The sequence below is a fragment of the Chionomys nivalis genome, chromosome X (assembly GCF_950005125.1).
Source record: "Chionomys nivalis chromosome X, mChiNiv1.1, whole genome shotgun sequence".
Taxonomy (NCBI): Eukaryota; Metazoa; Chordata; class Mammalia; order Rodentia; family Cricetidae; genus Chionomys; species Chionomys nivalis.
The window spans coordinates 116,740,476-116,807,447 of record NC_080112.1 but is presented as its reverse complement, the minus strand read 5'-3'; the positions used below and the strand labels follow the sequence as shown (position 1 = coordinate 116,807,447).

Sequence of the window (66,972 nt, the reverse complement as noted above, 5' to 3'; positions counted from 1 at the left end):
AATCACAAATTAAGAGACATTTTAAAAATAGCAGACCTTTAGTTGTTGAAAAAGTCACATCCAGACAGAGATTGAGGAACTGTGAAAGATTCAAAGGAATCTAAAAGGTTATAGTAATTAAATACTGTGTATAGTCCTGGATTCAATCCTGGACCATATTTTTTTTCTTTTGTTACAAATATCACTAGTTCAACACTGATGAAACCTAATTTAAAATAAAATTTGGCACATCTAATAATATTATTGTATCGGTGTTCATTTCTGAGTTTGATAATTGTTCTGACATTAAGAGAAAATCTCTGTTTTTAAAAAATATCTATGTAATATCACAAACTTACAAAACAACCATCTGGTCTAACTTGCTAACTTTGGTAAATGGAGTAAAATGAAATCTTAGATCCTTTGTAGTTCTTGACATTGCTAGGCAGCAATGCACAGTATTCCAAATCCTAAAAGACACACTATGTGAGGGCATTCTCAAGGTTTCTGAAATAGCTTTATATCTTTTTGCTGGGGGTAGGTGCTAAAGATCATAGATCTTGTTCCCAGTGATCAACCTCACCGCTAGAGCATTTATTGTCTCAATATTAAAAATCATATTTAATTATGTGTCTGTGTGTGGATGCGTGCACATGAGTGCAGGTGCCTGAAGATGCCAGAGGTGTTGGATCCCCAAGGAGGTGGAGTTACCAGTGTTGGCGAGTCAAATTATGTTGGTGCTGGGACTTGAATACAAGTCCACTGGAAGTACAGTACATGTTCTTAACCCTGTGTCATTTCTCCGGCCCCTTGAGTAGATTAGTATGTGCTAGCTACTAGTGATAAAAGAGTAAATACTCATCTACTCTACCCCAGACAGGTTCACACCCTAACATAGAATGTGAACTTGTAAATGAATATATGCTAATCCTATATCACACATAAAACACAGAATACCAGAAGACAAAGCCCCAGAAAGATAAACAGTGCCTTCAAGAATCTTCAGAAGGGGCTGCAAAGATGGCTGAGTGGTTAGGATCACTGACTACTCTCAAGAAGACCCAGGTTCGATTCCCAGCAGCCACATGGCAGCTCACAACCATCAGTAACTTCTGTTCCAGGGCACTAGTCATCCTCTTCTGGCCTCCTCAGACACACACATATGAGCGTGCAGAAGACTCATCCTCATACAATTAAAATCAATGCATCTTTTAAAAAGGAATCTTGAGGAACTTCAAGTAGCATCACGAGTAATGATTTGGGGGAGCAGTAAATACAGAACAGAGCAAAAATCATTCAAAATGGCATATGAGTGCTCGGAGTCATGAAAGCCCTTGTCACATGAAGAGAATGGTGAAGAGTTTGAGGTGCCTGGAAAGCAGTGTCGGGATGGCAAAGAGAACTGGGAGGCTAGCTATGGAAAAAATAGGAAAAGATGGAGAACAATGCCTATTCTCACATTCCCTCTGATCCCAACTGCAGCACACTCGGCATTTCAGCTTCTAACGGAGAATTCATGCTGGAGACCAGGTAAAGCAAGCGAGTAATCAAGGTTTATTTCAGTAGGCAAGAAAAGCAGAAAGCAAACACACCCTCCAGGCCAGAGGGAGCACCACGCAGAGCAACAATGCAAAGGACTGCTTTGAATATGAGGACTCATTAGTACTAACCTGCCGTTTCTCCTCCCCTTGCCCACACTTGGGGCAGTCTGGAGTACTCTCCTTCCTGGAATAGACAGAGGCTTTCTTAGAAATCATCTTTACCCACAGTTCAGTCTGCTACAATGCATTCAGTCTGTTAGATACATTAGATGTGTGAATATATGCAAAGGCTTAATTATACTCAAAGCAACAAATGCCTCACGCATCCTCCCCAGGAAGCTGTACTTGGGAGTTGGGCAGAGCTTACCCAGAAGAGCTTTGCTCTTTTGCCCAGAGCCTGTCCTTCCTGTTATATGGTCAGTTTGGCTATCTCATGCCCAGCAGCAAGTCTTATTTACCTCCTCAAGTGTTCCAGGCCTCACCATTTTAACTCCAACATTGATTTTAATCCTCGCTGTTGTTTTCACCATAACAAGCTGCTCTCCCCAGGGCTCCTCCAAGGACTCGAGTATGTACAGACAATACTTTCATAAAATGGTCACATTCAGACTGGGATGTAGCTTGGTGGTTGAATGTTTACCCAGCATTATGGATGACCTGAGTTCCATCCTCAGCACCACAAAGCAAAAATGAAACAAAAATTCCAGATTTAGTTTTAGTCTATTAAATTCCGAATGTGAAGTAAGTTCACATTCACAACTTGGAGGAATAAGTTATTCATAATTCACATTAAATGAAAACCACTACTAGTGATTTTATTAGTTCTACATGGTCATTTTTTGGTTTTATTTATTTATTTTCTATTTTCTTGATCTTTTTTAAAATTAGATTTAAAAAAAATACCAATCCAAAGTCCCACTCCCTCCACTCCTCCCATTTTCTCCACACACCCTCCCACCCCACCCCTTCTAATCCTGAGAGGATAAAGCACATGGCTTTGTGGAAGGTCCAAGACCCTGCCTACTATATCTAGGCTGAGCAAGGAATACATCCAAGGAGAATAGGATCCCAAAAAGCCAGTACATGCAATAGAAATAAATCCTGGTGCCACTGCCAGTGGCCCCTCAGTCTGCCCCAGCCATACAACTGTCAACCACATTCAGAGGGACTAGTTTGGTCCTATGCTTGTTCCTTCCCAGTCCAGCTGGAGTTGGTGAGCTCCCATTAGCTCAGGTAGACTGTCTCAGTGGATGAACCCTTCATGGTCTTGACCTCTTTGCTCATACTCTCATTCCTTCTACTCTTCAACTGGACCTTGGGAGCTTGGTCCAGTGCTCCGATGTGGGTCTCTGCCTCTGTTTCCATCTGTTGTTGGATGAAGGTTCTATGGTGATATTTAAGATAATCATCAGTCTGACTACAGGGCAAGTCAAGATGGGGCACTCTCTCCTCTATTGTTTGGGGTCTTAGCTGGGGTCATCCTTGTGGATTCCTGTGAATTTTTCTAGAGCCAGGTTTCTTGCTAACCCCGTAATGGCTCTCTCAATCAAGATATCGCTTTCCTTGCCCTCATATCTGTCCTTCCTCCATCTCGACTATCCTGTTCCCTCAAGTTCTCCTCAGCGCTCCTCTTCACCTTCTCCCCTTCCTTCTACCCCACCCCCACGCTCCCAAATTTTGTCAGGCGATCTTGTCTGCTTCTAATTTTGAGATGGATGTATATATGTTTTTCTTTGGGTTCACCTTATTTCTTAGTTTTTCTAAGATCATGAACTATAGTCTCAATGTCCTTTGTTTATGGCTAGAATCCACTAACGAGTGAGTACATACCATATTCGTTTTGGGGAGTCTGGCTTACCTCACTCAGGATAGTGTTTTCTATTTCCATCCATTTGCATGCAAAACTCAAAATGTCATTGTTTTCTTTTCCACTGAGTAGTACTCTAAAGTGTATATGTGCCACACTTTCTTTATCCATTCTTCAGTTGAGGGGCATCTAGGTTGTTTCCAGGTTCTGGCTATTACAAATAATGCTGCTATGAACATAGTTAAACAAATGCTTACAGGTGTTTTAACCAAAAAAAAAAATTTGTATTGCAAAACGTGAAAGCAAACATTATAAAGACATTTCTGAAAAAGCAGAAAATGAAACATGAGCTCCCTTTCCTAAACATGAGATTTATTTTTTCAACAAATATTTTATTTATCTACGCATGGTTTTATGTATGTATGCATGATAACATGTATGTGAGACTGTACATACGTGTGTGTGAAAGCAGGGCCTTTCACTTAACATGGAGCTCACCAGTTGGCTAGGCATGCTCACCAATGAGTTTAAGGGATCCCCTATCTCCTTTCACACTGCCAGCATTAGGATTACACATGCACACCGCCTTGCCTGACTTCTTACATGATCCCAGCTCTGGCCCTCAGGCTTGTGCACAGGCATTTTACTGACTGAGCCGTCTCCTCAGCTCGAGGCAGGAGGCTTATTGTAAAGCCACAGCAAACAAGACGGTATAATATTGGCAGAAGTAGAAAGACAGAAGGAACAAAAGGGAATGGTTCCAAACAGATTCTTATAAAATGGAGGTTTGATATATAATGACAGATTTAGCACTGTAGTGGAATGAAAAGGAGACAGCCTGTCATTTTAAGACCTGTGGTAGAGCTGGAGAGATGGCTCCCACTGTTAAAGGCACTAACTGCTCCATCAGAGGATCGGAGTTCAATTTCCAGGACCCAGTGTGATTAAGAACTGCCCGTAACTCCATTTCCATGTGGGGAATCCAACACCTGCTTCTCTCAATCATGGGTACCCCTCTTGCACGTGGTAAACAGACATGCGTGAAGGCAAAACACCCGCACACATAGGATGAAAATAAATAGAACTCCAAAGATTCACAGACACTTGTGAGCCACCATGTGGCTTCTGGGAAGGGAATCTGAGTCCTCTGGAAGAGTAGCCAGTGCTCTTTTAAAGAAAAGAAAGGTTATTTTCAGGGTTTTATGATTTGATCTCACCTGGAATTCTGTACTAACAATCCTGCATAGAGGTCAAGTTGCTTTGGGGGAAAAAAGAAAGAAAAGAAATATCCTCTCTCACTTCATTTCAAACGCATTTTAGTTTAGTTTTTTTTCATATAATGCATTTTGACCATATTCTTTCCCATTCTCCAATCCCTCTCACACCCCTCTGTATCTCCAGTTCCAGGGGATTCTCTGCCCATTTCTGGCCTCTATGGGCACTTCATGAACGTGGTGCACAGACCTATATGCAGGCAAAACACCCATATGCATAAGTAAATAAAATAAGTAAATAAAAACTTTTCAAGAATTTTAAAAAACAAACACTATTTAGTTCTTTCCTTTATAAATCTAGTTAGCAAGTGATTTTAGTAATTTGAGGCTTTTTATTTTTGAGGTTTTTAGTTTTTGTTTTTATTTTTTGGTCAACATAGTAGATGTTTACTGGGATTATTGATCCTCTCAAAGAACAAGGCTATGCTTTTGCTCATACTCTTTACTTGTATTGCATAGTTTATTCATTTCATTGTTCTCATTTGAATTCTTTCCTTCTTGTTTGGTTAACGCTTAGTCTGCTCCTTTTTTTCTAGCTTCCTCACCACAAAGCTCAATTTATTAGTTTGCAGGCTTTATTCCTCCTGGACTCCTGTGCAAAAGCATCTGAGCACTTTGTCCAGGCTAGTGTCAAACTCCTGGACTCAAGGAAATCTCGCCTGTGCCTTCCAAGCGCTGGTACTACAGGCATGTGCCCACAACATATGTTCTTCCTCCTTCCCCTCATTTTCCTCCTCCTCCCTCTCCTCTTCCCCCACTTTTCTTCTTCTTTTGCATGCTGGGTACTGAGCCTGGGCCTTATGCTTGGTAGGCACAGGTCTTTCACTCACGTGTCATATAGGTGCTTGCAGTTAGAAATTTCTCTACTTTTTTTTTTTTACCAGCTGTACCTTGTAAGTTTTGAAATACAAGCCTCCATTTTCATTCATCTCAAGTTATGCTCTAGTTTCTCTTATAATTTACTCATAGATCTCTAAGTCAGTTTATTAATTTTCATTTATTCGTGAATTTCTGAAAATTTTCATCCATCTCAAACTTTATTACATTGTTTTTGCAGAATGACATAATTTTCCATATTATTTCTAACACCCTGAGGGTATTACTACTTAATTTTTAGACTAGCATAAGTTTTACTTACCTCAAGAGAGCATTCTATATTTACTTGAGAAGAATATGTGTTTTGTTGCTGTAGGAGAAAATTTTCTACACGTAGCTGGTAAAGCTGTTCAGTTTCTAGTACTGGTCAAGTCCTCCATTTCCTTGTGGATCTTCTCTGTAGTTATCCTAATTGTTGCCAAGAATAGGGTATTGGTTGATTTGTCTATTTTTCCATTCAATTGTCTAATTTTACCTTATGTGTTTAGTTATTTTTTTGTTAGGTGAAAATATATTTGATAGTATGTTTTTGAGTGGATTAAACTTGTTTTTTTACATTTTAAAAGATATTTAATTGAAAAAACTCATAAGACTTATTCAGAACAAAGATTTCTAAGTATGTTACAAGAAAATACCAATTTCTAATTGTCAGAAAAATTACAGATCAGTATCAAAAGATATACTTGAAAGAAAGTATCATTTTCAATATTTTTAAATGTGCTTTTCTTTGTTTCTATTATTTATTTTATGAGTACGTTTTTTTTTTTTTTGTTTTTGTTTTGGTTTTTTGGTTTTTTTTTTGGTTTTTCGAGACAGGGTTTCTCTGTAGCTTTGGAGCCTGTCCTGGAACTCCCTTTGTAGACCAGGCTGGTCTCAACTCACAGAGATCCACCTGCCTCTACCTCCAGAGTGCTGGGATTAAAGGTGTGTGCCACCACCGCCCGGCGAGTACGGTTGTTTTGCCTGCATTTATGTCTTTGCATTACATGGTGCCTTGGAGGCCAGAAGAGGTTATTGATCCACAGAAACCTAAATTACAGACACTTGTGAGTCACCATGTGGGTGCTGGGATATGAACCCATGTTCTCTGGGAAAGTAGCAGTTTTCTTTATTACTGAGCCATCTCTCCAGCCCATCCCCCCCTCCAAAGCGAATAGTTAAGCATACATGGAGCAAAACAAGAAGCAAGGCTAACAACCAACAAAACTGGCTATAAAAGAAACAGGGAATGTCATTGTCTTAGTTAGGATTTCTATTGCTGTGAAGAGACACCATGACCATGGCAACTCTTATAAAGAAAAAAATATTTAATTGGGTACTTATAGTTTCAGAGATTTAGTCCATCACCATCACGCTGGGCCGTGGTGGCATGTAGGCAGACATGGTGCTGGAGAAGGAGCTGCGGGTAGAGAAGGAGCTACATCTTGATCCTGCAGACAACAAGAAGTGCACTGTCTCACTGGGCGTGGCTTGAACATATATGAGACCTCAAAATCCACCTCCACAGAGACTCACTTCCCAATATTGCCATTCCCTCTGGGGACCATTTTCTTTCAAAGCCCTGCAGTCATCATAATGCAAATTCTGATGTCTATTGGATCCATAAGAAAAGCTTAATACTTACAATTAATAAAAGTAAAATATTTGCTATCAAAAAATATTTGCTATCAGGCTGGCTAGAACACAACTATCCAAACTTTCATCTACTATTAACTGGAAATAAATAAACCAGAATGCAATATTCAAGAAGAAACAATGTAGCATATTAGCAAGTGTGTGTGCTTGCACGTATGTGTAAAGAATTTATCTATTTGGTGGCAGATGCTTTGCTTATGGACAAAAGGTCCAAACAAGGTTGTTTTCATAGTTGCCTTTTGGAAGGGGGCCTGACTGGGAAATGAAGAAGACTTTGCATCCTCTTTGTAGCTTTTGAAGCTTTCCTTTCTGCAGATGCCACGTGTTTACAGAAAGAAAAAAAAAAGGAGTAATGAAATAAGCTATATCTGAGGTTTATGTTCCACCAAGTAGTTCTAATATATCAAATACAACCAAATAGTCCCATCAAATACAACTCATGAAGCATCATGATTCATAAATAATAACCAACAGTTATTAAAATGTTTCACATTATATATTATCCAGAGAAACTTCCACTATTAAGCTGGCAGAGATTGGTAACAATAAAGTCTTATAGCAATCATTTTTGAAAATATGTAGTTCTGTAATCACTGGTTTTAAGATATAATGAATATTATGCCACCTCGACCTACAGTTCCCCTTCTCTACCAACTGAGTTAGTGGATGAAATTTATACTATATATATATATTTAAAGTAAGTAAAATTAGCAATTACGAATGCTGCTTCTGTTTAAGATGCACCAGCATATTTATACATACCTCGAGAACCCTGTTTTATTATCGTTCACTGCTACCAGAGAAGAGTGAGTTTTAAGCCACTGGTAGATTGTGTTTTCAGGCTTGGTTCTTTTGCCCACTCTTGATGGCACCTAAGGTGCCATAACATTTGAATAATTTAGTCCTACACCTTGTTTCCACATCATAAGTGCTCTCTACTGTGTCGGTGGACAGAAGAAGACACTTCTGGGTAGTTTATAATAGAATGAAGTTTCTGGTCCTTAGAATAAGTGATTCCTGGGAATTCTGTAGCAGTATTGTTAGTTCATCCAGATCTGAGGAAAGATCAAGATGCTGAGACCCCTCCAGAGCACCGTCAGAGTGGGCTATGTACTTCCACTGCCAACTCACAACGTTTGTACCTAGAAACATTTGCATAGGATCCATGGAATTCACACAGAATCCAAGGCAGACCGAAGTTTTGGTGTATGTTCATTTGTAGATGGTTCTGATGACGGTGGCAACAGAAAGTATTCACTCCTGGCCTGAGGCCGAGGACTCCCAGTAATAATAGCAAATACCAAACTGAGTAGGAGAAATATCCCCAAGAGAAACCACATTTGGTATGTGTAGGTTGCTCTTAATTCCCGGTCCCATCATTAAAAGTGGAACATGGGCACAATCTTCATATGTACTCCCTTTATAGAATTGCTGCTGCTCCTCAGCCATCTCTGTGTACATAACAATAGTTTTCCCGGAGAAGAAAACTTGAAGAGCCAAAATAATCTCAGCTACCATGGCATCTTTCTCAGTATGCCTAGCATAACACAAAACCCTCTAATGTTCTTTTTCTTTTTTTAAAGATTGAAATAATATATTTCAAATTTTAGACATGTGACTCAAAGTTTTTGAATATTTGTAATGTTTATTAACTTATAACATTAATATGTTTAATTTCCTTTTCGGTAAACAGCCCTTTTTGTATAGGAAGAATCATAATCCACAGGGTGCATCTCTGACAAAGGCAACCACTTTGAGACTTTAATGACACCACAAGCTACTGTTTCAAGCCAATAGAGAGGTTGTGCGAAATGTTGAAGAGCCAAAGTTTTCTCCTGGAGATGGCGAAGGGTAAGGGTGTGGTCAATTCAACCCCACACAAAGGACAAATGGTTTAGTGTAGTTAACTGAATCCTGTCTTAGCCAATCGACCCTTTTGTAAGTACCCTACCAGTCCCCGCCTGTCAGTCCGTTCTATTTATATAGGAGATAATATTAACCATAGGCCTGCCCCCTGGTCTGAGTCAGACGGCAACATCTCTTGTCCACATTTCCTCACAATCACTGATGGAGTGATGACCTGCAGTATAGTCTACTTTCCCAAATGTGTGTGTCTGACAGCCTTGCTTCTCCATGACATCCGTCCAGGTTGTATAATTTGGATGGAGGCTCCAAAGAGCCCACTCCACACTGCTATACGTGGCCGACACCAGAATGGAGTTTGTGGAGACATTCTGAAAGGAGGTGCTGTGTACCTTCATGAAGTTGATGAGAGGAAGTTTTGTTGAGTGGCTCCCGGGTTGTAGTGTTAACATTTCCATCAAAGAAGTCACTGGCAACCAGCACCGCCTTAGGTGTCTTGGCCACTCCCTCAGCTCCTATGCGCTGGAGTCGTTGCCCCAAGTGCAACACTGACAGCAGCAGCTGTTGAAGGGTGAGGAGGGTTAGGACTCTGGATTTTTCATTTGGTTTCTATATACTACAGTGGGATTGAACTTTTCTCATTACAAAGTGTATCTTTTATGTTCAGTATATGTCTCAAACACACACACACACACACACACACACATATATATATATATATATATGTTTTTTTTTGAGACAGGGTTTCTCTGTAGCTTTGGAGCCTGTCCTGGAACTAGCTCTTGTAGACCAGACTGGCCTTGAACTCAAAAAGATCCACTTGCCTCTGTCTTCCGAGTGCTGGGATTAAAGGCCTGCACCACCACCGCCTGGCTTGTTCCAGTATTTTTATCTTAAATCTACCTTGTTCTGCTTTCTTTATTTAAAAAAATATTTTATTTTATTTATTCCTTAGTAATTTTATACATGTATATAATGTATTCTGTTCACAAACATCCCCTTTCCCCTCTTGTGCCCCACTCCCATTTCCTCTGTTCTCTTTCTTCTTCCCAGCAGCATGTCCTTTTCCTGTTTCTATGTTTGCCCAGATTTCTTGTGGTTGCTTTTTGCTTATCTTTCCCCTTTCTTTACTATATATATAATGTATACAATATTCTGTATGTGTGTATGCCTGCAGGCCAGAAGAGGGCACCAGACCTCATTACAGATGGTTGTGAGCCATCATGTGGTTGCTGGGAATTGAACTCAGGACCTTTGGAAGAGCAGTCAATGCTCTTAACCACTGAGCCATCTCTCCAGCCCTATATTTTATATTTTTGAATCTAAAATGTGTTTTTAAAGTAGCGTATATTGGATATGTCTTTTAATCCATTCTTGAAACCTCTGCCTGTTAGATAGCTTATTTGATACCACCTATGTCATTATTTTGGAGGTAAGCCTGATGTGTAAGCTGTCCTGCGTTAGCCTCCCAAGTGCTGGGATTCCAGGCATGTGCTGCCACTCCCAGCTTCAATATCATTACTGGTATAGTTGGATTTATGACCACCTGTTTCCTGTTGTCTATATGTATTACATCTGTTTCTTTTGTTTCTGTATTATTCCTTTACTGATATTTTTATATCAAGTAGATTTTAAATTCAACATTTTAATTTTGAAAAATTTTTTATACTTTTATTTTCTTAGTGCTCTTATAAGCCTAGCATATTTATATTATCATCTTTCAGGTATCTATTAAATTGTTTACAGTGAAATATAGATGACAGTTCTATATTGAACAATATTGCTTATGACTATGGATTATAAAAATGTTGTATCTTTTGGACAATATGTAATGGTGACATACTGTATGGTTCTAATTTTATGACATTGTAGAAAAGGTAAAACTAGATACTATAAAAATGTCAGTGGCTGCCAAGTTAGTACAAAAAGAATGAATGAGCCATAGACTATAGAGGATTTTGAGAATTACAAAACTATTGTGAATGCCATTATGATGACGGACAGGTAGTCATTATACATTTGTCACACAGAGTTAATCCAAATGTGAACTATGGGCTTTGGGTTATAGCTATGTGGGCTCATCAGTTGCCCTTAGTGCACTGCTCTGATGGACGGAGAATATAGGTAGTGGGGGGAAGAACCGGAGGTAAGCAGAGAGTGTTAGCTTCACTTATGCTCCATTTTGCTCTGCCCCAGAACTGTTCTAAATAAAGCCAATTAAAATGTATTGTTATGAGGGCTGGAGGTGCAGCTCAGTAGCAGAACTTTGACATAGTATGTGTGTGAGCCCGTGTTCCATCCCCAGCACTGTAAAGAAAATTGCTATGTACGTTTCTTCCACATTTTTAACTAGATGAAAGCCTGAAAACTTATTGTAACCATCGCACTTTAAGGTTCTTTTATTTTTATTTTTTGAGACAGGGTGTCTTTTTGTAGCTCTGGCTGCCTGAAGCTTGCTATTTAGACCAGGTTGGCCTTGAAATCCTAGAGATCTACCTGTCTTCACCTTCCAAGTGCTGAGAGATTAAAGAAAGCCCTGTGTCATCGCGCCTGGCCAGGTTCTTTTATTTTGGGTAGATGATGGTAGTTAAATTTGGACCTGGCTATGTATACTGATATGTCTCCATCCAAATTCAGTGTATTTTCCAAGCCTGTCTTTCTCCATGATACTGCCCTGGTCTATAATCAAGTTAGAAAGCGTTGACTTCCCAAATGCTTAGTTCCAATCCCAACAAATGAACAGTAAGACTCAGTAAGCAGGCTAATTTTTAAAGTTGCCATAGCTTTCTTCCTTTTCGCTGCCTGTAAAGGTCCCTGTGCCACCATATTTGAAGGCTCCTTCTGTCCCTAATCTCCCTAAGGAGCCAGCTTCTTCCCTTGGACCCCCAAAATGACAGTAGCTGGAAGGTAACCGCCCCTCTCCCAGACCTTGCTAGAAGTCAATCAGCACCTGCCTCCTGCCCATCTCCCAGGATGAAGTGTGGAAGAAGTTTTGACCTCACACTTGGAAAATTTCCTGACTCGGGATCAAAGGGATTAGAGCAAGAAAGAAGACAAGCTAATGATTAAAGCGAGAGGTGGGGATACTGTTTCTTTGCTTCTTTGCGGCTATTCCTAGCAGTACTGTACTAGCATGTGATTGGCCCAATTTAACACAACTTTCTATCTGTGAAAACAGGGAAACTAATCTGTCTGGGCTCACAAATGACTCAGGGGAAAGGGTGTCTGTTGCTACCATAAGGAGGTCTGACCAAAGAAGTCTGGGAATTTTTATAAATAAATAATGAAAAAAAAAAGATTCTGCTGGTAAACACCGTGCTTTTCCACCGCATCATTTCTTTTCTTAGCCAGGTTTTTTTAAGGAACAGATTGGTTTTTTTTTATCATTGAATAGATACGAACTTGGCTAGGAATGGAGGACCACAGGTTAGAAGGGATTTAGAAGGTACACGTCTTGCCTTCAAGGTTCTTATACTCTTACTTGAGAAGGAAAACTTAACTGGAGAGGAAGGGTGGTAATAGACAAGTGGGTATTCTAGCAGTTCATAGTGCATGGTCCTTCCTACCAGGAGCGAGGCTGAGTTTTTATGAGAGGAAGTTTTGTGTGGCTAATAAGCTGTGAAAAATGAGGACACTGGCCAGCATGGTAGCATATGCCTGTAAAGCACATGGGAGGCTGAAGAATAACAATTGTGAGTTCAAGGAAGCCTGGGCTACATAAAATCTATCTTTAAAAACATGAGGGTACTGTACATGTTTCTTAAGAATGAAAGGCTAGCTGGGTGATGGTGGCACACACCTTTAACCCCAGCACTCAGGAGGCAGAGACAGGTGAGTTCCAAGACAGGCTCCAAAGCTACAGAGAACCCTGTCTGAAAAATACAACAAAAAAGAGACAAAATTATTTGAAAAGTTGCTTTCTCTTAAAGAATGACTCTGCTAAGCCAGGTATGGGAGCACAGGTCTGAAATCTCAGCACTTGGAAGATTAAGGCAAGGCAGGAGAATTACATATTTGAGGCTAGCCCGAGCTACATAGTGAGATCCTGTCAAAGGAAGTAATGGAGGAAGGGAGAAAGAGAAGGAAAGAAAGAACAGGGAAAAATAAAGCTCTCCTAAAGCCTGCCTGGATCTATTCTTTAAAGACGTTAGCAGATTCCAGAAGGCTTATTTCCTTGACCTTCGTTCCCATCGCCAGTGTTGCTGCCCGTGTTAAGAAGAAATAGGACTCCGCTCCTTGGACAGTGCTACATCTCAGCTGCCCTACAAGTTTAGACTGCCCTTTCATCTAGTTAAGGCCCAGGAGAGACGATTGACTCCATCAAGGAAAAGTGGTGAGAGTTGTGACCCTATATGGACAGTACCTTATGCTTGGTGAGACAGTGCATATGAAATTAGTAAAGTAGGGGCACTCTTCTCGATGTTCTGCTTTCCTGATGGACAGTAATTTCATGTGATTTGTTTATTTGTCCCCCAAACTAAAGAGCAAATAACGTTGAGAGTGGTGATAGCGTCTGTTTTGCTCTCTGCATCCAGTACCACTATCTGAGGCAATGTGTTGTATTAACCATTTAGTTTACGGATGGATAGATCCATTACTTAGCAGATTCATTAAAGTAGACTTCCAGCCTTACAAGGTGTAGATGACAAAGAGCAAATAAGTGAGGACAGACAGTGAAAAATAAACTGAGTTCTTTGTTGGGAAACAGGGAATGACTACGAGAACAGAACGGGCAACATGAGCCAATAACCTTGTATAATTGTAGTAAGAAAGTAAGGGTGGAGATAAAAACCAACGATCGTTGAGCATCCTTGACTGTCTAGTACTTTAATGTGTATGAATTCATTTCATCTCCACAATCCCAGAGATGAGTACTATTATGACACACGCTTGAGAGATGAAGAAGAATTGGGATCCAAGAGATTAATTAACTTGCTCATGATGCCTCTTAAGACTCATCTTCCACTGGTTTTGTGTGTTTCTGAGCTTCATCTGAGAGGGCATTCTGGTTGACATTGTTCCAGTTCACTTTGCCAGGTCTGTGTGAATAGCGAGAAGACAGGCTTCCCCGTGGCACAAGCAAAAAGTCAGGCATCGTTACTAGCCCTCATGAAAGATTTCAATACTCAGTAATTAGGAGGGTGAGTTCCAGGACAGCCACAGCTACACAGAGAAACCCTGTCTCGAAAAACAAAACAAATAAGTACAAAAAAAAAAATCCAGTGTGTTCAGGTATTTCGTCTTTGAGTAACTGGGACAGGACTTGGAGAGAAGGGATATTAACCTAAGAAAATGTTTATATTCTGGCCAGTGCTATCGCTATGAGAGAGTCCCTTATCTCTCAGGAAATTAAGTCAGGAGTTTCATGTCTTCTGCCAGCATCTAGGAATATGTGACAAATTACCTTGTTACCATGCGAGTCACATTGAAATCCTCAGTATCTTCCCAGCTCGTCTCTGTCCCAGATGAAGTGTATAAGAATCGCACCCAGAGTTCTTTAGCTCTGCAGTCCACACACATCTCCCAGGGTGGATTTGCTTCCCAAGGTGCTGGGATTGCATTTGATGGCATTCTACCATGAGCTGTCACTCATACATCTGCTCCACTAGACCTGAGCTCACTTTCCAACTATGGGGACAAAGGGAGCAGGTTTAGCATATCCGATTGGTTCTCCTTCTATATTCTAGGATAGTGCGAATACTTTTCTTATTTTCTTAGTCATGCTCTTTTCCAGGACTGTGGTTCTTGTGGGAGTCGGGTTTTTACCAGGTAAAGATATAAGAGCGGACAGAATCCCCAGAGAATACAACTGGAACGCCCTAGACACTTCATAAGCAAACAGCTAGTCTTAGCTGTTTCAGGAAAACTGGCTAAACCCTACATTGAAACAGCAGGTTTTGTTCATCTGTGTTGGGCCACCTAAGTGGTGGAATCCAGAGATTCCATTTCCTTACTAATTCAAAGCCTTGGCTTAGTCAGGAAAAGTAGCTTCAGTAGCTATTTCTTGTCTCAGGTGTCCCAAGCATCCCTATTGTTCACTTAGGTCCTTTCCGCTCATTGTTTACCAACTCTTTTTATGTCCAGTGACGTCGAGGTGGCAGACAATCCATTTTCTTTGTTCACGAGAGCCAGAGAAACAGCTGCCACCCTGGGGCTGGAGAAAGAGGAAACAGGAGGCCGTGGAGAAACGAGGCCATTTTCATCTATCATGTTCCCAGAGGACTGTTCCACCAGAAGGCCTGATGACTTGTCTAGGATTTCCATCAAAATGATTGCATGCCACCCTCACAACAGCCCTCTGAGGACACCAAGGCCTGAAGAGATGAAGTGACCAGGCCACCATTACATGCAGTTACAGCAGCCCTATGCTAGGGTTTCTTTCCCCACCCTGGCTGTTGGCAAGTCCAGTGGGGGCTTCCAAGAAGAGCCTCAGGACAAAGACTCTTTGATTCTCACAGAGTCTGTCCATACTGTCCAGAACACAGAAACTCGGCGGCAAAGAGCAAGATAATTCTGCACTGTGGCATGCATGCTTCCTTCCAGAAAGGTGGGGTAGAAGGAAGATTTGAGTTGGTAAGGACTGGTGTGCTGCAGAGAAGCTCCCCTGGCCTTTCCTATTCTCACCAACCCCCAACCACAAGATTATTTCGTTGCTACTTTCTAACTGTAATTTGATACCTTTGTGTCATAATGTAACTATCTGATATACAGGCTATCTGATGTGTGGCCCCCAGAAGGGTCGCGACCCACAGGTTGAGAACTGCTGATCTGCGCACTAAGGAGGCTCTTGAGCAAGTTGACTGCAGGTTCCTTTTTTTCACTTGTGCGTCTACATGAAGAGGCCAGAGAAACGAAAATAGCTTAGTTCTAGCCTGCACATGCCATAGAAAAACCTTTTCCTTCATGGTCTGAGACTTAGGAATTCTGTAAGGGCAGAGCAATACAGCTCCATGGTAGAGGACTTACCTAGCAAGCACAAGTCCTGCATTCGGTTCCCAACACACACACACACACACACACACACACACACAGCGGGGGTGGGGGAGTGGAGAAGACACGCACAGCACAAAAGTACAAAAGCATAAGGGAACTAGGAATTTTTTAAGAACTGGTATCTTCACCAAGGATGCAATAATTTAATACATTCGCCATGGAAAACAGAAGTTCTCTTAGGACACCACAAGAAAAAAAAAAAGGCTATGCGGAGCCTATGCACATCCTAGAAAGCCACCAGCAATCTCAACTATCTCCAGGCAGCATTATGCTGTGTTCTACAAATGTGGGAACCAGGCAAGCACTCAACCAACTGAGATACATCCCCAGCCCCTCTTTTTCTCACGTGTAATGTGTTCCTGCTTCCCTCTCCATTTTCTCTTCTCACCACCGACTGGAAGAACTCACAGCAGATAGAAATAATTCCACAGGGTGTTACTCTGGTTCTCTCAGCTTGCTACTGTCCAACTGGGAAGGGTCTCCTGTGTATCTTTATCTGTTAGCAAATTGTGTGACTCATTCCTGACATAGTCAAATTCTATAGCCAAATATATACATGTGTGTATATATGTGTGTGTGTGTGTATGTCTTTTGTGTGTCTAGAACAGAAAGCACATATGCAAATGTTGCCAAATGTTAACAGTTTATAGATAAAGGTCATGCTGGTGTTTATCACCATTTACTTTTGGTTTTCTTTGATGGTGTTGTTTTGTTATTATTTTGTTTTTTTCCCAAGACAGGGTTTCACTGTATAACAGCCCTGGCTGTCCTGGAACTCGCTCTTCATTTGAGCTATTGCCTATTTCTAGAAAGTTTTTCCCCCATTTTGTGCTCAGTGGGAAAAAGCTTGTTCCATCGCTAGAGGCTAAGGTCAGATATACCTGCCTTCCCAAAGCATTTCTTGATTTCATGTCCCTTTAACTCCAATATTCTTCAGTTAAGAGAGGTGAAGAATACTAGGGGCATAGAAAGTGAGATAGAGGTAGCTATTGGGATATGCGAAGGTCATATTAAATGAAGGGGGAGTTAATAGTTTGTCCCAAATTTTTACTTGGAAAAATATTACAAATTGAAAATAACCTTGATAAATACCAACATACTCTTGGTGTGTAAATTGATGACATCTTACATTTATATGTATGTATTCTTTTATAAACATATATAGGTAGTACTCAGAGGCATGTATTTGTCTGCAGCATTAGGAACGAAATTTCAATCACACCACTTGACAATTAAATACTCCTTATATCTTCTAAGAATAAGAGGGCCCTCTCCTTCTCTTGCATAGCCATATAGCATTGTCATATTCAAATATTATAACTATTTTAATAGAATAGAATAACATCAAATAAATGTTCTAAAATTGCCTCCAAAATATTCTAGTGGTTTGTGTTGACAGGATTCAATCAAGAACTATGGGTTTCATTTTGTTGTCTTTTTAAATCTTCTCTAATCTAGATTCTGAAAGACTACTTCTGTTTTTCCCCTTTTATTAATACTAATATTTTTGGAGAGTCCAGAAAACGTGTCTCATAAACCATCTGAATTAATGTTACTTAATTTCCCGCTTCTGCTGGTTAGTTTTATGTCATCTGGAAGGAGGGAGCCTCAATTAAATAAATATTTTCATAAGATTGGCTATAGGCCATCTTTCTATAATTGATGGGAGAGGGCCCAGCCAGTTGAGGGTGGTGCCATGCTCGGGCTGGTGGTCCTGAGGCCTATGAGAAAGCAGACTGAGCAAGTCATGGGAAGCAAGGCAGTAGCCAGCACCCCTCCCTCCGTGGCCTCTGCATCAGCTCCTGCGTCCAGGTTCCTGTCCTGTTTAATTTCCTGTCCTGACTTTCTTTGATGATGAACATTGATATGCAAGTGGAAGCCAAGTACACCCTTTCTTCCCCAACTTGCTTTCGGTCATGCTTCCATGACAGCAATAGTCTCCCTAGATAGGACACAACAGCATCAGCTAGAGGCTCATATAGCATTAACAATGATCCTGTTATTAGCTGTAGTAAATTTGATGCCTTCACTAAGATGTAAATTTTCTGAAATTCTTCATTGCAAGTGTGCATTTTTCTTTGAAAATAATAAGTCATCTTTGGAGTAATACTTAGAGACTAAAATGTCCTGAAAAGATGTTACTAGTAGTTTTAGAATCTATCGATTCAATTGCTGTATTGATAAAAAATAGAAAAAGACCTTAAGAAGTCACATGTTCCTGGTGGTGGCGCACGCCTTTAATCCCAGCACTCAGGAGCAGAGGCTAGTGGACACTCTGTGAGTTCAAGGGCAGCCTGATCTACTGAGCTAGCTCCAGAACACCTAGGGAGAAACCCGGTCTCAAAAAAAAAAAAAAAAAAAAAGAAGTCACATGTTCTTTGAGGTACTTACCAATAGCAGCCACACCAGATATGATATTGTAGCACCTGCTTTTAGTTCCAGCATTTGAGAGGCAGAGGCAGGTAGATCTCTCTGAGTTGTCAGTCAGCCTGTCTATAGAGTTCCAGGCCAGCCAGAACAACATAAGATGTGTCTCAAAAAAAAAGCTATAATAATGAACCAAGACAGGCACTTTATTTAAGTCAAATCATTTATCTTTATACCAATATAATGGCTGCACACCTAGGAAAACCGAAGTTCAGAGAGGTGAAGGTCACAGAGTTATTATGAGAAGAAATGAGGCGGGGAGATGGCTCGGTGAGTAATAAGGTTTGCTCTGCAAGCATGAGAACCTAAGTTCAAATCCCCAGAACCCCCTTGAAAACCTGGGCAAGAGATAAAGGCAGAAGGATCGTGAGTTGCACGCTAACCTCAGCTACCTAGCAAGCACCTTTCCAAAAGGATTGAACATGTAGCCTATATTATGCCTTGGATTTGATGTCCAGCACCACAAAATTAAAAGTGGTTACTAGATTAAATTCTAAAATCCATGTTTACACAGTATAATGAATTCCTTAGTAAATAATCTCACCTGGTTTAAGAAAACTCTTCACAGTGGTTTTTCAAGAGTTCCAGACTCGTGACACTCCTGAGAATGAGGGAGCGGGGACAATGAGCTTTCAAGGGGGGCTTGGCAGATGATGCCATCGAGAAATCAACTGGCATTCCTGTGGTCTTACAGCAGATGAATCACTGAACTCCGATGCTGATGGAGAGACCTTTAGATCTGGCTTACGAGTTTGACTTTGATTTAAGAGGCAGCTGAGAGCCCCTGTGATTTCTGACTACTGCTTGCTGAATCTCGAGTGAGTTCATATTGGATGAATGTCATTCACGGCCCTCGGTGTGAGGAAATGCAGCTGCCTGATCATAAACAGGTTTGCAGGGTTTCATGGGAAAGCCTCGTGTTAGCTAACCACCCCTTCTATGTTTGGCATGTCTGATTGGCTCTCCTTACGCTCACTGCTCTCTCTCCTGCCTGGTGCAGGGAAAATCTCCTCTTCAGTTATAACTACTTCAAGGAGATCTCTCACGCTCGCCCTCCACCCTACATCCTCTGCAGACAGGAAAGAAACTTGCAATGTATGATGAATGAGTGTAGTCCATGGCTTCCCTCCTAGTCTACAAATGTTTGCTTGAGAATGCAAAGAAAATGTGGCAGGGAAACACATACAACACATATACTTACCTACGCACATGCATACATGTGTACACACAAAGGCACTAACATGCCTATATACCAACACACACCTAAACACAAATATATACCAACTCTCACACTAACACACATATACACACAAATAAGCACCAATGCGTGTACATAAACACACAAATGCACAAAACACACATATATACTAACACATGCACACACACAAATGTATGCAAACACAAACACACAAATACACATTCACACATAAATATACAGCAACACACATACACATACATACAGAAGCACACAGAAACACACATCTACACAAATACATGCACCAATACAGATACACACACACACACACACACTAACAATCCAAAGATTCTGTTCTGCTCAAAAGGGCCATTTGTGATGTGGGGCTTCACTGTACATTTAATTTGAGGCCAGCCATTTCTTAGTGATAGAGGTGTCAGGAAAGCATGTCTGCACCTGTTGCAAAGTCTCACTTGCTGCTGGGCACAGACACAGACACACACATATAGAATATCATCCCAATTTTAGCATATGTGCTCTTGAATAAAGTGCGTGTGCGTATAAAGTATCATCCAAGTTTAGCATGTGTCCCAATAAAGCAGTCAGCATCAGAAAAATAGACACAGCACATTTCAAGCTTAGGCGAGTACTAAAAAGAGGTCATGCATGCACAAAAAGCCCCCCTTCCTACTCCTCAGCCCGATAGTGGATGCTTAGGGCACCTCTGTCCTATGACACCTAAGTTTGAGCAGCTCCAGGGACAAGTTGCTTCCCAACCTGCAGAGGAGACTGAACTCTCTGACTAGATTTGTTTAACAATAATCTCCCCAAAAGAAAATCTGTTACCCCTGTAGCTTTTTGCCTTTAGAGGTTTCTGCCCCCCCCCCCTCCTTGGAGTCACTTGGAACAAAGAATGCGCTTTCCCACATAGAAACTTCTGCCACCGGTTCCCAGCAGGGACTCTGAGATGATTTCTTCCCTGTGTGTCTCTAAAGTCCATTTTCACAGTCAGTGCTGCCCCCACCTTTATTGCACCACTCCAGCAAGCAAGCAAGAGTTGCTGGGAGGCTGGGCCACTGTGGGGCCACTGCTGTGCTGTCATTCTGCTGGCCAAAAGCCACTTAAGGGAGCAGGTAAGTACGCGGTTCCAGAGGCACATTGGGTTTTTGAGAGGTACCAGCCTAGTTTAGGCAGAAATAGGCTCTAACTTAATAATCTGCTCATCACACACAGTAAGAGACACCCTGACTTATTCAGAGACACCGTGGGTGGTGCAGAGGATGAATAAGCATGATTCACTGCCACTCTGGCACCCGGGGCACGAAGAATAATAAAACCCAAAGAATTGTAGCCGCCTGAGTAGTAAATTAAGAGATCCAGGGCTCAGCTAGACTCTAGACATCAATGTTACCATGGCAATAAAGGGCCCCAGCGTTCAGCAGCTATTACAGAGCAGGCATCTAATAGGCTAGTCTATGTCACAGCCAAAGCCCAAGGGGCTAGCAAAGAAGACCAATTAGCATATCCATTCATTATGGGCCTCTGCACACTTCTTCTCTTAATTCCAATTAGTTGTTTGTTTGAACCAACATCTCTTGCCTGTATTATACCCATTAGTGCCTTCTAGCCAGCAGAAATAGGATTGAATTTCCATAAGGTCTTCACAATTTCCCAAGCCTTCATTTTTCCCTGCAGGGGTCTAGTCTTACATAGTCACAAACCCGCGGCCTCCAGTCCCTCGAAGTGAAAGCCTCTCTCTTTCCAACTGTACTCGACAGATGGAAACCGCTTTGGAATGTGATGGGCTAAGGGATTTTCCTGGGACCTAGTGAAATAGGGATCTGGGGCCGTAATCTGGACTATTTAGGTCAAGGAAACCCTCTGATCTTAGCCAGTGAGCCTCAGAGGCTAGCTGTTCGGGAGTTTCGGGGGGGGGGAGGGGTCAGGGGGGGGGGAGGAAAACTGGACACCAGGAACCAGGCTGACACCATCAAAGTCAAGTCGTAACTATTCCAGTCCGAAGTACTGCCCTTCAAGGTCTGGCCTGAGGCCTGCCTATTCTGGAAGCTCTCTCTTGGTCATCATAGACCCAAGTGAATTCTTCCACTTCCTTCACTTCAAGAAGGACACCCTTTGTTAGGAAGTGTTTATGGGTAACCTCGGGCCCTAATTTGGCCTATCACTTCCTTCCTCAAATGATCTGTCCACTGAGAACACCGGTGACTAAGGCAAAGATGGACAGAGGATTTGGGAGCATACTTAACAGGGCCTGAATGACTCCAATATCAAGAAACTCTTAAGCTCCATTGCCCCGCCTACACCCTACTCCTCACCCCTAGTCTGAGGAGCCAGCTACTCCCTGCAGAGAGAAGCTGATCTCCCGTGACTGTGACACACACTGCCCACTCACATACAGACACACACCTCCATGGAAATGGTCCACAGGAACAGATGTGAGGAATTAGCCTATGTCACATGGTACCGTCAAAAATCCTCGAAACTGCTCTATCACCTCTTCCTTCTACTCGGGACAGAAAAGTAGAAGAGTCCAGAAGACTGTTTTTGTTCTTAATTGCCAATCAATGGCCATAGAATTTTACCAGAGCAGACAACCAGGGCATCCTGTGGGGTGGGGGGGAAGAAAAACAGCTGTTAATGCTTTGTCCAAGGAAAGAGCATGAGGCTTTGAAGACTTGAATAATGTTGTCTTTGAATCTGTAGTCATATTCAAGACTTTTTAAATCCCCCCCTTCCATGCCTTTGCAGCCACTGATCTACTGACCAGTTCTGGTTCCATTCTGTACACTGCTAAGCATATTGTCTTTTTTTTTTTTAATTGACAGAAACGGCTTCTTATTTATTTCTTTTTAGGGTGTTTTGCCTACATGTATATCTGTATACCACATGCAAGCTGTGCTTGTGGAAGCCAGAGAGGGTGTATCATCCCCTGGGACTAGAATTACAGGTGCTTTTGAGCTATCATGCGGGTGCTGGGAATTGAACCCCGGGTCCTCAGGAAGAACAGCCGGTGCTCTTAACTGCCGAGCCTTGTGTCCAACTCCGACAACTCTTTCAACTAGAGTTGAATGTGAACACATTCAGACGTTTTCGGCTTTGACATTCTACGGAACCTGGGTTCCCTACTGAAGTCAGTCTGGGCTGTAGTCGAAGTGCATTGCAAATGTCCTGAGTATGTATTAAACTAATTGGGATAAGAGATTCTGGAGAAGCAATATTTTATTACTTGAAGTCTTCTCACTCCAAATTTATTTTGTCTCCATACTCTTGATTTTTGAACTGTCATTAAAAGATCATATTTTCTTTTGTTAAGATTTGTTTTATTCTCTGTGTGTGTGTTGGTGCGCGAGTGAGTGTGGGTATCCGTGGAGGTCAGAAGAGGGCATCAGTTTATCTAGAACTGGAGTAATAGGTAGCTGTGAGCCACCTGACATGGATGCTGGGAACTGAACTCTGGTCCTCTACAAGAGCAGAAAGTGCTCTTACCGCTGGGCCGTTGCGCCAACCTCTAGGAAGATAAGGCCAGTTAATCGATCCTGTAATTAGTTTTGAGGCTTCCATAGGCCTCAGATTTATCCTTTATCCTTTTCAACCCCTGGGATAACACAAAGTACTGGAGTGGAGAACGTATAAGAAATAGAGCTAGACATGTATTCAGCACTGATCATGCCCTGAAATAGATCTTTATTTTATTGAAATTCAAAGAGGGGAGTGACTTAATTTACTGTTTGCCTTGGTTATGTCCAGGAAGCTAGTTTCTGCACTATTCTGTAACCCGGGTGAAATTGAGGTAGGGGGTGGTTTTTAAAGGAAGGATCACAAACTCCACCCAGACCTCACAGTGGTGGACCAAACCCACCCAAAGTGCTCTACAGTGTTCCTAGCAGTTTCTAGTCATCTTCTTTCGCTGGATCCCATCTTGGCTTCAGGGGTTATATATGTCTGCAAAGTTCTGCCTTGTTCCCTGCCCTGAAGCTAAGGGATAAATATAGATCTCAACCACTACAGAAATTTGGCCAGGATTCCAAGGGTGTGTATGAGGGGCAGTGACTGATGGGGCCACTGTGACATGTGGCCTAGAAAAATGCTTCTTTCTATCCAAGGCCCTCTTAGGGATAGGGAAGGTTGAAGAAGGAGCCTTTGCACCTAAGATTAAAGGGCATAATACACATTTTTAGGAGTTCATGAAGTGATCGGGCAAGGAATATTTTATAGGTGGCTTGGAGAGCGTGGTGAGAAGAGGGTAGGGAGAGCGCAGGGAATCTTCCCTGACACCCTAGATCCTTTTGCATGAGATCAGCCTTACGAAAAAAGCAAGTTATTCTTGGACATCTCCCCTCACCCTAACTCCCACCCACACCCCACCCCCTTGCACACACACACGCACACACATACACGCACACACACACATACTGATATTCAACTCTCAATTGAGAAGAATATGACTTAAGATTTCCACTGAGTCCATCATATTTCGGGTGCTGGCGAAGGGCAAGAGGTGGAAAGGCACACGAAGGGGGCGGTGAGTTGCTCATCCTCGTGACCCAGAATATCTCCCCCTCCCTGTAATGATGAGCTTGCTTTTCCAAAAGGGCTTTCCTTTGATTCCAGGAAGGGGCCAACCAATGAGAGAGGAGCATGTTAGATTATTTTGGGGAAGGGCTCGTGCCAGCAAGGTTCACTTTTAGTAGGCGCCAAGTGTCCTCAGCAACCAGTGTCTCCTGTACCAGCAGAAGCTCCAGAACTCCGATCTACTCGCCTGCCTCTGCACTGCAGCATCTTGGCCCGCTGAACAGCCATGAGAAGGCAGCTCCGCTCCAGAAGGGCTCCGGCCTTCCCTTATGGTTATCGCTACAGACTTGTGAGTCTCGGGGAGCTGAATATTTTGCTGCCCGTTTTTAATTGGTTGGGTTGGGTGCTGTGTAGACCTTGGATTATGGCTGTCTTGCCTTGGAATAAAGAGGAATAAATAAAGTTTAGGAAAGCCCAGACTTCGCAGGAAAGTGACTCCCAGCATCCCAGGCACCCTAAACTGCCGAATGGAAGGAGGGTTCACCTCTTTGTGGGGGAACAGAGATAAAGGAGTGTGAAGATACCAGGGAATAAGCTTTATCTTAGGAATCTAGAATATGAACAGACCTTTGCAGATGGGAGCAGAGGTTTCACTGCAAGAAATTTGGCCAGGAGAAAAGGGGAAAAGAGGCACTCCCTGGCCAGCTGTTCCAGCTCCTTTGGGTGGTGGCTTTTAGGAACCAGCTGCTCTTTTTCTAAGGCAGAAATTCAAACTATAGCTAAAAAACACAGGTTCCTTGATAGGAACCAGAAGGAAGCCTCGCCATCCTTTCCTCAGCACGGCTTGCTATGCTGAAGGAGGCTACTGGTGATAGCCGCCTTCGGAAGGTAGCAGGGTGCCAAATTGACTTGCAAGTTGGTGGGGACCCCAACATGAGAATGTGTATATTGTTTGTAACTTGTGCTCTTTCCACTGTGTTTCTTGTATCCAATCTCTGGACGCTCCAGCTCACCATCACCCATTTCATCACCCTGTCCGTCACCTCGCCTCATCACACACATCCGTACACACTGGTGCACATGTGCCTGCACACACGTCACCGCTTACTCTCAGGTTCTTTACAAATGCATTTGGTCCAAACGTGCCTTTACATTTACTTTGCTCTAAGCCATAAGTACGTGTGTGTATGTACAACACTCTCAGGAGGGGTATTCTGAAATGCAAGAAGGTTATTAGATGAACCCCAAAGAAAGCAAAGCATAAAGCATTTTTCTTTGTTTATGGCCACTTATGTACCTAAGAAATTAAGGGAGAATTTTCAAGAGCGAGAAAAAAAAAAAAAAAAAAAACACAATTCTTCTAATCTCATGTCAACCACTAAGGGAATTTCTTATCACTCTGATGTAGAATCTTTGTTTTAATACCTGAAGTTCCTCCCTCTTAAGACCAGTCAGTCTATGGAGTATATATAGCTGTACATTACTTGGTTTCTTTTCTATGCTGAATTGCTAAAATTGTTGTACTTAATTTGAACTATTAGCCCAGAAGTTTGAATTTTAAGTGCCACAAGGGATCTTGCTCATTATAATATCTGATCAAGTTAAAATAAATCATTTGATATAATTGTATGTGTAATTTTTTTTACTTTTAAATCAATCATCCATTCAGACGTTTGCATGATGTTACTCAGTGCAAGATCCAAATTTATCCTTTGGGTCATATTGCTTGTTTGTATATTTGTTCAGATGTTTATATATTTAGATTGCTCAAAATGGAGCTACCTCCTGTCCTTCAGGTTTCCCTTTTAGGGAAACATGAGGGCCCCAGCACACGCCCACTACCATATCTGAGCATGCTCACACTCCCTATCACATGAGGGTGGTGCCACTTTAGGAAACTGACAGAAACAGAACCTTGGAGATGAAGTCCTCATCACCAAAACATTTCCTACTGGAGCATGTTAAATAATTGCATGAAAGCTCATTTTCCGAAGGCTTTCGTTAACAAGGAGCCTTTGGGAAAAGCCTGTCTTGCACGCTGTGACATTTCCCTATCCCTGGAAGCAGAGAAGAGGAAAAAAGATATTTTGGTTGCTGAAATAAAACTCAGGTGGTAGGAATCCATGAGGGGAAAATAAGCTCCAAGAAGATTAATTCTTCCTTGGAGGATAAGACTTTAATGACAGCCATTTTAATAAGATTATGTGAAGCACATATCTACAAATAAAATAAGGCCGTGCCCATGGCCAGCTGCTTCCTTTGCAGAGCAGAGGTGGTAGGGCAGGCACAGGCAATAAAAGAAAGTTGTTCCAGAAATATAAAAGGATTTGAAACCCTTCCTGATGAAATGTCACATCTTAAATTCTGTGAGAATTTGGTGCATGGGCTTTCTAGGGATCATAGTGACTAGCCAGTCTAGTCTGTATAACTTCTGAGGTTAAGGATGACAAACTGTGAGAACCTTCTCCAGAGTCCAGGCGGGAGCCCTGAGAGTATCCACTGAGTACCTTGCTGTGAGCTTCACACTGTGAATAGACCACAAAATGGTAGGAAATATGGACCTTCCGCCTGTGAGTCCAAAGCCTGATTTGGGAGATAAGCATGAACATAAGTTCACACACAAGTGAACCATTTAAGAACGTGCATCAGTTCATTTAGCAGTGAATGATAGGCAAGGTTGATTTTCCTAAGCCATATACTATGAATCCCTACATGTCGGGAACACAGACTCTAAGACATTATCATGTTCATAAATCTGCTAAGCCACTTCTAGCCACTTGTGTTCAGTGTGATGGAGGAGAAACTGTGCAGAGTATCAAGAGACACAAGTTCCGAGACTGTCAACTCTGTCATGGATTTGCTGTGTGGCTTTGGCCAGATCCTCTCCCCTCTCTGGAGCTCATTTGGACAATCCTAATTTGGAAGCCCCCGTAAGTTCTGATATGGTATGTGATGTGGAGCTGTGCGTTTGAACAAATTCAAGGGTGCTCGTACTCAAGAGCTAGCGAGCTCTGGGCAGGCTAAATGCAGAGGGCAGAGATCGGGCCTTCTGTAACACTGTCACTGTTTCGGAACAATCCAGTTTGCTCAACTCTCTGCTCAAGGCAGCATGGGTAGCTGAGTGCCCTCTAAGTGGCCTTTGAGGAATCGGGCAGAAAGGGGGCAGCACCGAGCCCATGGCTTCTAGCATTTGACACATCCAACCCCAACAGGTGCACCAGCTCTGACACTCTTCAGACTTGGATGGCACAGAGAAGGGAGGGTGGCCTGATTTTTTGCTCGTGCAGTAAGCCTTGGCAAACTCCCAAAGAGCAAGGATACAAGCCTCCAGCCTTTACGTTGGAGGCATGGGAAATACCACTGGCGATGTCTGGGGTTTTCTTTTTCTTTCTTTCTTTATCTCTTTCTGGTTTGTTTCACATCTCAAGTACTGGCTGGAATCAATGGACAAACAGATGCTGAGTACTTACTTTCTGCCCAACTTTTGATTTTACATTTTTATTTAATTTTTAAAATTAAAACATAACTACATCTTTTCCCAACTCCCTTTCCTCCCTCCAACCTCACCTATTTACCGGCTCCCTTTTTAGGCCCTTTCAAATTCATGGCCTCTCTCTTACTTTAACTTGCTCAGTCTGTTTAGTGTTAACGTATATGTGTGTGGATATGCCCAAGTTTTTAACTAAGCTACAGAGGAAAACAAAGGAAGTATATGTTGGGATCTCATCTCTCAGGGGGTCTGTCTGTCTAGCTTAAGACAGGAAGCAGGAAATGAGTCCTTGTTTGTGTCGGGAAGGCTGTGGAAGTTTTGAGGAGGGGTACGGCAGTTGGCTTCTCCTCTTGATATCTGTCTGAGCCTATTTTTAGACACAACTTAGGATGGTGAGGTCAAGCAGCTGAAAGTGTACAGAGCATTAGCACAAAGCTGACTTGGGCTGGGAAGTTGCCATCATAGGCATAAATGTCCAAGACTGCTCAGTCCTTCAGTGTGAGCTCAGCTCAGTCTTGATAAGTCAAAGTTCAGTGGAAGGCCAAGACTCGGGACAGAGCAGTGACATGAAATATCATAGAGAAAGAACCTGAATACCTGACGCTAAAAGGTAAATTTAGCACCACTGTGGAAATAACAGGGCTTCAATACGGACTATAGAAAGAATGCTTCCTCCAAAAGAGTCGAGAAGGAAAATCACCTCTTGCAACAATGGGTATTTTTCTGGGGATGTGGAAATTTGAAACACCTCCAAATAGTGAGTGTTTTCCATTTACTTTTGGCTGGTGGGCTTTGCCATTGGGCTTGTGTTGCTCACAGAGAGCTTCTCATTTTGTCACTACTCCAGGATGACCAGGATGAAGTAAATCAGAACTACTTAGCAGATGAGGAGGAGGAAGCCGAAGAAGAGGCTCAGGTGATGATGGCTCCTGGTCTGGAGGAAGAAGAAGAAGAGGAGGAGGAGGAAGGAAAAGAGGAGGAGGAAGAAAGGGAGGAAGAAGGTCAGGGTCAGCTGACAGGCAATGCCTGGAGGCGGAAATTGCAGACCGTGACTGAATACCTGTGGGACCCGGAGAAAAGGATGTCTCTGGCACGAACAGGTCAGAGTCGGAGTAAGTCCAATTCATCCCAATGCCCCAGTCTGGTGTCCTTGGCTTTTGATGTGGTATCCAGAGCTCCTCGGCTGTCCAATCGACGGGTTTGTTACAGACTTCTCCTAACATTTCACAGAAAGACCAGTGACATCCTTGAACTGAGGACAGATCAGCTGCATCAGAAAAGCCACTAAATAGACGAACAAGAGTGAATGTGTGACTGAAATCTACTAGTCTCAATATGCAATACAAAATAACACTGAGGACGAGTTGACAAAGCATGGGATTGTGTGTGTGTGTGTGTCCCCCAGGCCTGTCACTTTCTATGCATGTGACTGAGTACACACTTAGCCAAATGGGAAGGTGGGGGATTCTGCGTTGCCTCTCCATCAGAATCAAGGAGTGACTAGCATTTGTCCAGTATAGGATGAAAACCATAAGATTGAAAGGAATATGTAGAAGACTGTGTCTAGGCTATGAGAACAAGCTCCTGCTAACCCGACCACGGCTTTAGAAAGTCTTATCGGTTCACTTACCAGTGTCTGAGAAGGAGAGCCCTGAAGCTTGTCCAGACCCCAGCTTCTGAGTGCTTTATGCCTCCATGGTACATACAGAAGAGCTGCTTTTAAAGAGATCATTGCTAGGGAATAAGGTTGAGCTTCCTTGTTCATGGATCATTGATAGAATTTCATATCTTAGCCCTTTCACTTTAGATCACAAATTATCCAGGACTCGACTCCCAGGAGTACTTAAACGTACTTCGTAAACTATTGCTGCAGAGCTTTCTCCTCAAAAGATTTTGTGGGTAGGAAAATTCATACTTGCCACATTCTGCACAGCCCAGAAGAAAAGAAAGCAGCTGCTGGTTAATCCATAAGAGGAACTAGAAAAACACAGTGGGCATCATGGATGAAGTAGTAGTCCTCTGCTGCCAAGTCTCGAGGTTGTTGAAGTCAGTGGCCCTTCCTCCCAAAGGCCCTTTTGGCCAAGATTCATGTGTTTTATAGCCAATGTTGCTAATTCAGCTCCGTTTGCATGAAGTAGCCACCTCTATTTCCTGAAATTAGGAAGAGCAGGTGTGAGGCTCCAAACAACGCCCATCTCTCTTTGCTCCTGCTCAGTTCCCAGCCCCACCCCGGCCCAACCCTGGAACTGTAACTAATGTATCATCTAAGGGACATTCCAATGTCCTGGAAGCTACAGACAAATGCTAGTCACTCCTTGGAGCTCCAGAGGGGGTCCAACTCTTTCTTCCTCGCCTGAAGAGGACTGGAAAAACTGGCGTGATGGATTACTACAGTCACTCTCTCTCTCTTTCCCCTTCTCCCCCAATTTTATTTAGTTCGTGGTTCAATTTTCAAAATTAACATTTGAACTTCTTTTGGGGTACACTGGAGTTGTATGGTTTATCCCAGTTTCTGGTTCATGATTCAGTTCAAACCTTTAGTTCCAGTATCATTGGCACATCTATGAGTGAAGGCAAATACACTTGCCTGAGAGGTCCCAAGGAAGGCTAAAAGATCTCTGGGCATCTAGATCATGCTCATTTTCCTTACCCTGCTATATAGTCCTGGAACAGACATAATCCTAATACAACACAGAGAAGGGCAATTCATATAATCATGCATCTGAGCTTATAGCAATAATAACAATATTAATAATAGCAATAATGATGGATGCCATTTATAGAGCACTTAGGATCTGCCAGGCAATGTGCCATGGTGTTGACATGCATTATTTAATGTTTATTTAATATATCAAGTACTACGCTTCTGTCCTTGTTACCAGATGAGGACACTAAGGCCCAGAGTGGCAAACCTCAGATCCAAGATGAAACAGACAGAAATGGTAGAATCAGGATAAGATTATGAAAAGACTGAATTTGGGATACTGTCAGGGATACAGATGAATATATGTTGTAGATTCTACAACTTTCCCAAGTTCACATACAGCAGATATCAGTGATTCAGTACTGTTTTCTCCTACTGTCTTCCTCATGCTTCATTAGTGTTCTTTTCGGAAAGAAGAGCAACTTGAACTTTGCTAAGGATGAATAAGATTTTAAATGAGTCGTCAAGGATAAGCCTTGATTAGAAGTAAGTCCAGTGGAAATGAGTCAAAGCTTTGAATTCTAGATCATGTGAAAAGAAAGGCTGTTTTTCAATCCCTTGCAAATATCTATAATCACGTTGCTAGGTCTCTTTAGGATACCTGCCATAATGAAGAACAAATACTCTGTATTCAGGACATCATCCATGGCCTAGAAGACTCTCAAGCAATGTCCCCTCTGCTCTCTGTTGAAGCCCACTCCCTATAATCTTGCTTGTAGTCCTCATGTGCCCGGCAAGACGCTTCTCTGAAGATACTCTAAAGGGAAAGTACTTTCAAACCCCTGACACAATCAATCTTCACCAGTTCCAGATTGACAAAGTCCAATAAGAAAGGATATCCTGAATCTGCCTGAGTTGATTTTGGTTCATGAGTCCAGCGGGGAGGTGGGGCTTGTTGGCAAGCACTGACTACTGTCATCTTCAATTGCTCTACAGGTCTGATTTTAGTCATTTACTTCTTCTTCTATGCCTCCCTGGCTGCTGTGATCACGCTATTCCTGTACATGCTGTTCCTAGCCATCAGTCCCTACATGCCAACCTTCACCGAGCAGGTGAAACCTCCCGGTGAGTGTGCCCAAATGCCCTGCATTGTCAGAGCTCTCTGCAAAAATCTGCTTGCACAGCATGTTCAGCCTCAATTAACTTGGGTTCTTCCCGGTAATGACTTAGAGATTCAATTATTAAAAGGAAAAGTGAAATGGTACTTGGCAAATTATGGTCCTTTTCATTTTGATTGCTGTGGGGGGTGGCAGGGAGGGAAGTGTCATGGGAATCTGTATAGAAAAAAAAATTCAAGAATGGGTTAATCTATCCAAGACCTGTTTTCATTGCCAGGAGTCATGATCAGACCCTTCGCTCATAGCCTTAACTTCAACTTCAACGTTTCCCAACCTGAAACTTGGCAGCATTATGTGGTCAGCCTGAATGGCTTTCTCCAGGGTAAGTTGCCCTGAGAAGTGAAAAGCTCTTCAGAAAAGTAGTCGGTGGCCCGGAAAGCTGATTTAGTCACTCCTACCCGCCATGGTCCTCTGCTGTTTCACATGCCTACTTGTACCCTTTATAATTTTTTTTTAATGCTCCGATTGTGTGTTGCCCGATGTGAGCTCTCTAAGGCACAGAACTTCTTTTCTCTTCATGAGCACACTGCACCACCTACTTAAATCCTGGGCACACCCAAGTGATTGGCTTCCTAAGTGATCTCTTCTAAATGATCAGTCTGGAGGGAGCTAATGGTGAGGAAAGGAGACTGTCCTCCGAGAGCTGCAAGATCCCCGCCTCCTTTACGTCCCTGGGGTAAGAGAAGTCTGGGATGAGCTATCTTGAAGAGGGAAAGTAAGTGTCTTCTTGTAACAGCAATTTATAAAAGAGTCAGAGGACTGAAGCTCTGCCTAGCACGTTGACCTCAAGTGTTTTGAGAATTCCTGTGTCTGTAATGTTCTCGAATGAATGGCTTTGTCTTTAACTCTGTGAACGCTAAGGTGGTAGTAGCTTGGAACCTTTAGGAGAGAGAGCAGCTCTCTGTTAGCCTGGGGTCTGCAACATCAACATCACACAGGTGTTGGTAGAATTTCAGACCATACCCCATAGCTCTTGAACTGGTCTTCATTTAAAATTTTTCTAGTGGCCGGGCGGTGGTTGTGCACACCTTTAATCCCAGCACTTGGGAGGCAGAGGCAGGCAGATCTCTGTGAGTTCGAGGCCAACCTGGTCTACGTGAGCTAGTTTCAGGACAGGCACCAAAGCTACAGAGAAACCTTGTCTCGAAAAAAAAAAATTCTGTTGATTTGTATGAACGTTTCAGTGTGAGAAATGTCATGATTCCTGACCATGCTGGTGCCATTTAAGCAGGAGTTAGAAGTTCAGCTTTGTATTAGTAATACTCACTACTGTTTGGGGTGAAACAGCTTCAGAGTCCGCACCTGTAGAACGACAGAGCTGGGTTCTTTCTGATCCATGGAGTTCTATTTTGGGCCACAAAAGTATTTTGGGCATCTTAGTCAGCATAGTGTCTTTCTTTAAAAATGCTTGTGAGCTATTTCAAGGACGCACATTGCCAGCATTTCTGCTGAGGAAATCCCTGCAATAAGATAGTAGATGGGGAAATACCAATTTTGACCCGATGGCTACGGCAGGGAACAACAAGAAGGCATTGGGTTACTTCTAAAGAGTCTATGGCATGTGACTGGGGAGATGGCTCAGCAGTTAAGCCCTTGCCCCTTGCCAAGCGAGCAAGAAGGCAAAAGTTCGGATCTCCAGAATCCCCATATGCTGTACGGCTATGGGAAAGAACCTGTAACTCCAGCCTCGGAAGGCAGAGCCACGCAAAGCTGACTAGTGAGATGAGCCATATTGTTGAATTCTGTGCTTGATTGGAACACCCTTGTCTCCATAAATAAGGTGGAAGAGCAATCCAGGAAGCATCCCAGCATCAATCTTGGGTCTCCATATGCACGTGCACATGGATGTACCCACACACATGCAACACACACCACGAATGCAATACATGCACATGAAAATAAGAAAAAAAAAAACCTAATAGATACGATGTCTTTCCCAAAAGGACCAGTATCTGAAATCCATATCCCAGAGCATCGGTTTCATCCCTATGAGTATGGGAATGGTGCAGTCAGTGCCACACCCGTGCCACATTTTTAACGGAACTACCTCAAGAAAAGTGCTGAGTCGTGTGAGTGCAGTTTCTATTTTAAAAGTTAGTGTTTGAGCATAGTTCTTATTCCTGAAAAAAAAAAAAGATTAAAACGAATCTTTGAATTAAATGTAGTTTTGTCAAAATAAGTTCTCTAGACTGGGAACATAGCTTAGTGGTAGAACATTTTCCTATTATGTTCAAGGCCCAGGACTGCAAGTAAGAGTTCCAATAGAGGAGGTAGATACAGAGACAAAGGGGGATCTATGTGTGAAAATATTATAATGAAACCTATTGTCGTTACTAACTTAATTGCAAGTCAACATTTAAAGTCAAGGAATTTTGAGAAATAAAATAATCAATTTAACGTCTCATTATATCCAAGTTACAACCTGTCTACTGTGGAGCCTGCGTTCCTTTCTAAGTTTTACCTCTGTTGGGTCAATCTTTTCCAAAAGACTGAACAGCTTCAGACATGACCGCATGTCTGGGTGCAAGAGGATTCACTGAACTCCGCCATCTAGGATGGTGCGTACATTTTCAAGGCCCAGTTTTATGGACTTCGAAGGCTCCAATAGTGAACGCGCAAATAGTTCCACTTCTCTCTCTGAGATAAGTAGCTGGGACAGACGCCCCGTTCTGTCTAATATAAAAGGACCAAAGTACCTCAGAGTTAGAGAAGCCTTCACTCCCTTACTCTCTTGCTGGGGACCCTGTAGCTGTCTTCAGTTTCTTTTCTTTCTTTTTTTCTTTTTTGTTTTTGTTTTTGTTTTTTTTTGTTTTGTTTTTCGAGACAGGGTTTCTCTGTGGTTTTGGAGCCTGTCCTGGCTGTCTTCAGTTTCTAGACTTCAATGTAAACCTCCCTTTTGCAGTGATGACTTGCCTCTTTAGAAGTTGAGGAGTCTTCTTGGTTTTTTTCCTCCTCTTCTCCCTCCTCTTCTCTCCTCTCCTTCTTTCATATCCCTCCAGTTCCTCTACCACAGTCATCTGTGCTTGCTCTCAAAGGGAGACATTTCCTAAGTTGAATTTAAGGACTTTTAGCCTAGAAACAGCCTCCTGACATATACTGTGCCTTGATATGATATAGCCCCTCTTACAAAATCTACTGATACAGGCCCGTTCCTCTCTCAGAATAGAAGGGACAGCCACTCCAACTTTGCTGTTTGCCATATCCAAACAGAAATAATGGGAAACGGAGAAAAGGTATAAAATGATCAATTTCTAACCCTGAGATGGACACTTGAAAGTTCTGAGGAAGTGAGAGGCAGCTGGACTGAGAGGCAAGCCGGCTTCCTTGAGCAGTGTTTCTCAACCTGTGGATCACAGCTCCCTTGAGTGTAGCATAGCAGATATCGTGTGTATCCGATATTCACGTCATGACTCACAACAGTAGCAGAACTACAGTCAGGAAGTAGAAATGAAAATAATTTGATGGGGGGGGTCAGCACAACATGAGGAGCTGGATTAAAGGGTCGCAGCATTGGGAAAGTTGAGAACCGCTGTGCTAGAGGGATGGCGCTGGGAATATCCCTTGGTACCTAATACCAGTCCCCAGGGATTGTGGTAGAACAAGAGGACTTCAGAAGGAGTACAGGAACTTAGAGGGAAACCACTGAAAGTGTGGGCTTCCCTTCTGGCACCTCTCTAACACGATCCCTTGCCACCCACATGTGTTCTAGGCTATAACGACAGTCTTCAAGAGGAAATGAATATAGATTGTCCTCCGGGACAGTTCTTCATCCAAGATGGAGATGAGGATGAGGACAAGAAGGCCTGCCAATTTAAGCGCTCCTTTCTGAAGAATTGCTCTGGGCTGGAGGACCCTACTTTTGGATACTCTACTGGGCAGCCTTGCATCCTCCTCAAGATGAACCGGGTATCTTAGCCCTTGGGGTCTGCTGTGTTAAGTGGATGCATGGATAGAGAGCATGGAAACCACATTTCTGCTGGACTCTGCATACTGCTACTCTGCATACTGCTACATACTGCAGCTTTGCCCATCTTTATCCACATCATCAAAACTGCAAACAGACGGACACATTGACCAATTAATTTTTTCCTGAACATTTCCTACACACCAACCTGCCCCTTGAGGGCCACTAGTTGAATGCAATAGAGTGTGTGTCTAATCCCAGCACTCAGAAGGCAGAGGCAGGAGGGTCTCAAAATTCAGGTCAGCCTCTGTCTCAAAAATGGAATGGAAGCCCAGAGATGGTTGGAACACAAGCAGGGTTGACACTGGGCGAAGATGGAGAGCGATTCTTATGTTTTTATAGCACTTAAAAATGCACTGTTCTGGGCTGGGGAGATGGCTCAGTGGTTGAGATTACTGGTTGCTCTTCTGAAGGACCTGCATTTGATTTTCAGCTTCCACATGGCACCTATCTCTAACTCCAGTCTCAGGGGATCTAACACTCTCTTCTGGCCTCTGCAGCCATCAGACATGTATATGGTGCACGCACATACATGCAGGCCAGTCACCCATACACATACAAATAAATTAATAATTAACTTTTTAAATACACCTTAAAAAAAAAAAACATGTCTTCCTTAGGGAGTGCCAGAACCTTTTTGTCAAATATAGTCTTATTGAAACTAGAAAGTTCTTTACATCATTTTGGTTATTTTTGCAGTAGTCTTTTATTCTATGGATGAACCTAATACACAAATATTTCAGGAAGCAAGCTGGGCTACTTAACTTTGAAGTTGTTTGTAACATTTCTAAAAAGGGGCATAGATGAAATTTAGGTGTGAGGAGTGATGAGCAAAGGCAGGGAGAAAAATCCCATTTTTACTGTGAAGTCTGTTTCTTAAAAAGTAAATAAATAGGCCGGGGTGGTGGTGGTAGATGCTTTTAATCCCATCAATTGGGAGGCAGAGATAGACAGATGTCTGTGAGTTTGTGAGTTCGAGGCCAGCCTAGTCTACAGAATGAGTTCTGAGACAGCCAGAGTTGTTACATAGAGAAACCCTGTCAAAAAAAAAGTAAATAAATAAATAAATATGAATATATGATTAAAGCAAGCACTGTTTTGTTTTGTTTTTCACTAGATTGTAGGCTTTCGTCCTGAGCTTGGAGACCCTGTGAAGGTAGCCTGCAAAGTTCAGGTAAATTCTCCTTTGAAGTAAGTATGGTTAGCACTTTTTGCTTCAGCTAAACAGAGATAGTTCTTCTGTTCCAAGGACTTCTACATGGGTGGTGAGTAGGAAAAGCATTAGTGTTTTTCAAAAATTTTCTTCCTTTTAATGTATTAAGGTCTTATTTCCAGAAAGCATTCAGTGTGTGTACGTATGTGTGTGCATGAGTGTGTGTGCGCGCGCGTGCATGCATGTGTGTGTGTGTGTGTGTGTGTCTGTGTGTGTGTGTGTGTGTGTGTGTGTGTGTGTTTTACACCTGTGAAAGCCAGAGGCTGACCCTCACCTTGGGGCCACAGCAGGGAACCAGACTGTGCTAAGACATTAATTGGTATTCTGTTTACACTCTTGCTTTTAGCTCTAATGGCTTGCTTCTTTGAACTAAACAAGCAGCTTTCATTAGAGTCATTAGTCCCTGATTTTAAAACTGAACTTCACATTTTACAGCAATGACCAGTGGCACTGGGTGTTGCAATAACAAACGACTACAAGGGAGGTATACACAGAGATCCATTAATATGCTAATTAACGGTCCTTCAAGGGACCATTAACTCCTATCTCATCTACGCCAGTTAGCTCCTTTGTAGGCAAAAGCCCTCAATCTTGGCATTGCTTCTTAAACATTGCTCTCTTCTGTTCAGTGACATCATCTGCATCCTTTAGCCTTGGATAGTTGCCCTGCAAACTTTGTGAAAATAGTCATTGTCAGAACTAGGAATAAAGCAGACAACTCTAGGCTTTATAGGGGCAGAACGGAAAACAGCAAAAAAGGCTCATTCAGCCACCCAGCCACATTCAGCAAATGTCTATCGATCACTTATTATATGCTAAGTGTTTAGCTAGCTGTTGGGGATGCCTAAGTAAACACAACTGAAATCAGGGCCAAGACATCTTAACAGGCAGAATGAAAGGTACCGTGGGGACACGGAAGAGAATGGCCAGTTCCACGTGGGAAGTGGTAATAAGGAAGATGAGCTTCCTGAGGTCGGGCCGTATTTGCCAGCTGAGCAAGGTGAGAAGAGACGAGCATTCCTTCTGTTCAGATGTATGTGTGTGTGCATAAAGTCACATGTGGGCTATGACTACAAACTAATGGAATTGATCCCACAGGCCATCATTAAAGATAAATTCATTCATTTTTGAATATGTGAATAAGTCATAAAGACCAACGCAGTCTAAAGTAACAGCAAGTGCTGTGCCACTGAGCCACATCCTAGCTCTTAATCTTAACACATTAATTGGGCCAGCTTCTATTTGCATTTCCCTAATGTAAGCTGTTCAATTTCAAAGTTATTATATACTGAACCTTACTTTAAAAAAAAATAGAAACATTAACAGTCAGTATACGTTTAAAAAAAATCACTAATGGTCAAATCCATACTCACTTGTAGCAATCAAGCAGGAGGAGGTAATAACCAAAATTGAAGTATAGGGTGCTCGGTTTGTACCAAAACCTGTTACAGCATACTGTAATATAGTATATTGACAGAAGTGATCCTATGGCTCCAATGAGTAAAGGACTAGGAGAGATAGACCCTTTGTCCATATGAGCCCCCACACTGCCCGCTTATAACAGCCATAGTTCATGGCACTCCATTACCTGGTGTCATGTCATTCAGGGTAGTCCTGTTTAATCATCCCCCTTATTTGTGTCCTCTTGCTTACTGTCGGAATTCTGTGCACAGTGATTAAGCGGTACAGAGAACGCGGACAGAAGCATGCGTTCACGTGAGCTAACTATAGACGGTGTGGCTATGCTTCAGTGTACCCAATGTGACTTCCAGCAGAACTGAACCTGCAATGGGAACTTAGGGAATGTTCCCTAATGCATACCTGCTTCAGTTGCAAAATCCAAGGCCGGTTAGCATACTGTGATTCTTTGGAGATAGGCTACAATCACAGGCTCTTCCTAGAAAAGTACCTTTGCTCTCAATCTTCCAGGTCTTCAATACGATTTTCTTTGAACTATAATACCAAGGCACAGTCACACCCTAGAAACACTTCTCTGAGCCCTACCCAATTCTGAGTTTAGGTTTGAAACAATAGGTTGAGAATCACAGAGTGACTTTACCTGAGCCACAATCCCTTTAGACTGGACTCTAACTCTCTCTGTAACCCAACATTTCACATTTATCTGCTTTTCCTTACAGAAAGGTGACGAAAATGACATTCGATCCATCAATTACTACCCAGAGTCGGCGTCTTTTGACCTCCGCTACTACCCTTACTATGGCAAACTGACTCACGTAAGCTGTATCCTTCTTTCCCCCTCTTTCATAACGGGCTCAGAGACAAAGGGAGAGCTGCCTGGGATTTGTGAAAATGAAGGAGCAGGTGGTAGTAACAGACAAGTGAGCTGTGGACTACAATAGGAGTGGGGGAGGGGACCCCATCCAAACTTTCTAACAACCACACATCCTTCCAGACCTGAAAGACTGTCATATATGGTCTTATCTAAGCACTTCAGTTTTCAGATGAGAAAATTGGAGCTCAGAATGCGGAAGGGATTACCCAAAGTCACACAGCTAATTACCAACCAAGCCAGGAGGAGACATTATTAACAGTGTGTTTAACATCCAAGTAATCACACATTCCTGTGGGCCAGTGCAGGCTTCCTCTCCACTATAGGATCTTGAGGTATACTAGCTCTCGTTTGATTTATGGTCTGATAGCCATAAAATCAAATCATTCTGAATCAGAATTGACTTCCCCCCAGAGGATAATCAGACAACTTGACACTGACTTATGAGAGAGCAGTGTAATTTCTCCAAAGCAGGGAAAGCATGTTGGTTGCTGTAATCACTTGTGACTTGGTATCATGATGTCTGCACAGTTCCCTTTGCCGAGGTTATCCTGCCTTGAGCCTCTGATCACCACCTCCCCAATCCTTGCTGCCACTTTGGTCCGTTTAGAATGTATTGTTCTTGCCCCTACAGGTTAACTACACCTCGCCCCTGGTTGCAATGCATTTTACAGATGTGGTGAAGAACCAAGTAGTGCCTGTACAGTGCCAGCTGAAGGGCAAAGGCATCATAAATGATGTCATCAACGATCGTTTTGTGGGGAGGATAATCTTCACCCTGAACATAGAAACCTAGGAACTCCTGGGGGTCACTCACACCGGTTCTGGTTTCATTTTGTGTTATCCCTGGTAGCACTTCGATTCCTTTTTCTTCAGTTAAGACACAGCCAGATGGACGCCTAAGACCAGATCATCTTTCCTTGCCTTTGACGTGTGTATGAAGTGATTTTGTGGGACCTGCTTGGTTTTTTTAAGGTTGTCTCTCCCGGTGACAGACTGTATTAATTTCCTCTCCTTCCCTTCAAATTCATACCTCTTGATAGAAGTCTCACGGTCTACAGCATCTGATAGCATTCATATTGTCAGAACAATGTCTATCATGTTTTCTGAAAATGTGCTGGTTTTAGAGGTGATATTATTCCCAGTCAGGTGGGTATTCTAACCCACCACGCACTCACCTTTAAAACTGCCTTCCAAGGTCTTTCCTCAGAAACTTTATAACACCAGACAAACCCAGACTATACAAAACTGAAAGCCGCTCTCCCTACAGAACTTTAGATAGGGGTAGGGAGCTTGAACATTTGGCTGTCTCCCATAGGTGATTTAATACTGATTCATGATTCCATTATTTTCCACCAGGACAGTAAGCAATGCTGGCAGGTTATTGATCTGGGATAGAGATGAAGACCTTCTGTGAGACTTTTTGTGGAGGGAAGTAGATCCTAGTGCAACCAGGGAGAAGTGTTAGCATAGGGAGGTGCTGGTTGTTGATTGCTCTGTAGTATAACCAGCCAAAGGCAAAAATTCTTGTAAACAAGTTTTTCTCAACTCCTAACAGAAGAGAAAACATGAAAAAAAATCTTCTTTGGTCAAATCGTCTTGGCCCGCTTGCTTGATAGTTGTGTGGTTGTCTTTGAGATCAACAGGGATGGGTGCCTTGATCCCCCAGCTACAACCTTGGGGATTGAAATTAGGGTTCTCCAACTAATACGTGGCAGGACAAAAAACTCCTGCCAGGCCTCCCTGAAGCCAATGCTCATTAGCCAGTTTTGCATTTCCTTTAAAAATCACACGAGGCAGATGTTTATCCAGGTTGTGTATCAGCCAAGTTGCTTTATTTTTTCTTTGGCCATGTGACCATTCCAATTGCTTCTTAATGCCTCCACCAGAGGGAGGGCTGGAACAAAAAGAGGAGGCATGCATTACAGAATAGCATAGTGTCTCAGGGTCCAAAGCAAATTAGAATTCCACTTCCAAGCCTGCAGTTTGGATCTACACTACAATGTTTAGTTTCTCCAGGAAGGGGCAACTGAAAACCTGACGGGGAAGACAAGTGAAGACGTGACTGTGATATAGGGTAACGAGAGATACAAACATAGTATACGGAAATGCTATGGGGAACACAAGAGACAATAACTCTCTCTGGCTGAGAAAGTAGCAGAGGGGATTGTGCACTCAAAGCCATAAGCATGAAGCAATCATCTCGTGCTTTGGTTATTCTGAACCGTTCACATGAGAGCTCAGAGGAAAGGCTGGGAGAGTGAATTGCATGAGTATTCAGGGACGATGCATGAGAATCTTTAAAACATTTTAATCAGGGAATCTCTGTGTGCACATTGGCATTTTAGCCAGAGCACTTGGGCAGTAATAACCTAAGGGATGAATCAAAGACAGAGACGACAAGACCAAGGCAGGAATTGAGGGGAAAGAAGAGTATAAAATGACCCCAGAGTTTTAGGCTTGGCTAAAACCAATGAGATAGTGATATTGTTAATCATGACTGGGTCTAAAAGAGAAAGAGATTGAAGAGGAAGTTGCTGAGATCACTTTGGGACAGATTTAGCTTGTGGTTTCCTCTGGTCAGACACTGCTGCGGAGATACCAACACATGCAGAGTAGAAGAGAAGGAAAGCTGAGAACAAAAGCAACGCTTGGTGAAGTGAACTGATTTAGGAAGTATTTAATCTTGGGAACTTGAGCCGATTCAGCTTGGGAACTAGAGCCACAGATCTAGCTCCTAACACGGTGCTTTTCTCTGGGTTCCGTGGCAGAATGGACTGCTGTTGCTCTTAGGACTGCCCCTTCCAGACCCTTCTAAATCTTCTGCATAGATTAGAGAGGGGCTGGCCGCATTTAACAAGCAACTGAAACAGGTCAGTTGAACAGCAGAGTGGGCCTATGTAACACGGAGACGTAAAGAAACTCACTCCTCTGGCCCTACTTCCTCAACAAGTTCGAGTTTCCTAGCCCTCGAAAGGGAGAATAAGGAAAATGACGACAGCTTGAGACCGTTTCAAAATGACCTCCGTCAAAATCTCAAGGTTTAATAGCAAAAGAGTATACAGCATCAGATCTGGGAAGGCTCTTTAAGGAAAACAACCTGCATTGCCTCTGACTCCAGGTCCAGTGCTCTTTCCACTCAGAGCCACTGCTTACCAGGAAGTGCCTACCATCTTTTGAAAAAGCATATCCCAAATCATATCCCAAACATTCTGAAATCTATCAAACTTGAGTTAAGATAGTTAACGGTTCGCAGGAACCCAACTACTGGTGCTATATTTTATACATAATACATGGTCCTGGTGAATGTGTTTAACTATTAGATAAGAAATTAGAAATGATCTTGTCATGTGTGTTTCTCATTCAGTGACAGATATCACGTTCACAGTTTCCAAGAAGTATCGAAAAGGACTAAGACAGTTTGGGCTCTCAGCTAGAACATGGAAAAAGAGCTTTCTTATACAAAACTGAATATTATACAGAACTGGATTAATGAGTGTGTTCGTTCATGTGAGAGTCTAACTGTTCAGTAAGCTTCTAGTTGATTCATTTAAACAGGCTCCCATACTGTGCTGTACCAGGATTTGATTTGGATACCATCTGTTGCAATGCACTTGGTTTTACTTGATTGTCAGTGAGAAATACTACTTCCACATGGCTTCATGGTTTTGTTCTTGCTATACTTTGTGTATGGTTTTTCACTTTCTACTCCTCTAAAATGATTATTCTAAAGTCATCTTTCTTAGGCATCCATTTACTTGGGGTCTTCATGTAGAAAATATTTATATTGTCTTGGGGAATTGGTGGCAACAATAAATGAAATTTAAAAGCAATATATGAATTTCTTTTTCTGAATCTTACCATTGACTTTTTCCCCCAGAGGGATATGGGCAGCAAGCCATATGGGGGAAAAGCTTGACAACTGATATTCTATTAGTTCAAGACTGGTTGGTTTTTGTTTTTGTTTTTCAATATTGTTTTTAACTTGTAGGGTTTCATCTGTAGGGACATGAAGTTAAAAGCTGTTTTATTTAAGGGCATCTCTCTTTCCAACACCCATTCTCCATTTCCTGAAAAGACCACTTTGTCATAGCAACCTTACTTTGTCATGTTATCCCACCTCTTTGTTTTCTAAACAGGAATTTGCTTTGTACCCCTAGGCTGGTCTTGAAGTCACAATCTTCCTGCCTTGTCCCCCATCATGGCCAGCATCTTCCTTTATCAAAGTTGAATCCTGCTATAAATTGTTCTGTTTGTTTATATAGAACATGGGCACTGAGTGATACTTTGAGATAGGGGGATGGAAACAAGATCTCAATAGAAGCCTGGATTGTTGTACAATATTCGGTTTGTACACTATGAAGATGTGTCTTCACCAAGGTGCCTTCTGATTGGTTTAATAAAGAGCTAAATGCTCAATAACAAGGCAGGAACTATAGGAGGGACTTCTGGGCACTGAGAGGACTCTGGGAAGAAGAAAGGTAGAGTTGCCAGCCAGAAACTGGTAGGAAACAGGAGGTGCAAGATGGAAGAGAGGTAATGCTATGTAGCAGAATATAGATTAATATAAATGGGTTAATTTAAGTTATAAGAGCTAGTTGAGACAAACCTAAGCTAAAGGACAAGCTTTCATAATTAATAATAGGTTTATGTGTCATTAATTGAGAGCTGGTGGCCAAAGAAAAATCTGACTATACTGGATAAGGGACTTCCAGGTTTATCTGACCACATAAGTGTCTCCCAAAGCAAATCTTTCATGGATGTAGCTGTTAAAGACAAATATCCCTAGCCCAGCTCTTTATTTAAGTTAGAGACTAGGTTGCAGCAGGAATACATTATTGACTTGGGAGCTTCCCTGGCCAAAGATCTACTAGGCTGACATGGCTTAATTTGGGGTGTATCAAGGAAAGGGAAAATATGCTTTTCTGTTCTTGACTCTTCGTTAGAATCTGTTCTTTTAGTGGGCTTAAATATCTGTATATATTTAAAAGTAACTTAAATCATACAAAAATGTGATTACACTGTGCATTTCTCCAGGCAGAAAGGTTTGGGGAGGGAGGGGGAAGGAAAGGGAGGGAGAATGAGAATGTGTGTTGGGGGCGATGAGGGCAGACAAGATTGATGGATATGAAACAGAAAGAAGAAATTTAAAGGCTCCTTCACAAAGTTCTTCAGTAGAGCAGAAGCTAAACACATTTGATAGGGAGAAACAAAAGATTTGAGAAGGACGTGATAGGCTCCCCCTGACAGCTTACTTTCCAGAATGTACTGCCATGCAGGCTTCTGGATCAGTATAGCACTGATCAGAGTCCCACTATGAAATAGATAGTAATGGGTAACTTGATAGTAAGTGGGAGAAGGTTTAGTTACAAAGGTATTGTGTACAGAAAGCATAAGTGTAGGGAAATGCAAATAGCACAGTACTCAGCCAGTAAGAGTTGAACACTTGCCACTTCCTAGACCCCATGGTTCAGGGGCAGGTGTGGGGTGTGTAGAGTTGTCTGTCTGGAGGAGAGCAATGGCTTCATTGAAGGGTTAAGAGAGCCTAAGTGATAGGTCGTCATATAGAGAGAGGAAAAAGGAGACTACATAATCTTCTTCCCTCTGTCTCCTGATAGCAATTCTCCTCAGTCAGACCACAGAACAAAACTAGCAGCTACTGATGTGATCCATAAAGGTCAGCCTCCCAGGGAGGAATAAAGCATGCAGAATGGTAAACGTGTATCCGGGAGATTAAAGAGCAGATACCTAGCGCAGCTATCAGGTGGAAGTTCTGTGCAGAGATTCTTTGAAGCCTGCAGAATATAAGCAGTCCCAGAACGGACTCGAGTCACAGGGCCAGTTGTACCTTTCTACCTACTCTTTTCTGTGGCTGTTTGGTCAAAAGCATTTGACTTAACTGTGGTCAGGAGCTTTTCTCTCCTCTTCAGTATCCATTCTCTTTGTAAATGTTCCGACTTTGCTTCCTTCCTTCCTTCCTTCCTTCCTTCCTTCCTTCCTTCCTTCCTTCCTTTCTTTCTTTCTTTATTAAAGATTTCTGCCTCCTCCCCGCCACCGCCTCCCATTTCCCTTCCCCTCCCCCAATCAAGTCCCCCTCCCTCATCAGCCCGAAGAGCAGTCAGGGTTCCCTGCCCTGTGGGAAGTCCGAGGACCTCCCACCTCCTTCCAGGTCTAGTAAGCTGAGCATCCAAACTGCCTAGGCTCCCACAAAGCCAGTCCGTGCAGTGGGATCAAAACCCATGTTCCGACTTTTCTAATCCAGTATCCTCTGGTACAGCATATTGAATTATTTTTGCTCGCGCGTGACAAAACAAACCAATGAACAATAACAGCAACAAAATCCAATTTTGCTTCAGGAGAAAAAGGGCTGCGAAGTCTGAATATAATTTAGCTTCTGGTTATAGGTCATGTCCAGAAACTCGAATACTTCATTAGGGACTAGTCTTTCCTTCTCCAGATCTCCCTTCTGCTCTCCATCATGCTAGCCTCGTAATCAGGTTCACAATCAAGACAGGCTCAATTCAGGCACAAAACTACCAGAATTACTAGACTGTACCCTAAGAGCTAATGTTACCTTGAAAAGTGAAAAGGTCTCTCCTGACACTTCAAATTTGAGTTCCTTCAAACTTTCTACAAAGCAGAAAGGGGATGGACACTAACATATTCATTCTGAGAGCCCTGATAGTGGAAAAGAGAACTAACTATACTTATTTTCCACAAGAGATGGTGAAGTTCTCAATGAAATCCTTGAACATTGAATTCAAAAACATATTAAGAAGGTCGCATCAATGATCAAGTTGGTTTCATTCCAAAGATGCAAAATTGTGTTTACAGTATCTTAATCATTAAGTATAATTCAACACATAAGGAGACTTAAGAACAGAACCCTCATGACCATCTAAATCCATGAAGGAAAGGCCTTCCACAAAGGTCTAAATCTTTTTGTGATTAAAGATCTGAAAAACTAGAGATGGAAAGTACAGGCCTTGGGACTGGAAAGATGCTTCAGCAGTTAAGAGCACTGGATGCTCTTCCAGAGGAACCAGTCCAATTCCCAGCACCCATGTGATGACTCACAACAGTTTATTACTGTAGCCCCATGGAATCTGAAGCCCACTCCCAGTGTGCAGACAAAATACACCCCCACATATGGAATTAAAAATTTAATAGCGGGGTGTGGTGGCACACACCTTTAATCCCGACACTCAGTAGGCAGAAGCAGGCAGTTCTCTGTGAATTTGAGACCAGCCTGGTTTACAGATTGATTTCCAGGACTTCTAGAGCTACACAACTGAGGCCCTGTCTCAAAAAAAAAAAATAAAGAGAGGAAGGAAGGAAGGAAGGAAGGAAGGAAGGAAGGAAGGAAGGAAGGAAGGAAGGAAGATGCCTCCATGTAATGAAAGCTACACACAACAAATCTATAATCAACATTATCCTCAATGGAGAAAACTTGAAGCATGATTAATAAAAACTCAGAGAGAGAAATTGGGGTTCAACCTGAAGACCCCAAAAGAAAAGCAACCAGCCACAGCCATTGCCTCTTACCTCGACCTCAGTCCAAAATAGTGATCCCACCTCCGGGAATCTCAGAATGAGACTGAGCCTGAAAGTTGTCTTCTCCCATTTTATAATCCTCTCTAGTTCTAGGATTAAAGGTGTGTACCATTACTATCTGGTTTCTATGGCAAGTTAGTGTGGCTACTAGGATTAAAGGTGTGTCATTGCTGCCTGGTCTATAGGGCTGACCAGTGGGGCTATTTTACTCCTCTGATTCTCAGGCAAGTTTTATTTATTAAAATACAAATGAAATGCCACTACACAAACTGACAGCATTTATTATAACATCGGGAACAAAACAAGATTTCCACTAAATCCACTCATTCAATTTAGTGCTCAGGTTCTTAAGACAGGAAAAAGAAGTAAAAACAATATAATTAAGAAGACAAATTATCCCCATTTATTGATAACATGATCTTATACTTAAAAAAATACATAAACGTCTCCACCAGAAAATTCTTAGAAGTGATAAACTTTTTTTTTTGCAAAGTAACAGGATACCAAATCAATACACAGCACACAAGGACTAGTGGGAGAGGACAATGAATGAAAATAAAGTACAATGAAATGTATAAGAAAACGCTAATGATGTCTTACACCTGTAAGAATAGCCAAGATCAAAAACAGGGATGACAATTTATGCTGGAGAGGATGTGGGGTAAAGGAAACACTCCTCCATTGTTGATGGAAGTGCAAACTAATACAGCTGCTTTGGAAATAAGTGTGGCAATTTCTCAGAAAATTAGGAAACAACATTCCTCAAGACCTAGCAATACAACTTTTGGGTATATATCCAAAGAATGCTCAATTATACCACAAGGACATGTGCTCAGCTATGTTCATGGCAGCTTTGTTTGTCATAGCCAGAACCTGGAAACAACCTTTAAAAACATCATACTGAGTGAGGATCTAGAAAACATTATATTGAGTGAGGTAGCCTAGATCCAGAAAGACAAATATCATATGTACTTCCTTAAAAGTGGCTTTTAGAAATAAAGCAAAGAAAAACCAGCCTACAATTCACAATCCCAGAGAACCTTAGACAACAAAGAGGATCCTAAAAGAGACATACATGGATCTGTTCTACGTGGGAAGTAGAAAAAGACAAGATCTCCTGAGTAAATTGGGAGCATGGGGATCATGGGAGTAGGTAGAAGGGGAGGGAAAAAGATGGGAGGGGAGTGGAGAAAAATATATACCTCAATAAAAACAATTTAAAAAATCACACAAGAACAATACTTAAGTTCATCAGTAGATAGAAATAATAAATAATGTGGGATTCCCCCTCTGTATGCTGTGAATACCATTGGTTAATAAAGAAACTGCCTTAGGCTTGCAAAGGGCAGAATGTAGGTAGGTGGGGAAAACTAAACTGAATGCTGGGAGAAGGAAGGCAGAGTTTAGAGAAGCCATGTAGCCCCATGGGAAACAGATGCTGGAACTTTAGCCAGTAAACCACAGCCTCATGGCAATACACAGATGAGTAGAAATGGGTTAAAATACGATGTAAAAGTCAGTCAATAAGAATCTAGAGCTAATGGGCCAAGCAGTGATTTAAATAATATCATTTCTGTGTGATTATTTTGGGGCCGAGCAGCCAGGAACTAACTAGTGGTCTCATACTACAAATTGTTGTACCAGTGTGGGACTGATAAAATCCATGTAAAACCTAAGAAGGCTTGGAAAGGAATTCTAGACACTAAAAAACAAAGTTTAGTCACACTTTTTTTCAGGTGGGCTCTGCTTGCTGGTGGCATACTGCCACTCCTTTAAGAGAGGTCTTACTCATTCAGTGGTAGCAGAAAAAAGGCTGCACAGTTTTGAACTGCCAGCTCCCTGGGCCATGCTGTCAGCATGAACTCTAGCTTTCACGAGACCTAGGTTCTGTGAAACCTGTTCTGTTAGGTTCTGTGAGCAGAGTGCTACAACTTGCTTAATGGCAACATAGATAGACATGCTGTATGCCTAAAAATGGGGCAATGTATAAGGCTCTCAGAGGCAGCTAACAACTCCACCATGCTGGACTGGGTGGAGCAAGCAGGCAGAGTGGTGTTGACCCTAGCCACACCCACATAGCTTTAAAAAATGAGGGGTGCTTCTGGTTAGAAAATAAGTACAGATACACAATAAAGACAGATTCAGATTTTAAAAAAAGACTTCTAAATGAGACACACTGTGTTTAAAAAAATGTACGTAGGCTTGGGAGAGAGAAGAAAAAGAGTAGAGGTAGTAAATGGAATATAAAAGAGTACAGTCATAGATTAAAGGAGTAAAGATAATAAAATAAATATTAAACTTGTAGAAAAAGTAATAGAGTAAGAAAAATAAGTCATGTAAAGATGGGAAATACACAGAGAGTCTGGATTTTGTATATTATTGTGTTTTCTTTGAATTTTTTGACTATGAGGAAGCTAAGTACAGAGAGACATTTCATTATATGTGTTGCTAAGCTAAACCAATATGTATTATAAAGGTATCTTGAGTTCAAAATTTGTGTCTAAGGATAAGTTGCTTTGGAAAAGAAATTCTACTTTTGTTTCTACAGAGGATGAGAACCTGTGGAATCCTTCTAGACTTATGTGGTTTGATGCACCAAGACCCCTGAAAGATTGTCATGAACACCACTAAACATACTTCACCCAACAAAAAGCAGGAAGCAGTTTGGAGAGAACTATGCCCATATTCCCAAATATTGTTTATAAATGTTTGTTTACATCTAAAGGGAAATATGCTACAGATATGAATAATTTGCATTGGTATGGCTCTTAGTTTATTGGTACAAATTTAAGGTCAATTTTGTTATATGTATATTTCTGCTCTTGATTAAGGTATTGTGTTTGTGCAGCTCATTTAAAATGTAATGTATAATTAAGAAATACAGATTAATAGATAATCATCTATAATAGTCAAGTTTGTAGTCATGTTAGTTAGGTTTTCTAGATATACAGAGATGTATTTCAGATGGATAGGCATTATTCAAACCTTTCAAAGACTACAGAATATGGCATTTAAAATGTTTTAAGAACTTAGGACTTTCCATGACAATGAGACATGTCTGCTCCTGGCAGCACCAAGCTACTTCAAGAGGATGATGAACACCGAAGAGACTCCTTATGGTGTTGGTTAGTCATCTGGGCAAGAAACTGCTCTTTCCTGGCCTGTTTGATGGTATGCTGTGTTAACTAGACAGGCAGGACCAACAGAGAAATGACTGTTGAACTTGCCTGAAAGTGAGATGGTCCTTCAGGGTTCCTGCTTCATGAAAGAGTCTGCTAGACATTCTATAGGACACAGAAGAAAGTGACTGAAAAACTGGTAATATAGGTGGAACTGTCTTTGAAATTTCCTGCTTCATGGAAAAGTCTATCAGATACTATGGGCCTTTAGGCTGAAGATGGATGCCCCAACAGTACAGAAGAACTTTGGGTAACTGTCCACACAGCAATATGTCTCTGTCAACTCTAGAGTTTTAGAAGTTACTTACAATGCACTTCCTGTTTACGTAGTAATATTATATCCTTCTGGAGTCTTTGATGTAGTTGAAGAATATATAGTTATAGTTTTTCTTAGTTATGATAAAAGATAAAATAGATATAAATATTGTAACTATAATTTTGCTTGATAACTATTTTATGTAATTTTACTATGTTAAAGTTAAAACCTTCCTTTTTATTTAAACAGAAAAGGGGACGTGATGTGGGATTCCCCTCTGTATGTTGTGAATACCATTGGTTAATAAAGAAACTGTCTTAGGCCTGTGCAGGCCTAAGAATATAGGTAGGCAGGGGGAAAACTAAATTGAATGCTGAAAGAAAGAAGGCAGAGTCAGAGAGAAGCCATGTGGCCCTATCCAAGACAGACACCAGAACTTTACCCGGTAAGCCACCGCCTCATGGTGTGATATACAGATTAATAGAAATGGGTTAAATTAAAATGTAAATGTTAGCCAATAAGAATCTAGAGCTAATGGGTCAAGCAGTGATTTAAATAATACAGTTTCTGTGTGATTATTTTGGGAGTCTGGGTGGCCAGGAAACAAATAAGTGGCCTCTTACTACAAATATACATGATGTTTTGTCTAATCCCCTTTTAAAGTTTAAGATATTTTAAGTGAATTTATTAAACATATTTGGTAAGATACATATTTTTAAAAAAAAAGAAAAAAAATGACAGTGATGAAACCTATTAGTTTTTATTCTAGCCATAAAAACAATTAAATTAATTAAATAATTTTAAAAAATGTTTCTGAGTCCCCTATTCCCTTGAATTGGTTCAAGCCCTTGAACCTACCTCTGTGGACATCATGAGAAATTCCTCTGACTGCCATGCTTGAATCTCCTGCCTCATAAGTTGGTATCAATACCATTTGAATTGCTTGAATTAAAAGTCTGGAAAAATTCATCTCCTCTAAGAAAACTGAACTAATCTTACCAAACAGAGGAGAGTGGATGGAAATGGTATACAGGATGGATATCTACTACATTCCATCAGGGTCCTGTCAAACACCACACTATCTTCTGTTTGTTTACACCCAAACTTTTATACTAAAGTTTTTTCCTAATTTTTACAGAAAGACCTCCAACAAACAATCCTTTCTAATCTAGCATTTTTTCAACCCTTTTTGATCAGAGAAAAAGAAAGTGGGGAAAGAAGAAAGGATGTGGAGGAAGACAATGAGGAAAGAACTTGATGTGTTCTGTTTTGTCTTTACCAAAGAAAATATGTAAATATTCATTTGCATCTTTGTTCATAGTAAAGAGATATGCCTTCATAAGATAGTTCACTTAAATTAGAAAACAGCTTTGACTCTGATAAAATAAACATGTGGTCAGGAAGTATAGCTAGGTGGTATAGCATTTGCTTAACCTAATCCCCAACACAATAAAGGAAGATAAGGAGGATGAGGACAGAAAGCTGATTTTTTCAGTAAACTAATATTAATTGTTTAGTCTTAATGAAGTTGCCTATTAGCTCCATCATCTTTTAGTGTATCCCTTAGGATTTTCATAGTTAAAAGACTCTCAAGTGTGGAATAAGATGAGATTGACACCTTTCTCCTCTTTCAATCTTCTGAAAAAGTCAGTTGTCTCTCTATACAATAGTAAGAAATAATTATTTTTATTAATAGCACAGAGGCTGGAGAGACGGCTTAATGGTTAAAAGCACTTGCTGTTCTTGCAAAGGATGCAGGTTCAATTGCCAGCACCCACACAGAGGATCACAGCTGTGCATAACTCCAGTTCCATGGATCCAGCACGCTTTTCTGACCCCCATGAGTACAAGGCACACATGTGGTACACACACATACCTATGAACAAATCACTTAAAGATATAAAATACAAAAAATAAAATCTAAAATATATAAAAGAAGTTTAAAATTAATAGATCAAGACCACTTAAATGTATTAAAATTATACTTGGGAATGGGAAAAGATTAGCAAATGATGTGTACACTGAAATGGGTACAGGACAAATCTATACTCAACGTTATACTAAATGGGGCAAACTGAGAGCATTTACTCTAACATCTGGAAGAAAACAAGGGTTTCCACTACATTAAAATAAAGATCTAAATACTTGGGCTGGGGACATAGCTCAGTGATAGGGTGCTTGCCTAACGTATCTGATATACTGGACTCCATCTTCAGTCCTGCCAAAGAAAATAAAATGAAAATATTCACCAAATTGATCCATAAAGTCAATTCTCTCAAAATCTCAACCATCGTTCCCTCCAGAATTTAGCAAGGAACTCCTAAAATTCACAGGGATATGAAAGAGGCTTAAATATCTAACCTTGAAAACTGAGTACAAAGCTGGAAGGTTTACCATTTCCAGCTTAAACACTTACTCTGTAGCTGGAGGAATTAGAACCAAGGAGAAGTAATATAGTTGCTATCATGGAAAAGACAGATCTAATGGGATGTAACTGTGAGGTCACAAGGAAACCTATACAACTGTGGCCAGCTGATCAGGACAAAGGGTGCTACGACTTCTCAGTCATCAAAGAACAGGTTCTTGTTGGCCTCTGCACTCAGGAGAGACAGGCTCCATCCCTCAACATAGGCAAGGATAAACCTACCCTGGTGGCCCCAGTGGCTCATTCTGACTTGCCTGGCTAACACCCAGGCCCACAACTGGGCCTTGGTTAATCCACCCTAGCATCTACCTGATCTGGGTCCTGCTGGAGCTCATGGAGGGACTGGTCCTGTGGAACAGTGCCCACAAAATGTTCAACACACAGGATGCCCAAGAAGTACAAAAAACAGAGGCCTTGAATCAGACCAGTGACTCATTGCCATGAACATTCACTGGTCAAGCTGATGGGACAAGAGGTATACTATATGACACATCGAAGCCTCCAAAGCCATCAGGACAGATGAAGAGATGATGGAAAAGCAGGAGAGAAGGAGAAGCAGAGATTTTTCTGTTTCTGGTGTGGTTTTTGTTGTTTTAGTTTATTAGGTTTTTTCTTGCTTTTGTATGCTTATTTGCTTACTTACTTTTTTTTTTTATTTCATGGAGGAGATGCAACAGGGGTGAGGGTAGAATATGGAAGGACCAGGAGGTGAACGGATTTGGGATGCATGATGTGAAAGCCACAAAGATTCAATAAAGAAGTTTTTTGGAGAAGAAAGGGCTTATTTGGCTTACACTTCCACATTGTAGTTCATCACTGAAGGAAGTCAGGACAGGAACTCAAGCAGATCAGGAACCTGGAGGCAGGAGCTGATGCAGAGGCCATGGAGGGAGCTGCTTACTGGCTTGTTCTTCATGGCTTGCTCAGCCTGCTTTCTTATAGAACTCATGATCATCAGCCCAGATAGCACCACCCACAATGATCTAGGCTTTCTACCATCAATCACTAATTAAGAAAATGCCCTACAAGCTTACCTACAGCCCAGTCTTATGAGGGCATTTTCTTAACTGAGGTTCCTTGCTCTCAGATGACACAGTTTTGTGTCAAGCTGACATAAAACTATGTGGCACATTCCTATAATTCCAACACTTGTGAGGCCTCCTGGACCACAATGTGAGAGACATACAGACACAGACAAACACAGAGGGAAATACAATCCAAATATAACTAAATACAGACAAAATGCGTGGACACTGGTCAGCACTAACATCGATACTCTGGCCTAATCGCCTTTCTTACCCTCACTATTAAGGCCGCAACAGCAAGACACAATATGCTCATTTGTATAATCCCAAGAGAGAACTCTCTATAGTACCCATAGTCACTGGTAGGTGACTGAGCTGGAGAGATGGCTCAGAGGTTAAGAAGTTAAAAAAAGAAAAAAGAAAAAAGAAAAAAGAAAAAAGAAAAAAGAAAAAAAAACAGGCTCTCGAACAAATGGCGCTAGAACAGCTACCATTCAAAAGAAGAAATTTTATATTCCTTATACCATATACAGAAATGAATCAAAGATCAGAGTAGAAGAATTTGTGAAACAGCTGGGCAGTGGTAGCACACACCTTTAATCCCAGGACTTGAGAGGCAGAGGAGGGCAGATCTCTTTGAGTTCAAGACCAGCCTGGTCTGCAGAAGTAATTCCAGGACAGCCAAGGCTATACAAAGAAACCCTGTCTCGAAAAATAATTTTAAAAAAATGGGTTTTAAATGTTTAAAATTCTTAGAAAAATTATAGAAATCTTCCAAGACCTTGGATATTTTTTATTTTTAAAGCAAACTTATTTTACAAACCAATCCCAGTTCCCTCTCCCTCCCATCCTCCCACTTCTCCCACCTTCTCCCCATCCACTCTTCAGAGAGGGTTTTTACAAACTGATTTCTTAGGGTTGAGTGTGGTGACTCACTCATACACTTCTAGCTCTTAAGAGGCGGAGGCACAACACTCATACATTCAAGGCCATCTTGACTCAAAAGATTCAAAAGATAAAGTTTTAAAATATGATACCAAAAGTATAAGTAGCTAAAGAAAATCAAATAAATTACACTTCATCAAAATTAAAACCCTCTGTGTGGTCAAGAAAGTAAAACTTTAACTCATAGATTGGAATGAAATACTTACATATTATATGTCCAGTAAAAGTGGAATATCTCTAGTATATGGAAAGGTCTTTTAACTATGAAAAGGTAATGCATTTAAAGATGTGTGAGGGTTCTAAAGAGGCGTTTCTCTAAAGAAGATATATAAATAAACAATAAGCACAAAATATTCAATATCATTACCCATTAGAAAACTGATAATCAAAACAATGACAAGATCTATGCTGATATTTGCAATCCCTTTTGAACTAATTTTTGTGTATAATATAAAAGGAGTGAATTTCATTATTTTTCTTCTATGTGGATATCCAGTCTCCCCAACACTATTTATCGAGAAGTCTGTTCTTCCACTGGTGTCTGTTCTTAGAAACAATGTCAATATTAGTTCTCTATAACTGGATGGGTTTGTCTTTAAACCCTTTGTTTTTTTTCCACTGGTGTATATGTTTTCTCTTACCCCAATGTGATGCTGTTTTGATTATAACTTTGCCATACAGTTTAAAATAGGGAGTCTCTTTGGGGAATAAATATGGAACCAACAGAATGGACTCATACTTGTCCAGACTAGACTTAGTTATGGATACTTCTGAATTTCCAAACTGACCATTTGGTGACTGTCTACAATGTACCAGTTATATTCTGGATGTACCTGAAGTTTGTTTTTAGCAACAAAAGCATTTATCCATGTATACTTTTGCATCTCTTAAGCATAGGTCAGTACACTACCATGTGAATACTTAACATAGTGTATAATTGATTCAACTTAAAGTTGAATTCCACCAAAGGATTTCCAGCATAGCAAAGAAAGGTACAAGAATTAGCCTATGATGACGAGCCGCACAGATTTCATATCATATACTATCACCATCAAAATGGGTGTTCTGTGTGTGTGCGTGAGCATGTGGGGGGGGTGTCCTATGTACTATAGGATATTTAACAGCATCCTGGGCTTCTATCTACTAGGCTCCACTATACAACCCTCCCAATTGTGACAAACAAAAATAGGGGTGTTATGCTTCTGGCTGTGTGCTAAGAAGGCTAAGATATGTAGTTCCGTGTCTCATTGGACTGAGGAATGTAGATAAGAATCCGGTTCATGATACCCTCCCACAATAAAGAGAAGTTGATGAGAAATAGCCTATGATAGCAATCCAATTATATTTTTAGACAGGATCTTGCAATAATGCCCAGACTTTCCCTCTTCCTGCCTCTGCCTCCAAGGTGTGCAATCACACTTAGTTCTTTTAGTGTTTGTTTGTTTGTTTGTTTGTTTGTTTGTTAGAGGCTTTCTCTACATAGGCCAGGCTAGCCGTGAACTCAAGTCACCCCAGGTCACTTTGTCACCTTGTCAATTCTGACTATAAATGGATAGGTACAGTGATCTCTGATTAGGAAGAACATGATAAAAGAAGAACAGACTGAGATCAAGCCAGTCAATAGATGGGCCACTGAATCAGTCAATGGGATAACTGGGATCTAGGGAAGAGAAAAGAAAAAATGTATAATTAGTCAGTGTTCTCTAAAGGAACAAAACCAATAGAATGAAATACATATGCATTTATGTGACATATATATATATACATACATACGTACACACATGCATATACATATATATGGATGGGGATTTATTAGAGTGACTTACAGGCTGTGGTCTAGGCAGTTCAATGATTACTGTCTCCTGATGGAAAGGCTAAGGATCAGTAGCTGTCCACTCCACGAATCTAGATGCCTCAATATTTCCAACCTGGTGTCAGAGAATTGGGAGATTCCTAGAGAGCTGATGGGCTTCAGTTTACACTGGAATCTGGAAGAAAAAGACTGTACCAGCAGTGAGGGAATGTCTTGGCAACAGGATGGATGAACTTGCCAGTGACCACGTCTTAGTGTTTTTAGTGCTGTGAAGAGACACCATGACCATGTCAACTCTTATAAAGAAATCATTTTATTGGGGTGCCTTGCTTACAATTTCAGAGGTTCAATCCATTATCATCACGCCAGGGAGCGTGGTGGCGGGCAGGCAGATGTGGTACTGCCTACAACTGACATACCGGGTGGTATCCTGAGCATGTGAAACCACAAAGCCCGCTCCCACAGTGGTACACTTTCTCCAACAGCTTCATACCCACTCCAGCAAAGCCACACCTCCTAACAGTGCCACTCCCTAGGAGGTTATGTGGGCCAATTACATTCATGCTACCACAGACAGTGAAGGCAAAGAGGCAAAAAGCAAAAGCTTCCTCTGTCATGTCCTTTTATGTGGACTGCCACCAAAAGGTGTGGCCAAGGTTGAGGGTGTTTTCCACCTCAATGTTCCAGATTTGGGGTGTGTCTTCTCACCTGAAGTGATCCAATGAATAAAATCCCTCAGGCATGCCCCAGTGCTTACATTTTAGTTGATTCCAGATACAATATAGTTGAGAACTTAGATTAACCAACACAAGAACTATTTCTTTGAGTTTCGGTTTGCAGCTCTGGGAACAGAGCTCACAGCCTTGCCCATGCTAGGCCAATGCTGGAACACTGAGCTACATCCCCAGCCCTTGGAATTAGCTTCAGCTTAAGGTTTTTTCCTTTTCCAAGTTTTTCTTTATCAAAAAACCTCAAGGGAGTCCTATAGAGTATCCTCCCAGATATTCAAAACAAAATATAACAAAGAAGATAATATGTGCTTTCTTTCTTTCTTTCTTTCTTTCTTTCTTTCTTTCTTTCTTTCTTTCTTTCTTTCTTTCCATACCAACCACAGTTTCCCCTCCCTCCTTCTCACATCCTCATCCCCCAACTCCATTCTACTACTTACCCCCCCACACACCCTTCCACTTCTCCATCTCCATTCAGAAGGGATAGAGCCTTCCATGGGAGTCAACAAAGCATGGCATATGAGGCAGGGACAAGCCCCTCCTCCCCTGCATCAAGGCTGAACAATGTATCCCACAAGAGGAAATAGGTTCCAAGGAGCCAGCTCATGTGTCAGGGACTGGTCTTGGTCGCACTGCTAGAGGCCCCACAAAAGACCAAGGCACATAACTGTCACCCAGATGAAGAGGGCCTAGGTCATTCCCATGCCAGCTCCCTAGCTGTCAGTCCAGAGTCCGTGAGCTCCCACTAACTCAGGTCAGCTGTCTCTATGGGTTTCCCCATCATGATCTTGACCCCTTTGCTCATATAATCCCTGCTCCCTCTCTTCAGGTGGACTCCAGGAGCTCGGCCTATGCTTGGCTATGGTTCTCTGCATCTGCTTCCATCAGTTACTGGATGAAGGTTCTATGACGACAATTAGGGTATTCACCAATCTGATTACAGATTATTTTCTAATTGTGTGAGAGAGAGATGGAGAGAGTATGCATGTGTGTATGTCATGTGGAGGTGAGAATAAAGCTTGCAAAAGTTGTCTTTTCTACCACGTTGGAGCAGGGCACTAAACTCAGGCTGTGAAACTAGGTGAAGAAGCATCCTAATCTGCTAAGCCACCCCGCTGACCTACAATGCTGTTCTTAAGTAATTCCACTTTATTCTCTTTATTGATTTTTAAGCCATAGTATCTTTTTTATAAGGCATTTGTGGTGGTTTGAATGAGAATGGCCCCATAGACTCATAGACTTGAATGCTTGGTCACAAAGAAGTAGAACTATTAGGAGGTGTGGCATTGTTGAAGTGGGTGTGGCCTTGTGGGAGGAAGTATGTCACTGTGGGGGTGGGAGTTGAGGTCTCCTAGGCTTAAACTATACCCACTGTCACAGCTCACTTCCTGTTGCCTGCAGATCCAGATGCAGAATACTCCGTTCTTTCTCTAGCACCATGTCTGCCTGCACGCCACCATGCTTCCTGCTATAAGGACACTGGGCTAGATCTCTGAAGCTGTAAGCAAGCCCCAATTAAATGTTTTTTTTTTCTTTTTAACGTTGCCATGGTGTCTCTTCACAGCAATAGAAACCCTGACTAAGACAATGTTGCTTTTACCAACCTTAGATATTTTGCTATGGCAACACAGAACAGAACAACATGAGAATTTTCAAACATATACTTTCATCTTTGTGCCATTATTTTCATACATTTTCTTCTACATTTTATAAATATCATGCTACATGATCATGTTTGCCTTAACAAATTGTGGTTTTATGCATTATAACTTCTGTATGAACAAATTATTTAGAATGTATTAGAACTTATTTAACCATTTCTAAATTGTGCGTCATGCTTGTTGACACTCAGTATTACAAAAGAACATTCTTGTGTAAAAATGAATTTGCATACTTCTGGTTATTCAGGTTATGTTTTTGTTATAGAAAAACTCACATAAGTCATATGTGATAGCTAACACTTGGAATCTCAGCACTCAGGAAGCTGAATCACAGAATTGTAATGAGTTTGAAGCAAACCTGGAGTACATAGTGAGTTCCAAACCAGCCTGGGCTACAGAATGAGACTTTGTTTCAAAGCAATTTTGAAAACACATAAAACTGTCACCTTAACCATTTTAAGTACATATTTCAGTGGGGTATAGTGTATTCATATTGTGAAACACAGCTCTGGAGCTTTAAATTTTTTTTAATTAAAATATATCACTTTTCACTTCCCTTTCCTTCCTCCAGCCCCTCCAATGCTTCCCCTCCTCTCAGCCCCTCTCAAGTTGATGGTCTTTTTTCTTTCATTTAAATCTTTCTAGTTTAAAATTCTATATGCCTTTACAGCATCCCCTCCTCCCAACCTCTGGCATCAACCATTTTATTTTGATTTTTTGGCATCTGGCTACTTGGATATCCTACGAAAATGAAATCAAATACCATTTACTTTCATGACTGATTTGTTTTATTTATCTTCATGTCCTCAGGGTCCACTCATGTTAGAGCATATGTCAATATTTACTTGTGTGTGTAATACATGTTCATATGTATATAAGTACATGTATGTGCCAATGAGTGCAGAAGTTGACATCTAATACTGTCTTAGTGTCTCTATTGCTGTGAAGAGACACTATGACCACAGCAACTCTTATAAAGGAAAACATTTAATTTTGGAGGCTTACAATTTAGAGGTTTGGTCCATCATTGTCATCATAGCACGAAGCATGGCAGCACACAGGCAAATATGGTGATAGAGAAGTAGCTGAGAGTTCTACATCTGGATCCCCAGGCAGCAGGAAAAGAGAAAGGAAGAAAGAGACTGGGCTTGGATTGAGCTTTTGAAACCTCAAAGCCCACCCCTAGAGACACACTCACTTACTTCAACAAGGCCACACCCCCTAATAGTGCACTCCCTATGAGCCTCTGGGGGCCAATTTTATTCAAACAACCACAGGTATCTTCCTCAATAGTATCTTTTTTTGGCCTGTGTATGTACAAATGTGGGCATGATAAGCTTAAGTGTGTGTGTGTGTGTGTGTGTGTGTGTGTGTGTGTGTGTGTGTGTTGCATATGTGTATGCATACACATGTATGCAGATGTTGGAAGTCCTTCCTGATCACTATTTGCCTCATCCAATGAGGCAAGGCCCCTCAACTGAACCCAGAGCACAATGGTATGACTGTTCTAGCTAATTGGTCTGCTCCAGGGAACCCCTATTTTTACCTTCCAACCACTGGAATTACACGCAGGCTACCATGCCCACCTACCATATGTAGGTACTAGAGATCTAGATTCAAGTTCTTTAAGTTGGTGACAAGTCATTCAACTAACTAAACCACCTCTCTATAACCACTTAGTTTTTGATACAAGGTCTTTCACTGGAACCCAGGGCTCACAAATTAGGCAGATGGAGTGTTGAGCCCCAAGAATACACCTATGTCTAGTTCCCCAGTGCTAGGATCCTAAGCACACACCACCAAGCCCAACCTTTCCACATGGGTTCTGGGGATCAAACTCAGATCTTCATGTTTGCATGGCAAGCACTTGCCTTATCTTCCCAATCCTAGTATTTTCTTCCTTACGAAACTAAATAGCACTTCAGTGTATGTTTTTTTTTTTTATCACATTTTATCCATCAATGGCCATTTGAGTCACTTCCACCTTGTGGCTCTTGCAAACACTTCTCTAAATATGAGCATGCATATTCTCGGGAAAATCTGTACTATTCTTTTCAATAATAACATGAAGTTAAGAAGCTTATTATTATTATTATTATTATTATTATTATTATTATTATTATTATAACACACTGAGTCCAATCTGTGCTACCCATATGCACATGAACTTGGGGTAATCCATTGGAATTTGGTTCACTTACTGGGGCCACACCCTTAAAGAAAACTGACTCTTTCCCTCAAAGCATCAGCTATCAATATCTCTAAGAAGTCAGGGATGGGAGACTATGAACCCCTTTCCACGTGATGCTAGAATGTTGACTGGCTTGCTCTTGTGCAGGTCTTGTGCAAGTAACAACACATTCTAGGAGTTCATACATACAGTAGCTATGGTGAGCTCATGAGTGCAGTCATCTCCAGATGGTAATATTTTGGCTCTGTCTGTCCAACCTCTGGCTTTTACAGGCCTTCTGCTCCAATCCTTCTTCAAAGATGTTTCTAAATCTTGAGAGGAGGGAAAACTTTGTTCTTTTTAATCATTATTTATTTTTATTATATGCGTGGGTAAGTGTCCCTGCTTGTCTGTGTATGTACCATGTGTGTGGGTAACCAAGGAGGCCAGAAGCCCCTGGAACTGTAATTATTATAAGTGGTTATGAACTACCGTGTGGGTGCTGAGTATTGAAACCTAGAGAAGAAAGGGGCTCTTAACTGCTGAGCCATCTCATCAGCCCCAAACTTTGTTCTTCTTAAAAATTTATTTATGAGAAATTGCCATACCGATATCCAAAGGGGCTGCACACCCACCAGCAATGCACAAGTGTTCCCTTTTCCCCACAGCCTCTCCAGCATAAGTTGTCATCAGTGTTTGTGATCTTGGCCATTCTTTCAGGTGTAAGATGGACTCTCAGAGTTGTTTTGATTTGCATTTCTCTGATGACTAAGGATGTTGAACATTTCCTTAAGTGTCTTTCAGCCATTTTAGATTCCTCTGCTGAGAGTTCTGTGTTCAGGTCTGTACTCCATTTTTTTTATTGGATTATGTGATCTTTTGGTGTCCAATTTCTTGAGTTCTTTGTATATTTTGGAGATCAGACCTCTGTCTGATGTAGGATTGGTGAAGATCTTTTCCCATCCTATAAGCTGCCGTTTCCTTTGCTGACCATATCCTTTGCTTTACAAAAGCTTTTCAGTTTCAGAAGGTCCTATTTATTAATTGTTTCTCTCAGTGTCTGTGCTACTGGGGTTATATTTAAGAAGTGATCTCCTGTGCCAATGCATTCAAGTGTACTTCCCACTTTCTCTCCTATGAGGTTCACTATGGCTGGCTTTATGTTGAGGCCTTTGATCCATTTGGACGTGAGTTTTGTGCATGGTGATGGATATGGATCTATTTTCATTCTTCTACATATTGCTAACCAGTTGTGCCAGCACCATTTGTTAAATATGCTTTATTTAACATAGATCCAGCAAACTTTTGGGCATATACCCAAAGAATGCTCAATCATACCACAAGGACATGTGCTCAACTATGTTCATAGCAGCATTGTTTGTCATAGCCAGAACCTGGAAACAACCTAAATGCCCCTCAGCCGAAGAATGGATAAGGAAAATATGATACATTTACACAATGGAGTACTACATAGAAATAAAAATAATGATATCTTGAAATTTGTGGGCAAATGGGTGGAGCTAGAAAACATCATATTGAGTGAGGTAACCCAGACCCAGGAATACAATTATCACATGTACCCACTCATAGGTGGTTTTCAAACATAAAGCAAAGAAAACCAGCCTACATTGCTGAATGAAGAAAGTGTGGAATATATACACATTAGAGTACTACTCAGCGGTAAAAAACAATGACATCTTGAATTTTTTGTTGTTGTTGTTTTTGTTTTGTTTTTTGTTTTTTGTTTTTCGAGACAGGGTTTCTCTGTAGCTTTGGTGCCTGTCCCGGAACTAGCTCTTGTAGACCAGGCTGGCCTCGAACTCCCAGAGATCCGCCTGCCTCTGCCTCCCGAGTGCTGGGATTAAAGGCGTGCGCCACCACCGCCCGGTGACATCTTGAATTTTGCATGCAAATGGATGGAAATAGAAAACACTATCTTGTGTGAGATAACCCAGACCCAAAAAGGTGAATATGGTATGTATTCACTCATTAGTAGACTGTAGCCATAAACAAAGGACATTGAGCCTAAAGAAGCCTAAAGAAGACAAATAACAAGGTGAATCTAAAGAAAAACATATATAGATCCTCCTGGAAATTGGAAGCAAACGAGATCACTGGGCAAAAATTGGGAGCATGGGGTAGGAGTAGGGGTGGGGTTGGGGGAAGGGGAGAGGGGGAGAGAGAAGGGAGAAGGGAAAGACTGGGGAGAGCTTGGGGGAGTGGGAGGGTGGAGATGGAGGAAGGGCGAATATAGGAGCAGGGAAGAAGGTATCTTAATTAAGGGATTCATTTTAGGGTTGGCAAGAAACTTGGCTCTAGAGGGGATCCCAGGTGTCCATGGGGATGTCCCCAGCTAGGCCCTTGGGCAGCAGAGGAGAGGGTGCCTGAACTGGTCTTGCCCCACTATCACAATAATGATTATCTCGAATATCACCATAGAATCTTCGTCCAGCGACGGATGGAGATAGAGACCCTCATCAGAGCAACGGACTGAGCTCCCAAGGTCCAGTTGAAGAGCAGAAGAAGGGAGAAGGCAAGCAAGGAAGTCAGGACCACGAGGGGTTGGTCCATCCACTGAGACAGTGTACCTGATCTAATGTGAGCTCACCAAATCCAGCTGGACTGGGACTGAATGAGTATGCAATCAAACCGGACTCTCTGATTGTGGCTGCCAATGGGGGCAGACTGAGAAGACATCGATAATAGCACTGGGACCTGTTTCTACTGCATGTACTGGCATTTGGGGACCCTAGTCTATATGGATGCTCACCTTCCTAGACCTGGATGGAGGGGGGAGGACCTTGGACTTCCAACAGGGCAGGGTTCCCTACCCTCTCTTAAAGAGGGAGGAGGAGGGAGGAGGGTGAGTGGGGGAGCAGGAGGGCGGAAGGGGAATGGGAGGAGGAGAGGAAGTGTAAATTTTTTAATGGAAAAATAAAAAAAAATAAAAGAAAGAAAGAGAAAGAAAGAAAGAAAGAAAGAAGAAAGAAAGAAAGAAAGAAAGAAAGAAAGAAAGAAAGAAAGAAAGAAAGAAAACCAGCCTACAATTCACAATCCCAGAGAACCTAGACAACAATGAGGACCCTAAGAGAGACATACACGGATCTAATCTACATGGGTAGTAGAAAAAGACAAGATTTCCTGAGTAAATTGGGAGCATGGGGACCTTGGAAGAGGGTTGAAGGGGAGGGGAGAGGCAGGGAGGGAGCAAAGAAAAATGTAGAGCGCAATAAAAATCAATACAAAAGAAAAAGGAAAAAGAGAAAAAAATTAAACTCCTAAGCAAAGCTCTACGGCTTCAGAGTACCATTCTAACTGCATAGGAGTCCACCGAGATGTGTGGGGTTTGGACTGGGGCAAGGGTTTGAGTGGTTTCCTTAAACCAGCTACATGATGTTTTTATTTCCGAATTAAACACTGTTTTACATTTGAATTATTTGGGATTATGGCTGACAGACAAAAAAAGTATGTTTATTCAGTATATCTTAAATTATGTAGTTCTCATATCTAGAAAGTCTACTTCTTTCTACTACTGATTGCTTTACTTGGCTTTCAGATCATATGAACTATATTTATATTATTGTCTGTTTCTACAAATTTCATTGTCTTTCTCACTTTTTTCTTCTTAGTGTCTTGTTTTGGTTTGGTTTTTGAGACAGAGTCTCCTTTAGTACAGACTAGGCCTCAAACTCCATAGCTGAGGGTGGCTTTGAACTCCTGATCTTCCTGCCTCTGCCTCTCAAGTGATGGGATTATAGGCATGTGCCACCACATACATCATGGTTTCGTTTTTAGACAGGTTTTCATTATTTGGTTCATGATCCTCTGGCTAAGCCTCTCAAGTGTTGAGATTTCACAATTGTCTATCTTTAGGGTTGTTTTTGACAGTTAGATAGGTATCTTGTGGCCAGTTACGTTTCCTTTGAGGTTTGATGCCCTATAATTTTGACTGAATGCCCAACAGTGTCAAATTTTAATTTGGGGACATTACAAATACTCTTTCAATTTGTTTTTGACAGCTAAGTTCATGGAAATGGCTGCATCCTTTAGTGTCATTCGTAAGGTCTTTCAGATGAATAAAGACCTTCAGTTACACGTGATAGTGCACACTTGCAATCCTGAATATTCAGGAGACTAAAGCAGGAGGATTGTCAATTTGAGGTCAGCTAGGGCAACTTAGCAAAAACATCTCAAGGTTTGAAAGGGCTGGGATGCTAGCTCAGTGGTGGAATACTTGTCTAGCTATCATGTGTGAGACCGGGAGTTTGATTCCTATGGTTGACTGTAACAAAAAAAAAAAAAAAAAAACTCACTGTATAGTCTTTTCTTCACTACTTGGGCAATGCCTTCTTTAATGCTCTTCTGTTTCATGAACTGTAAGATTTTAGCAGTTTGGCTAAAAGGAACAGACACTACTACTACTTCCAGATCTGAGTGTTCTAACCATTCTGTGCAACTAATTCTTTAGCCTTGGGTAGTTTCCTCAAGTGCAAGCATGGATCCGTAAAGTACCTGGGAGGACCATCAATGTACAAGGGCGCCCTCTGCAAGTCTCTGCAGTCCCTTCTGCATACATACATTATTTCAACTTAGTGCTATGCCTGGTAAAATCTACACTCTGGTTGCTACAGATTCTCTACTCTTCTCCTCATTTCATGGGGCTTCTCAGCTTTTACCTGGTCTCCATGCCAACTTTCTGCAAGGCTGATCACCTAACCACAACATCAAGATGTTGTTGATCAACATGTGAAGAGGTTGGAAGGTTTCAAGTTCACAGACAAATTACCCTGGTGCAGCTGCATCCCCTTTAATAGCTATTAATACCTTCTTTTGTATGTGGCCTGACATCTTTGTGACCATTAAACATGTCCAAACATCCCCTTGGTTTCCAAGCAGGCAAAGGACTATGAATGCTGTTTACAGCAGAGTTTTCCCTGTTTTGCTGTAACAGACCTACCTACCGCTTCCACCAATGTATTTGAAAAGTGCCTTGATTTATGACTTTCTTTGTTCTGTTACTATAAAAACTTTATCAAATCATTACCACGTCGGAGTGTGGAATTTGGAGTAACCTAATTTGTGTTCCTGAGACATGGTCACTTGAATATCGTTCTAAAAGAAACTCTCATCCCCACTGAGGTGAAAATTTTGCTTTTTTTTTTAAATTTAATTTTGTTTTTTTTATTTTTTAGTATTGACAATCCAAAAGAAGGATGCATTAAGTTACTTTTCTCATTACTTTGAATAAACACATTATTAAAAGCAATTTAAAGGACGAAAGATTAATTTGGCCTTATAGTTTGAAAGGGTATTATCTATCACAGCAGAAAAGGCATATCTTTGGGCAGCTGTTTCCTTACTTTTTGGCATATCAAGGGGCAGAAAGAACAGGAAACATATTTTGGCTATAAGCCTCATGACCCACCCAGCAGAGATCTACTTTCTTCAGCTAGGCTTTACTACCAGAGGTCTATGACCTTCCCAAACAGTGCCACCAACTGGCACTAAGTGTTCAAACACATGAGCCTGTGGGGGACATTTATCTAAACCATAATGAAATAGAAGGTAGTTGAAAACCCTGCTGCTATCTTATACCAGACAAGAGACAGTGATCAAGTTCCAAATTGAATACTGTTTCATTTCTGTCTTCCACCTCCCACACAGGAGTTTCCTTGTGGCACAACCATATGCAAACATGAAGGAAAACGGCGAGCAGCTGAGTCTAAACTAAGTTCACCCACAGTCTCAGATTTCTGTGCTAGACCATACCATAACCAAACGCAAGTTGGAGAGGAAAGGGTTTATTTGGCGTACACTTCTACTTCTTGTTCATCACTGAAGGAAGTGAGGACAGGAACTCAAACAGAGCGGAAACCTGGAGGCAGGAGCTGATGCAGAGACTGTGGAAGGGAGCTACTTACTGGTTTGCTCCTCATAGCTTGCTCAGCCTGCTTTCTCGTAGAACCCAGGACCACCAGCCAAGGGATGACACCACCCACAATGGATTAGTCTTTCCCACATCAATCATTAATCAAGAAAACGCTCTACTGACTTGCCTACAGGCAATCCAATAAAGGCATTTTCTCTATGAACCTGTCACATAAAGTACTTTATCATTTAAGTCAGTTTAGTGAGTGAGCTATTTTGCCCATTCTTATCTATCCCAATTTATTCCTACTACAGAGAAAATCTCATGTGTTTATCTTGTATCTTTCATTCTTGAGATTTTCCTTAATTTGACTGGTATTTATTAATGTCTCTTGAATTTTCTGAGAGCACATTTACATCAAAAAAGTCAAAACTCTTCTTTAAGTATT

At 41.5% G+C, this 66,972-nt stretch overlaps 1 protein-coding gene and 1 pseudogene across 2 annotated transcripts; one reads left to right on the top strand and one right to left on the bottom strand.

The window, feature by feature from the left end:
- Positions 1 to 7,905: 7,905 nt before the first annotated feature.
- Positions 7,906 to 15,185, bottom strand: LOC130868591 (arylsulfatase K-like; annotated as a pseudogene).
- A 9,165-nt stretch (positions 15,186 to 24,350) lies between these two features.
- On the top strand, positions 24,351 to 40,038 carry Atp1b4 (ATPase Na+/K+ transporting family member beta 4). 2 transcript variants are annotated; one of them, XM_057760178.1, is made up of 8 exons: positions 24,351 to 24,469; positions 28,458 to 28,710; positions 31,251 to 31,379; positions 31,650 to 31,754; positions 35,142 to 35,338; positions 36,514 to 36,570; positions 38,748 to 38,843; positions 39,534 to 40,038. In XM_057760178.1, the coding sequence occupies exons 1-8, from the start codon at positions 24,407 to 24,409 to the stop codon at positions 39,693 to 39,695; spliced, it is 1,062 nt and encodes a 353-aa protein (XP_057616161.1). In that variant the 5' UTR covers positions 24,351 to 24,406; the 3' UTR covers positions 39,696 to 40,038. The 2 variants fall into 2 exon arrangements, with proteins under 2 accessions (XP_057616161.1, XP_057616160.1); XM_057760177.1 differs by having other exon boundaries at positions 28,458 to 28,722.
- The last annotated feature ends 26,934 nt before the right edge of the window (positions 40,039 to 66,972 follow it).

Coding starts and splice junctions, on each gene's coding strand:
- Atp1b4 (XM_057760177.1), top strand. CDS start 24,407: ATGAGAAGGCAGCTCCGCTCCAGAAGGGCTCCGGCCTTCCCTTATGGT. Junction 28,723..31,250: donor ACGAACAGGTCAGAGTCGGA/GTAAGTCCAATT, acceptor ATTGCTCTACAG/GTCTGATTTTAGTCATTTAC. Junction 36,571..38,747: donor AGGTAGCCTGCAAAGTTCAG/GTAAATTCTCCT, acceptor TTTTCCTTACAG/AAAGGTGACGAAAATGACAT.